This window comes from Rhinichthys klamathensis, unplaced genomic scaffold (genome assembly GCF_029890125.1).
Source record: "Rhinichthys klamathensis goyatoka isolate OS25496 unplaced genomic scaffold, OSU_Roscu_1.1 h1tg000358l_1, whole genome shotgun sequence".
In the NCBI taxonomy this organism is placed as follows: domain Eukaryota; kingdom Metazoa; phylum Chordata; class Actinopteri; order Cypriniformes; family Leuciscidae; genus Rhinichthys; species Rhinichthys klamathensis.
Window position 1 is genome coordinate 718,632 of NW_026606867.1, and position 62,011 is coordinate 780,642.

At 37.8% G+C, this 62,011-nt stretch overlaps 1 protein-coding gene across 1 annotated transcript; it reads left to right on the forward strand.

Moving 5' to 3' along the window:
* Positions 1-33,032: 33,032 nt before the first annotated feature.
* On the forward strand, positions 33,033-56,823 carry LOC130069228 (uncharacterized; the record flags this gene model as incomplete). Its single annotated transcript, XM_056232983.1, has 3 exons — positions 33,033-33,125; positions 55,738-55,867; positions 56,054-56,823. Coding segments are annotated over exons 1-3 (993 nt in total), but the record flags the coding sequence as incomplete, so codon positions are not given.
* Positions 56,824-62,011: the final 5,188 nt, after the last annotated feature.

Consider the following 62,011-nt stretch of genomic DNA (forward strand, 5'->3'; position numbering starts at 1 on the left):
ACGAGCGGCGGTTGTCGGTCGGGAAAATTAACCAAAATGAGCATCCCTACTGGACACATTTTGTTGAAATCACATATGAGGAATTCGCAGGCTGTGGAGAAATGCAATCCTCCATGGCCACGGAGCGCTGTCATGACAGCGAGGGCATCACGTCGCAGGCTTACGGCATCAATAAGAGGAGCGGTGTCCGCAGACTCACTCAATGCTTGTAAAATGGCAAATAATCCTTCCGATCGGTCGGTGTATTTTTGCTTTATACATTTTAGGCTTATTCTCAGATTCAGATTGTGTTAGGGGGGCGGGATTATTAGGCCATTTTAATCTGACAATTTGACCGGAGAGATTTAATTTTGTCGGACATTTCAATTTTTTCCCGGCCAATGTCCGGAAACCCTGATATATACATATGATATATATATAGATATATATATATTATATAATATAATATAATATAATATAATATATGTGTATGTATGTATATATATATATACACTCACCTAAAGGATTATTAGGAACACCATACTAATACTGTGTTTGACCCCCTTTCGCCTTCAGAACTGCCTTAATTCTACGTGGCATTGATTCAACAAGGTGCTGAAAGCATTCTTTAGAAATGTTGGCCCATATTGATGATAGCATCTTGCAGTTGATGGAGATTTGTGGGATGCACATCCAGGGCACGAAGCTCCAGTTCCACCACATCCCAAAGATGCTCTATTGGGTTGAGATCTGGTGACTGTGGGGGCCATTTTAGTACAGTGAACTCATTGTCATGTTCAAGAAACCATTTTGAAATGATTCGAGCTTTGTGACATGGTGCATTATCCTGCTGGAAGTAGCCATCAGAGGACGGGTACATGGTGGCCATAAAGGGATGGACATGGTCAGAAACAATGCTCAGGTAGGCCGTGGCATTTAAACGATGCCCAATTGGCACTAAGGGGCTTAAAGTGTGCCAAGAAAACATCCCCCACACCATTACACCACCACCACCAGCCTGCACAGTGGTAACAAGGCATGATGGATCCATGTTCTCATTCTGTTTACGCCAAATTCTGACTCTACCATCTGAATGTCTCAACAGAAATCGAGACTTATCAGATCAGGCAACATTTTTCCAGTCTTCAACTGTCCAATTTTGGTGAGGTCTTTCAAATTGTAGCCTCTTTGTCCTATTTGTAGTGGAGATGAGTGGTACCCGGTGGGGTCTTTTGCTGTTGTAGCTTATCTGCCTCAAGGTTGTGCATGTTGTGGCTTCACAATTGCTTTGCTGCATACCTCGGTTGTAACGAGTGGTTATTTCAGTCAAAGTTGATCTTCTATCAGCTTGAATCAGTCGGCCCATTCTCCTCTGACCTCTAGCATCAACACGGCATTTTCGCCCACAGGACTGCCGCATACTGGATGTTTTTCCCTTTTCACACCATTCTTTGTAAACCCTAGAAATGGAAGCTCTAGCGTTAAGTTCTGCCAGGAAGACTCAATTGCTACGTCACTTATTACCTTCTCATCTATCCAATCGTGTCTAAGACTTGTGGTATAAAAGACCAGTACTTACACATGTCTGAGTTCGCAGATGCTGACGCTTTCATGCAGCTCTCGTTCAGTCGCCAGCCAACATGTTTCAGGACACGCATATTGTTCTATTATTGAGTTCCGACGATGGATATGTCCCGCCGTATCTCCCGCTACACGTCGAGGTTCCCGCGTTCAGTGCCGCATCTCCCCGTATGCACAGTGGTCTTCGGAGAGTTTTTGATGATCAGCCAAGGCCTCTCATGAGAAGTTCTGCTCTCTAGGCCTAAAACACCCTGGGTAACCAATCAGTTTCCATTTTCACGTCATCAAACGCCTCAACAGCGTCAGCTCAGTCAGGATAATCCGGCAGGAAGAGAACTATGTCATTCTCAACAACTTGTCCAGCAAAAGAACCTCGCTGTCTGCACGGGTGCATTATCCCGCAGATCACCGATCCACCGACATGAATCAACAACTCTGCAAATCACGAGAGGCGATCTTCTCTCGCTGGTTCAAGTTCAAGCTCCACTTCCAAGGCTTTCAAGTCGGTTTTTCAAGTTTGGTAGGCGCTTCCACCAGCCACCGTTAATATGTCCCCTCTATCATGATTAAACTTCATCCAGGTAAGTATTTCTCCGTTGCTTCCTACACCAGCGGCAGAGTTCAAATTGGTGGCCACGGTGACGTGGCGTTCGTGTTCATAATTACTAACGTTACTGATCTGCAGACTGCAATGGGGCCGGTTAGCTCGCCTTAAAGGGGAAATGTTCATAGCAAGTGTAAGCAAGTTTCGCGTCACCGCCACTGTACAGTGATCTAATAATATCAGCGTTGTCAAAACACCCGCAATGTTGGAAACTGCACAATGTATTATTTTTACAATGGAGATGAACGTTCCTGTAAACTGTGCAATTGTTGAGAAAAAAAAAAAAAATATATATATATATAATATATATATCAGCGTTGTCGATACCACGCTCTCGTGGGCAGTTTGCAAATACCCACTAACAACTGAGTAACTGATTTAAAAAAAAAAAAAAAAAAACCTGACCTAAAGAGGGCAAGTTGTTCATTTGGCTGTCATGCATTCTGTAGTGGATATCTCTACAATGGCAGTTAATTACATACTTACATAAGTGTTGTAATTTCACAAACAACTATTTTCAACATAATTAGGCCTACTTTAAAATCATATTATAAGTCCCTTAATGAAAATTAATCTACAATATTGGAAATGTGTACAATTGCTGTAATATTTAACCTTCCTGCTGTCTACTTAATCCACTGATATGTGTGATAGAAATATTTTATGTGATTGCATTTTCCTGTACATTAATGTGGAAATACCCGACTAAGGATGCTCCTGTCAAAGGCCACATATCCTTAGCAAAAACTGCTAACTCAGTAGAATTAACAGTCATATTAGTTGTATCAAGTCAAACCAATCAACAGAACTAATCTGTGAAGGAGATTCGAGTGGCATCGTCTTTGCTCAACTGTTTGATTTACATGCTCATGTATCTTTCTATTCAAGAGTCTCAACTGTTGTTGTGGCCAGCGATCTCCCAGCCATGAATGGGGCTATGTCTGCAAGAGCAACTTGGGAGCCATGTCAGGCATATGCTGCGCATCTGAGAAAAGGATTCTACGCTCAAAAAAAAAAAAAAAAAAAAAAAAAACAGATCAAGTATCATTTAGGTAATGATAGTAGCTTCTTGACAGGACGCCGTCACCTTACTTCAGGTAAGTACCGTATTATGAAGTCAGATTTAGCCGATATAAAAAAAAAAAAAAAAAAAAAAAAAAAAAAAAAACCCATACTAGACAAAGGGTGCATGTCCAATCTCAGATTCGGATATCTAGGTCAGTAAAGGCTAGATGAATCTTCTAAGCTCACTCAAGGTTCGTCCGCTCTTCACAAAATCATCCTATAGCGGTCGTTAGGGTCCTTAGGGATTTGACGTGGTCGCAAAATATGTTATATCGTTGTGCTACAAAGCATGGTTGTCATCAAGGCAGATCTTATTGTTAGGCGATCATGCCATTCCTGAGACGTTAATTTGGCTATCAATCGTCTTCAATTTCATAATTAAGGTCGTGCTTATTCCTTCCAATGCAAAGCCATAGCTACGCGCTTTCACTCTTCGTTACAGGCTTTCAGACGGCTTTTGGCTTCAGCAACCCGGATCCATCACCCTGCCCTCCTCTAACAGAGTTTGTTAAATTAGTAATGTTTGCTTTTCTTTCAGATTCCTGTTTTCACATCCTGATCACGGCCGATTGTTCCTTCCTCGTCTACAATTACGAATCGTAATTTAATATTTCTTCCATCCATAGTTTGCTCGCAGGCATTCAAATTCACGCAAGTATTTTAATACTAATTATCCAAGTCTGTTCACCGTTCCTTCTCTTTGTTTGCTACTTAAGGCATAGCCAAGACCTGTAGTAAACCTCCGATAAACGCCTGCCAATCACATTGTATCACAAAGATAAAAAATGTGTATAATTGTGCCCTTTTCGCAGGATATGTGGTGGGTCTCCGGTGTGTATGCGGGGTTTGGCTCGGAATGCCCCACAGATAATTTTGCATAGCATGTTGGAATGGTCATTCGAAGGTGATTAAGCTTATCGTTTTGTCTATCCCTTTGGATGTGGCAGGGCTGCTACTCCCGGCACAGGGGTCGGAGTTTCAACAGCTCGTTTTGCAGCTTCAATTACCTCTCACCAACAATTTAAAATTTTCACTTTGTTCCACCAGAATCATTCAAGATGGAGCAACTCAAGAAGTGTCAACATATAGACGACATTCCGAATGGTCGTTGATAAATTATGTAGCTCATCGTAGCTATCTCTAGTCACTAATTAGTTTATTCTGTCTCGATATTCTTTGAATCTTGTTCTGTGGGCAGGATTCATGTAAATTTAGGTTGCGATGCACTAACCCAGGAGGAATTTCGTTAGCTCCTCTCAGCGCTGTTGTAGTCTTTAAAAAGCAATTCTTAAATTAATTTCTCCCATTGCTTGAACTTTGACTGTTGTAACTTTGAAGATGTTGGTTATGCTTATACGGCAACATTTCACACTAAGTAAGTTAGAAAAGCAAAATCCATCCAACCCCCTTTTTATTACTTCCTGTCCGCAATGGTCTCTTTTCTATTGGTATTCAGATTGGAGCTGTCTGTTACAGCGTCATGGCTCATGCATCCAGGGGATTCACTCCAGGAGCTAAATACTCCGATTTCCCCATGGTCTTTTTCTGATTTGCGTTTCTCACCTAATTTCTTTACTCTCTTTCTTAAGAACTCTAAGAATGACTCTCAAGGCTCTGTTTCACATTATCAATTCATTAATTAGTAATAAATTCTGTCCCTTCTCATCTATGATTAATTTCTTAAATTCCCCTCCATTTATCCTAACTAACGGAGCACTTCTTTCTAAGCTAGTTCAGGACTCATCAGTTCTGTCCTCAAAAGCTGCAGTCCATCTCCCTCCCAGTATACTGGTTATTCCTTCAGGATCGGGGCAGCCATTACAGCAGCTGATCATGGCATTTCTACTTCAGCTATTAAGATCCTGGGCAGGTGGTCCTCCTGGGCAGGTGGTCCTCCTCGGCATTTGAATCCTACATAAGACCAGATTCAAAATCTATTCTCGAAGCTCAGCAAGCTCTCCAGTCATGATCTAGGTAAATTCCTATTTATCTACTGGTGGTGGTGTTTTTGCCAAAGTGGCTGGCACTTTTTATGATAGCATGGTTTAGCTACTAAACCAAGATGGCCTGCGGGCTAAGTGTCTGCTTTAACGGCGTTTCACACTATAGTTCTAGAAGGCCCGCGGCCATGTGTCCCATCTAGATGGCCTGTGGCCCACGTGTTCTTCCAAAAGATGGCCCGTGGCCCATGTGTCCTATCAAAGACGGCCTGCGGCCATGTGTCCTATCAAAAGATGGCCTGTGGCCCATGTGTCCTATCAAAAGATGGCCTGTGGCCCATGTGTCCTATCAAAAGATGGCCTGTGGCCCATGTGTCTTATCAAAAGATGGCCTGTGGCCCATGTGTCCTATCAAAAGATGGCCTGTGGCCCATGTGTCCTATCAAAAGATGGCCTGTGGCCCATGTGTCTTATCAAAAGATGGCCTGTGGCCCATGTGTTCTATCAAAAGATGGCCTGTGGCCCATGTGTCCTATCAAAAGATAGCCCGTGGCCACGTGACTCTTCAAAGATGGCTATATAAAAAAAAAAAAAAAAAAAAAAAACACACTAATTCTTATTTCTTTTCTATTTTAGGATCTCCAAGAATCACGACCGGTAGGTTTACTTCCTCTACCGTTCTTTGGGGGTGGGCTCCGTCCCGGTGGATTATTATTCCACCTATTTTTGGGGGTCGGCTGCGCCCCTGCCTTCGTCTTCAGGCAGGAAATGCAGAGTCCGGACCCTCGGATTGCGAGCTATGGACGGGGCCTACGCCAAAGAACTTTATTGCTTGCTGGGCTATCAATAAATGTATTTATTGTTACAGTATTTATTCTCCCGAGTCTTTCTGGTAGAAATGGAAGCTCTAGCGTTAAGTTCTGCCAGGAAGACTCAATTGCTACGTCACTTATTACCTTCTCATCTATCCAATCGTGTCTAAGACTTGTGGTATAAAAGACCAGTACTTACACATGTCTGAGTTCGCAGATGCTGACGCTTTCATGCACCTCCATCCTCCCCACCACCACCAGGATGGTCCCTTCCCCTCCATCCTCCATCCTCCCCACCACCACCAGGATGGCCCCTTCCTATACCTCACGGGGGGTCGGCTGCGCCCCTGCCTTCGTCTTCAGGCAGGAAATGCAGAGTCCGGACCCTCGGATTGCGAGCTATGGACGGGGCCTACGCCAAAGAACTTTATTGCTTGCTGGGCTATCAATAAATGTATTTATTGTTACAGTATTTATTCTCCCGAGTCTTTCTGGTAGAAATGGTTGTGCGTGAAAATCCCAGTAACTGAGCAGATTGTGAAATACTCAGACCGGCCCGTCTGGCACCAACAACCATGCCACGCTAAAAAATTGCTTTAATCACCTTCCTTTCCCATTCTGACATTCAGTTTGGAGTTCAGGAGATTGTCTTGACCAGGACCACACCCCTAAATGCATTGAAGCAACTGCCATGTGATTGGTTGATTAGATAATTGCATTAATGAGAAATTGAACAGGTGTTCCTAATTATCCTTTAGGTGAGTGTGTGTATATATATATATATATATATATATATATATATATATTTTGTCCTTGCATTCTTTCTTGTGTGACACACCTGAATGAAAGGCTCATCATGCGGGTCTTTGTCTTCTCAGGTGTGAGCCACCTAATTATTCATGATATACGCATATTGCCTTTCCAAACAAACAAATGTTTTTCACAATTTAAAACAATCTGTTGTTTATGTGAATGATTAGGCAGGATGATTTTCAGATCATTTTGAAGAAAAAACTCTATGCGACAACATCCATTAGTCAAAAGTCTTGTGGACACATATTTAGTATGTGTTTTGTGGCCTTATTTCAGAAACTTTAATTTTTAGTTTTTTCTCCAATAACCATGCATAAACAATATTCTCTCAAAAATACAAACATGTACATACATGTTTCTCACATATAATGGTAGCCCTGTTTGTGCTAAATAGTGTAATTTCACCTGTCCCATTAAAATGTTTATAAGCAACTGAAAAAAGCACAAATGTCAGGGCATGTCAAAACATCTCAAGGACCCCAAAAACACCTTAGACCCCAGAGGGTTAAACTATAAATGAATGGTGACAAACAATAAACTATAAGTTAATCTTTAAATTACAAGTCTAATTAAACTATAAGTTAACTGTGAAGGTTGAAGAGAAAGATCTGTAAAATGTGTGTGATCAGAATTATTATACAGATGCAACTCAAAGTATACATTTATGCTTGCAGATATGCATTTACTTGCTATTAAGTACCCTGCATCTTTCTCCATTGACAGCCATTCAAAAGTATATGTCAATATATTGTAGTAGATGTTGTTGTACTGATGACTGTTTAAACATCATATTTACTATCATTCCTTGCGGTTCTTATTTTCTAAATTTAACATATTCATCAACATATATTATATATTGTCTAATATTGCCTATCACATTAATCTGACATCGCTAGCTTTTATCTAAATCATTATCGCTAGCACAACACGCTAGTATCTTGCTAGCCTGTTAACCTGCCATCCATGCTTGCCGCCTTTTACGAGTCTATCAAGCAACTAAGGTAAGTAGAATCAGTCAACAAACACGGTGAGTAATGTCTTCTCCTGTTATTGTCACTTGCACTTCGTGTCACATGTATAGTGTAACATTCTCTGTCACCCTTGAAGGATTTACATGTGATAAATGCAGGGAGACAGTCAGGCTGACAGAGAATATTTCAGAACTAGAGACACGCATCCAAACTTTATTCGAGGATAATAAGAGTGCAAGGGCTTTAGATACTGCTTTGGATGCGACTAGCGTAGTGAACTCTGTACATTGTTTGGTTACGGCTGTAGAGCCCATGCAGCAGGGCAACTGGGTGACCGTGAGACGCTGTAGTCGCGGGACAAAACAACGCTCTTCCGTTCCGATAACAGCATTAAACAGGTTCTCCCCTCTCAGTGAAACACCCACTGAGAATCCTGTTGAATGTGCCCTAGTTATTGGCGATTCTATTACACGGAACGTGAAAATAGAGACACCAGCCACCATAGTCACATGTTTGCCGGGAGCCAGAGCTCCTGACATCAAGGCAAATTTAAAAGTGCTGGCTAATGCTAATCGTAAATTCTCTAAGATTATTATTCACGTCGGCACTAATGATGTTCGACTTCGTCAGTCAGAGATCACCAAAATTAACGTTAAAGAGGTGTCTGTACTCGCAAGTACGATGTCAGGCACTGTAATTTGCTCTGGCCCCCTTCCTGTTCGCAGGAGTGATGAGATACTTAGTAGAATGTGCTCACTCAATGGCTCGCTGTCTAAGTGGTGTCCGCAAAATAATATAGAATTCATAGACAATTGGAAAAGTTTTTGGGGCAGACCTGACCTGTTGAAAAGAGATGGTATTCATCCCTCCTGGGATGGTGCTGCTCTTCTCTCTAGTAATATGGCACATAGTCTTAAGGTGATGACACTTTTTGAGCAATGTTGCTGGGCAATCTTGCCAAGCGATTGTTGCTTGGGCACTTTCCCAGTGAAAATGGGCAATACATTTCTATCTGGATAATTTAGATCGGTCGTGGGCCCTGTGTCTCATCTGGTTGCCCGTTGACGGCAACATTGCCCAGCAACATTGCTCAAAAAGTTGCCCTGTGTATCATCACCTTTAGATCTCAAACATGACAATCTGGGGATCAGGTCAGGAAGCAGACAGACTGGCTAAACCGACCGTCTGCTAGCTGTCTCACGTCACTGAGGTCAGATAAATCCCATCACATAGAGACTCTTTCACCTAGATATCATCATATAGAGACTGTGGGTGCTTCTCAATATCCCTCCTCGTCTCCTCGATCCTCCGTCCTCCATCCTATGACCCGGAAACCGATCGAGCTCAGCCATCTTGAAGGACATCTCAATTCTCTAATTGCACCGCGAGGAGGCGAGGATCGAGGAGTGAGGAGGCTTCCAGAGGAGCTATGAGCGAGGATACACAGGTGTACCCTTTGCGGAAGAGTTTTATGGACTAAACATGACGCACGTATCAATTCTCCTCCCCCTTTACATCTGTCACAATCATTTGAATTTATACTTTACTTTTGTAGTTTACATAAACCACACAACTCACATATTTCAACAAGGTATCTTGCTTTATTATCATTTATTATTAATTTCTTAAATAAACAAACTTTAACAACATAAGGGCAGATCCTTTGAGCGCTGCTGATGACGCAGTGAAGTGACGTTCGAGTGATCAAGTTTTCCAATGTATAAAAAAGCTTTCATTCAATTCCTCCGTCCTCATTTTTTTTCCTTGCAGCCTTCCCTCGCGTCCTACAGGGGGTGGAGCTGAGACGCGAGGAAAGAAAGCGAGGAAAGGAAACGAGGATGCAGAAATAAGAAATGAGAAGCACTCTGTGTCTGTTCCCCGAATTAGGACATACAAAAAACTCCTAAACTCATTTAAGGGTAAAAATGTAATTGATGTTCAACAAATAAAAAGCAGATATAATACGGATGAACAAATGATAAAGCTCGGGTTGCTGAATATTCAATCCCTTACTTCAAAAGCAATTATTGTTAATGATATGATTACAGATTATAACCTAGATGTGCTGTGTTTGACAGAAACGACCAGACGATTACATTACTTTAAATGAGTCCACCCCGCAAGATTACTGTTATAAACATGAGCCTCGTCTGAAAGGCAAATCTCGTCTGAAAGGCAAACCTCGTCTGTTGGTGATTTTAATATACATGTAGATAACGAAAAAGATGCATTGGGATTGGCATTTAAAGACATTCTGAACTCTATTGGAGTTAGACAACACGTTTCAGGACCTACTCATTGTTGTAATCATACTCAAGATCTAATATTATTCCATGGAATCAATGTTGATGCCGTTGAAATTCTGCAGCAGAGTGATGACATCTCAGATCATTATCTAGTCTCGTGTATACTTCATTTAGCCAAGGCTGCAAAGTCGACTCTGTGTTACAAATATGTTAGACCTATCACTTCTGCCACTAAAGATCGCTTTATTAATAATATTCCTGATCAGTTTCATCTCCTCAGTATCCCAGATAGCTTAGAAGAACTCTTGCGCTTAAAGATGATTAAAGACAATAGTCCAACGCTGTGGTACAAACGAGCACACTCAGGCCCTTAAGAAAGCAGCCAGAAAAATGGAGCGCAACTGGAAGAAAACAACTAGAGGTATTTCGCATTTCATGGAAAGAGAGCACGATTGCGTACAGAGAGGCCTTAAAAGCTGCTAGATCTGCTTATTTTTTCAACCCTATTAGAAGAAAATAAACAAAACCCTATTTATTTGAAACAGTGGCTAATTTAACGAAAAATAAAGCTTCAACCCCAGACGCTTCCAAGCAGCACAGCAGTAATGACTTTATGAACTTCTTTACTTACAAGATTGATAATATCAGGTAGAAAATTATAACTATGCAACCGTCTAATACAGTATCGTACCAGGCAGTGCATTGTAGTCTCCCTGAGGAAAAAAATTTATTAATTCATTGCTATAGGAGAGGAAGAATTTTCTAAACTCGTTAAATCATCTAAATCGTGTATGTTAGACCCTATACCGACTAAGCTATTGAAAGAGATGCTTCCAGAGGTCATAGATCCTCTTCTTAATATCATTAATTCATCTTTGTCATTAGGATACGTACCAAAAACTTTTAAGCTGGCTATGATTAAACCGCTTGTTAAAAAAACGCTACTTGATCCCACAGAATTAGTCAATTACAGGCCGATCTCGAATCTACCTTTTCTGTCAAAGATACTAGAAAAGGTAGTATCCTCACAACTATGTTCCTTTTTAGAAAGAAATGATATCTGCAAGGATTTTCAGTCAGGATTTAGACCGTACCATTGTACTGAGACAGCTCTCATCAGAGTCACAAATGATTGGCTCTTATCATCCGATCGTGGTTATCTCTCTATTAGTGTTACTCGATCTTAGTGCTGCATTTGATACCATTGACCACAACATTATTTTAAATAGACTTGAAAATTATGTTGGCATTAGTGGAGTTGCATTAGCATGGTTTAAATCATACTTATCTGACCGTTATCAGTTTGTAGCAGTAAATGAAGAGATGTCTTATTGATCAAAAGTTCAGTATGGTCTACCACAAGGCTCAGTACTAGGACCGCTGCTGTTCACTCTGTACATGCTACCCTTAGGAGATATCATTAGGAAGCATGGCATTAGTTTTCAGTGTTATGCTGATGATACTCAGCTCTATATTTCTTTACGCCCTGACGAAACTTACCAATTCACAAAATTAACAGAATGCATAGCTGATATAAAAAACTGGATGACTAGTAATTTCCTACTACCTAATTCTAAATAAACAGAGATTCTAATTATTGGACAAAAAACTTCCTCACATACTAACCTAGAATACTGTCTAACACTTGCTCTGTCAAGTCTTCGTCGTCGGTTAGGAACCTGGGTGTGCTCTTTGATACCAATCTTTCATTTGAAAGTCACGTGTCTAGTATTTGTAAAACCGCATTTTTCCATCTTAAAAATATAGCTAAATTACGTCATATACTCTCTATGACAAATGCGGAACAGTTAGATAATGCGTTCCATAGGCTAGATTATTGTAATGCTATTATGGGTGGTTGCCCTGCTGCACGCTTAATAAATAAACTACAGCTGGTCCAAAACGCAGCCGCTAGAGTTCTTACCAGAACCAGGAAGTATGACTATATTAGCCTGGTTCTGTCAACACTGCATTGGCTCCCTATTAAACATCGTATAAATAAAATTTTGCTGATTACTTACAAAGTACTAAATGGTTTAGCTCGCCAGTACTTGAGCGAGCTCTTAATGCATTATAGTCCTTCACGTCTATTGCGATCTCAAAATTCCGGGCATCTGATAATACCTATCAAAATCAACTGCTGGCGGTAGATCCTTTTCCTATTTAGCACCGAAACTTTGGAACAGTCTTCCTAACATCGTCTGGGTAGCAGACACAGTCTGTCAGTTCAAATCTAGACTAAAAACACATCTCTTTGACCTAGCATACACATAACACATTATAGACTTAAATTAAGACTAATTTATAAATAAATTATAAATTATAAATAAGACTATAATTCAATGTTAGGCTGCATAGTTTAGATCAGCCGGAACCGGGAACACTTCCCATAAATTCTGATGTACTTGTTACATCATAAGGAAGAATGGCATCTACGCTAATATTAGTCTCTCTGTTTATCCCGAGGTTTACCGCAGTCCGCCGGATCCAGGCCGTATCCGGATCTGATGAAGGACCTGCTGTATTATCAATTTTTCAAGGTTACCTTGGAACCTATTTCATGGTTTGCGTTCTAGAGCCACCAGGCACTGTTTTGCGCAAATGAGCGGCCGGATCGCATTAAGGATTTTCTGTTAGAACGGTGTCGTGTTAGGGGCCCCTAAGTTAATATCTAATGATCGTTGCGCCAGAAGTGAATCCATCAAAACTAACTTTAGCTAGACAATAACTTTATTCTAGAGCTGCTGTAAAGCCAAAACAATCTCTCTTACTTTAATTTCCTATTATCACTGTAAAGCTGCTTTGAAAACAATCTATATTGTTAAAAGCGCTATATAAATGAAGGTGACTTGACTTGACTTGTTTGATTGACTGATTTTTAATAAAAAACATTTTGAGGGCTCTTAGAAGTGTGAATTTTTTTTCTGTCAGTTGTCAGGTTGTTGCTTTTCTGCTGCTCCCAAGTAATTTGTCACATGATGTATGCGGCGAGGTGATCAGCCAATCAGAAGTGGCAATTTCAGCCCCTGTTGTGTGCACTGCGGTATGCATCAGATGGCCACCGTGGGTGCGTTGTCTGAGACTAAGTTTGATAGATCCACGTGATTCTTTCTGTCATTTTGTCAAACCCCCTAAACTCAGACTCTGCGACTACGAGCAGGCATCAGCCAGTACAGTCAAACCGGTGCATAATCCAGCAGAGTGCTGCATGCAGCTCCCAGCCAGTCCTCATTAACCTGCTGTATTCTCGACTCAGACCTGTGTGGATGACATCCTTTGAGGAGCCAGGAGTGTGTGCTTATTAGACAAGCCCACACACTGCCTACCTCAGGTCAAGAGCATCTACTTTAGTCACCCTCTCCGTTCCCTCGGCTGATTGATGCCTTTAAGATGTCACAGTGTTTCACATAAAGCCCTCGACTTTAGTGATGATGAGTAAGGCCAGGTGAGAGTACAGGACAGCCATGCTAAGAAGGCCACCGATTTCAAGAAACATTTTTCAAGTAGGCTAATTTCCGTGTCTGAAAAAAGCATTAGATTTACTCTCCTCACATTTTCCTTACATTGGAAAATTTAGGCCTACTGACTGTATGTGTAAGAAAATAGTTATGAAAGCGTTCAAATTAAATGAGCCCTTGAGAGTGATCTTTTACATACAATGCTCTTATCATGTTGGTTTGAACTATGCTTTGCGCTGTTGGCATTTTCTTTGTTTTGGCTCTCTGCAGTGGTTTTTCTAAGGGGTCAATGACATTTTGTGCCCTTTCCAGTTTACAGTCTGATTATGTCACATCAGCTTGTGAAAGCCCACTGATGTCAACGGTGCGGTAACAAAACAGCCCGCTTCTCAGAATTTTTTTAATTGTGTACTGAACATTGTTGCTAGGCACTCAAGTAACCTTATCCCATTTGATGTATTTTATCATCTGTAAAATTATGGGTTTTACAAACAATTTTCCCCCGCTTCCACTTATTTAATAATAAACAGTTGGAGTAATTTAAAAGGTAAAAAATGACCTGTATCATAAAAATTCAAGTCAGTATTACTTTTTAAATGTAGGTTTCAGAAACTTTTGAGACTTCAGTCGAAGAATCCAAAACCAATATAAGAAAGGTGTGAGTGCGTGGGCTGGCTTCTTCAATATTCAAATACCTTTTTACACATTTATGGCCTTATAAAAGTGTTTCAAAGTGGGCCGACCTGATAAAGCGACCTCCTGACTAGCCAAATAAAAGGGCAGGGGATGGTCTTATCTGAGTTATGTTTTCCTCCTTGCCCTTCGAAACCATTTGATTAGGGGCACATGAAACACTTGCGGCAAAATCATTTCTCTTTTTCTGACTAAACGTGGCATGGTTTTATCGGTTCGCCTTGATCTGATCAGCTGGGATCCCAGCACCCCTCACACGCAATTGGAGGTGTGACGAGATCACAGTACTGTGCAGAGAATAGCCTGTCCAGTGAGTAGCAAACGTCACATGTTATACAAGTATCCCTTTACCATCAAAGGCCTCAGCTGGTATTTAGAAAGAATTCTTGCTGACTTGTAGGCAGGGAAAAAACCACGGCCAACATGGCAGGTGTGATGTTGGCCGTGATTTATTTATTTATTATTTCTTTCATTTAGCATCTTCACACATTCTGCTCAGTGTTCAATTCTAAGCTGTTGTATCACAGATGATGTAACATTATTTAATTTGAGGAAAGACTTTAATGTACAGTTTTTTTTCTCTTTTTTTGTAATGAAATTACTTCTGCTAATGGTACGTTAAGTTTATGCCTAATGATGCAATGAGTGCAAATAATTTGGATTCCAAACATTAATTTCATGACTATGATAAGCTATAGTAGCTGAAACAATCAGGCCTTTTTTTCTTCAGTTTTTGCAATAAAATTATGTTTGACCAGTGTTCTGCTTTTTTCCCCTTGTGTTGAAGATATCTGTACTACAGATGACAATGTTCTATTAATCGTTATCTTATCTTCTTAAATTAGGTCAGGAAGGTTTTAGACTCACTCATTGTCTTATATACACGCAGTTACAATTGTGAGAATAAAGTATTTAGAGCCTTTGGAATTCTGCGATGAACAATTTATTTAAATAAAGTTATTGATTAAAAAAGTATCTAATCACTTATTAAAGCTACTGCTAGTTCAGGTATGCTTTAGGAATTTATCTGAGCAAATCAGATGTTTATTCTCTAATAATGATCTAATAATTAAATAATGATCCAATCATATACTCTTAAGCATTCGCCTATTTAAATCCAAATGCAAAACGCGACTGTTTTTTTTAAATATAATTAATTCAGCTTTGCTATCACTGGAATATTCAGCAGCCATTCCTGTCTTCAGTGTCACATGATCCTACAGAAATCATTCTAATATGCTGATTTGGTCCTCAAGAAACATTTCTTATCATCAATGCTTAAAACAGCTTCTCAATGTGTTTGTTGAAACCGTGATGCATTTTTTTTTTCAGGATTCTTTGATGAATAGAAATTTCAAAAGAACAGCATTTATTTGAAATAGAAATCTTTTGTAACATTATAAATGTCTTTGCTGTCAGTTTTGCCTAATTTAATGCATCCTTGCTGAATATAAAAAATCTTACTTGTATTATTTGTATTGAGCCAAGATATATGATGTTTATATGCTCTATTTGTCAAATGTCTTTTCATTAGGTTAGAGATCAGCAAACTTGAACTTTGATACACAGTGGAAGATGAAACAACTGCACGTGCTTGTGTTTCCGCTCTCCCACATTTGCACTCGTATTGTGAGTGAACGGAGCTCAAAGTCTGCTGTGACCGCACCTTAAGACTTCCACTCATTAGTTGGATGCTAGCTGGTTCTCAAGGAAGATGTGCTTATTTTGACAGTCTGGCATCCTGAAGTGAGTGGAATCACTTTGTTCTGTTACAGCAGTATTTTCACCTACCAGATATGGTTCCAGAGACCACAGTGGTTATTAAATGCAATTTTCTGTTAAAAGCATTTAACTGAGTGCATTGAACTGTGTTCAGCCTTTCAATTAATTGTTCGTTGTTTAGCAGTGACCCGTTCATTTTGTGCAAAATATAACCTGCACCTGCGTTATCATTCTGCAGTTGTATTTAATGATAACATTTGTATAATGGTGTGTTTCATGACTTGCCAGCAGAGTTTTCTATCGTCAGTTCCGTGGTCTGCACACCCAATTTTCCCCCCTCTGCATGTGTTTAGCATGCCATGTCTCAGGAAAAAGCCACCACAACTATGTCATGCAGACATTTATTTTTGCCTTGTAAAACTACCCAAATGTTGTGGCATTTTTGAAAATAGTTTGTACCATTTGTGATACAAAAACCAGACTGGGGAAGGAGATTTCTGAGGCAATATGAGACCTTTACAGGAGGCGTACGATGAGGCAGTTGACCGTCAGCTGAAACGTTTTAATTGATGGGGGAAAGAAGGCTTGATAACACTGGACGTCACTCAGCCCACACTAAAGCAAACAGATCTGAACGTGTCAAAGGCCTTTGACGTCCCTCTTACAGTATAGGTCATATTATCTTCGGCAGTGATGGACTGTGGTTGAACCGCTATGAAGAAACCACTCCCTCCCTCTTTCATTTGGCCGTCTCTCTCTCACACGCCACTTCGTTTTTGCTTCCTTATTCACAGTGTGCTAAACCTCACTATTATTCAGCAGATCTGTATGACTCCTATAGCTTATTCTGTGTTGTTTGTTCACTGCTGTTGATTAGTTATAGAAGCCTATGCCGCTGCTGGCTTGTCTTCCAGAGAGACTTTAGAGACTTCATGTGAGGGCAATGTTCTAATATTTGTGTGGTATCCCCCCTGCCCCTTTACATAAACAAACACACAGGCTGATTCGCTGACCTCTAGGTTACTGACAAATGTACGTCATACATCACCGTCACCTTTGAAACTACAGTCATTCACATGCCAGCCTGCCATCAAAGACCAAAACATTTGTGGGTTTAGTTTTGGCCTCTAGCCTTTGGCACTGACTTTGAGTTTTCGTTTATTTGTGAGTGTGTCAAATATCCCGTCTAGATATGTTTTTACGCATTTACAAATCTTTAAAAATTGATATTTGTCTGGGTCTTCATCAAATTCGGGACCCTGTTTGTAGCTCAGTAATGACTTCCAAATATTAGCAGTGTTTAGAAAGTCAGCATAAGTAGTAAGATGTGGTCTGTTTAATGCAAAGTTAAAGGTGCTCTAAGCGATGTCACACGTTTTTTAGGCCAAAACGTTTTTTGTCACATACAGCAAACATCTCACTATCTGCTAGCTGTCTGTCCCCTGAACACATTGTAAAAAAACGCGGTCTCTGTAGACAGCCCAGGCTACACAAACGGCAACAAAAACAAACTGGGCCAACCCGCACCACGAAACATAATAAACAGTGTTCCAGCCAATAACCGACAAGAAGGATTTGAGGGTGGGGTTTGGGGGGTTAGTGCGCGTACCGATGAAGGGGGGTGTGGAGGAGAGAGGCAAGAGGGAAGTTAGAATTATATTCTCTTTAAGTTTGATATGGGTGACACGCGACCAAAGAGACGACGTTCCGATGAACAAATTGCAAAGAAGAGGGAAAAGGATAAGGAACGCACAAATGCACAAATGTGAATTTACATTGGAAAAGCCTTCGAAAGGTGACGAGAACTCCGCCGGCAGAAGGGCTTCTAATCCGACATTCAGGTAGCTCTGTTTTTGCTGAACAGGTGGGTAAATCCAGGTTTTTTTTTTTCTTCTAAATGGACGTTCATGTTCGCCTAACCAACACAAGGGAGGGGGAGGGGATGGGATGAGGAGGAGGGAGGGTCTAGCTAGCCTCCGTTTTGTTTGACAATACTTCGAACGTCAACAAGAAGTGACGACAGCCAACATCGCTTAGAGCACCTTTAAGGCAAGCAATAATGTTCATAAATTAAAAGATGGGGTTGCTGTGGTGTTTACTTGCAACAGACATTCAAATTTCTACTTTCACTTGTTACCAAAACCACCAAAAGGTTGTTGATTAGGTAACACTTTACAGTAAGGTTTAGGTGTTTGAACTAACAATGAATATAATTTTTATACAGAATTTATTCATGTAGGTTAATGTTACTTTACAAATATATTTTTTTAATTTCATGTTAGTTCATGAATGTTAATTCATATAACTTGCAATGCCAAAATTGTATTATTGTGTGTAGAAGCTAACATTATTACTGTAAATGCTGTAAAAGTAATGTTCATTGTTATACTTCATGAATCCTACCTTATTGTAAAATGTTGTTTATGAACACTGTTAACTGTATTTGTGAAGGCCTTGATGAATTTCTACTTGTTGAAACACTGTTTACATTAGCTTGCATGTGTTAGCATTTAAATTAATGGCATTCAAAAGGTATTAATATGAACTTAATACATTTATAATTAAATAATAATTTGTTACATTTATATAGCGCTTTTCTTGGCACTCAAAGCACTTTACATGGAAGGGGGAATCTTCACAACCACCACCAATGTGCAGCATCCACCTGGATGATGCAACAGCAGCCATATTGCGCCAGAACGTCCACCACACACCAGCTATTTAAAAAACAGTTTTGGCTGCACATTCCTTACCATTTTCATTTTATGCCATCTTACTTCCGATTTTGGCTGCATCCGAAATCACATACCTTCTTGAGTAGTAGGTACTTATCTTGAATAAGTTACTTTGCGAGCGCTAAAAAAGTATGTTCTATAGTATACAGTATGTGTAGTATGAATGTAATACAGACTACATTCACCATGTTGTCATTATCATGTGACTTACCAGCGTCAGTTGTGTCGCTTCACTGCCATTTATAAATCCTCTCTCTCGAGGCCTCATGGGATATTAAAGTGTTCATCGTATATGCACACTTCAGATTCTCACCAGAAGTAGCTAGTAGGTTATCCGGGTACTTTTTGTCTAATCTTGCATGAGTACTGTGAATTCGGACATAATTCTTTTGTCACATATACTGTTTTTCACCTATAGCAGAGAAGTATGCAAATTTAGACTCAGCCCTCCTCTTTTGTACACCTTTGACAAACTATTTTTAATGTACTATGATTTGGGATGCAATCATTCTTATCTTGTTTATTTAAAAATGTAGCTGCAATTAGAAAACTGCATCTTCAGGTAGCAGGACATAATTATTATTTATTTTTTGTGCAAGTTAGGGATACCTATTACAAAATTGAAAAGATTAGATATAATTATTTAATATTTTGTAATTCTTGAGGGAAAAAGCTCTGTTTTTAAATGCCAAATACAAGGAAAATTTAACCAATACATGCTTGGGTTATGATAGACACATTTCTCTGGAATGTGCAAAATTCAGCTTTTACTCTATCACATTCAACATGTTTTTATTTTGCCAGCGCAATCATTTGAAATAAGGAGCAGGGAAATTCATGCAGCAAGAGGATAATTATAGGCACAATCATTCATACATTTTGACAACTTTGATATGCACGATTAATTGTGAATGCATTTTAAATTATTCTACATTATTTGCTTTGGATGAAGGCATCTTGTAATTTCCTGCAGCATGTTAAGCTTCATTTTGTTTGGTGTTATAGGAAAAGCTCTTATGTATGGACTCTTACTGTTTGTTTGTTTTTATGTACTAGAAGGATGCTATTCATTGTCTCACGTAGAAAAGCAGATTCCTTTTTATCAAAAATTGTGATATCATGTGTTGACATGACAATCTTAAAAAAGGAATAGTTCGCCAAATTAAATGTGACAATTTTTTCATTTACTCACCCTCATCTTTCTTCTGTAAAACACAAAAGGTGAATTTTTGGAAACAATAAAAAGGGGGAATGACTGAGGACTAGGGCTATCTAGCTCCAAAATGACAAAACAAACACTATTAAAGTATTAGTAAAGTTGTGTTAGATTTACGTTTTCTGAAGCCATACCATAGCTTTCTTAAGAGTTCACTGATCATTTTCTCCTCCAGTTAGCATGTTAACTGCATGCTGTGACTATCATTGAGACTGTGAACGAATCCTTTGAATGAACCACTGAAGATCTGACTCAAAAGACCAATTCTTTCACAAATGACCAATTTCAATTTCATAGTCTTTTCAATGAATAGTGATTTGTTCAATTATTATTTTGGACTTTTCTGAACATACCAAGGAGAACCAGGCCAGATGTCAAGATCATCAGTGGGCTTTATGGTCTTTTCCTCACACAGAGCTTGTCTTATAACTACAGAATACTTAGAATATAGTGCACAAGTAGTATTAACCACTGACTTTTATGATACTTTTATTTGTAATTCTGTGGCTTCTCATAGTCCCAGTCCACAGTCAGTTACATTAAATCAAAAATTAAATAAAAACAGGATATTATAAAAAAAATTGTTTCCACAAAAGAAAGTCATACTACAGGTTGACAACGACATGAGAGTGAGTAAATGACGACAGATTTTTGTTTTTGGGTGAACTGCTCTGTTAACAGTACCAGGAATAGCATTAAGTAATTGGGTTAAAATCCAGTTGTTGTTTTTTATCTTGATGATGTCAGATGTTCTATAATTGATTTTGCTGACACTAATTCCATTCATTGTTTGATTCATTGTTGGACCTCTGATTGCCATTACTACATATTTGGCCATATTTCTGTGAATTGTCAGTTTATTTCCATGCACTTGTATGCAAATGCTCGCAATGACTCAACCCCTGTGTTTGCACATCACTTTGGAGCTCTAGCCTCTTGCCTGTCTTCTCTCCAAAAGCAAAGAACTGGAAGAATCCACACAAAGAAATAAAGATCTGCTCAGGCACCTCTTCACCAGCCCAATTCACCATCTGCTCTAGTCACCTTGAGACGTCCAACCCCCACCTTTTCTCACCCCCACACCCAAGAAAATGTGCAATCTAGAAATGGACCATGGCTGAGAGAGGGAGAGGGAAAAAAGAAAGCAATTAGTCATCGATTTCAAAGAGAGTGTATAATAAAACGTTTCCCCCCTAAGGTAAACCTGCGGAATACAAACACGAATTTACCGCCTACACGAGTCCTGTGAATAAGGCTAGAAGAATGTACGGCAGCCCACACAACCGCTATTAAAGAGTGACACACTTAGACACACCGACACATAGATATGCCTCTCACCTCCCTGTCACTCTACTCTTAGAGGAGTCGTACAGCCTTTCAATATTCATCATGTAAAAAGCACAGGGCTATACTCGGGTCCACAGATCCTTTCACACTCGCATGATGGAGACCTTTATAGCAGTGCACTGTGAGGTGAGATAAATGTACACCAAATCTATATGGAAACGTGTGCATACTGCCAGGAATGTCTGTATGAAAATAAGAGATAAAGTGATAAATTTAGTGAGTTTCATGTTTAATAAGTGACAAATGTACCAAGAAAAAAACACTGATTTATTCTCTTGAAGCTTATGGCAGTTTTGCTTCTCAGGTAAATGTATCATATCATATCATATCATATCATATCATATAAATATTTTTATTGGTAGAGCAAATATTTTGCTGGCATTATTAAGTGGCTCTCTGGAATAATTGATTCTGATTGGTAAATGTTTTACTTTTTTTATAGCTCTTTATACAATACAGATTGTTTCAAAGCAGCTTTATGGTGATCAACAGGAAAATAATGATTCAGTGATACAAACAGAGTTAGCAAAAGAAAAAGTCATTGTCAGTTCAGTGTTGGTTCAGTTCCTTTATAAAGATCATCAATTATTAAATTAGTTCAATTTGGCTGTAAAGCAGCTCTGCAGAAAACAGTAATGTCGTCGTCCAGCTCAGCTCAGTTCAGTTCTCATCCAATAGTGTCAGTGAGTCAATGGGCCAAGCCAAAAGGCAGTAGTGGCAAGGAACTCCATCAGGTGACAGAATTAAGTAAGTAAATAATGACAAAATTGCCAGTCTGCTGTTAACAAAGCAGACTTCATTACATCTATTACTAGCCATTCAGGTTTCAACCGCATGGCCCTGACTGAGACCTGGATCAGACCAGAAAACACTGCCACACCTGCAGCCCTCCCCACAAAGTTGGAGGAGTTGGATGTGTTACTCTCAACCTTCTCTGAGGATGGTACTCCTCTGGTAGTTCTTGGAGACAACATCCACCTAGAAAAACCTCAGGCTGTTGATTTCCACACTCTGCTTGTCTCGTTTGGCCTCAAGCGAATATGTACTACGGCTGCTCACAAATCAGGTAACCAACTGAACCTAATTTACACGTGCTACTACTCCACTGACCATACGCTAGTCACTCCACTGCACACCTCAGATCACTTCCTCCTCATTCTTAAACTTAACCTGGCTCAGGATACAACAAACACTGCTCCACAGGTCACCTTTTGGCATAACCTATGCTCACTCTCACCCTCCCCCTCCTGCCTATCCTCTTTGGTCTCATCCACACCTCCTCTCCCTAATCAGCTCTCATCACTAGATACTAACAGTGCAACTGATACTCTTTTCTACACTCTAACATCTTGCATAGACAACTTCTGACCCTTTTCATCCAGGCCAGCCCGCGCCACCCCCTCTGCCCCCTGGTTATCTGATGTTCTTCGCGAGCATCATTCTAAATTCACGGCTGCAGAGAGGAAGTAGCATAAATCGTAAGATCCCACTGACCTTGGTTTGTATCAATCCCTCATCTCTTCCTTCTCTGCTGATGTCTCTACTGCTAAAATGACTTACTACCACAACAAAATTAACAATTCTTCTGACTCTCGCACACTTTTCAAAATCTTCTCCTCTCTTCTTAACCCTCCTCCTTCTTTCATCAACCATAACAGCTGATGACTTTGCCACATTCTTTATAAATAAAACAACCATCAGCGGCCAATTTTCCACACCACAAATCAACAAGCACATCTTAACAGCAGACACACACAATCTTCCCTCCTTCTTTCCACTCTCGGAGGCAGATGTCTCCAAACTCATCCTTTCCAATCACCCTTCTACCTGTCCGCTTGATCCTATACCCACTCATCTCCTTCAAGCCATTACTACTTCAGTTGTCCCCTCACTCCCTCATATTATCAACACCTCTCTTCACACTGGTACCTTCCCCACAGCACAGCTAGAAAATTACAGACCTTCATCCATCCATTGCTAATACACTTGAACGAGTCATTTTCGAACAAGTCTCTACCTTTCTTACACAGAAGAACCTCCTGGACAACAACCAGTCTGGTTTCAAAAGTGGCCACTTAACTGAGACTGCCCTGCTCTCGGTTATTGAAGCTCTGAAACTGGCAAGAGCAGCTTGCAAATCCTCCGTACTCATCTTGCTGGATCTGTATGCTGCTTTTGGGACAGTTAACCACAAGATCCTCTTGTCAATCCTCAAGATGAAGGGCATCTCAGGAACCGCACTCCAATGGTTCAAGTCTTTCCTCTCAGGTAGGTCTAGGGGGGCATGTAGGGGTGAGGTGAGGTATCTGCAACATCTAGCTACTGGGGTGCCTCAGGGCTCAGTGCTTGGACCACTTCTCTTCTCCATCTGCATGTCATCACTAGGATCTGTCATTCAGAAACATGGACTTTCCTATCACTGCTATGCTGATGACACACAACTCTACCTCTTATTCCAACCAGATGATCCGGCGGTTGAGGCTCACATCTCGGCCTGCCTGGCAGACATTTCCTGCTGGATGAAGGACCACCACCTTTAACTAAACCTTGCAAAGACAGAACTGCTTGTGGTCTCGGCCAACCTAACACTTCATCACAACTTCTCCGTTCAGCTAGGTTTGTCAACCATAACTTCATCCAGGACAGCCAGGAACCTTGGGGTTATAATTGATTATCAGTTGAACTTCACAGACCACATTGCTAGAACTGCCCGGTCCCGCAGATTTGCCTTATACAACATTAGGAAGATCAGGCCCTTCCTATCGGAGCATGCTACACAACTCCTTTTCAAAGCTCTTCTTCTATCCAGACTGGACTATTGTAATGCTCTCTTGCGTGGCCTTCCAGTATGCACTGTCAAACCACTGCAACTGATCTAGAATGTTGCAGCAAGAGTGGGGTTTAACGAGCCGAAGAGAGCACATGTCACACCTCTCCTCATAAAATTGCACTGGTTGCCAATTGCTGCGTGCATCAAATTCAAGGCACTGAGGTTTGCCTACAGAAAAACCACTGTCTCTGCACCCCTATACCTAAACTCATTAATCCAGATACGTGCCATCCAGAAGCTTGCATTCTGCAAGTGAATGGTGCCTTGTGGTGCCATACCAAATAGGCACAAATTCTCGGACCTTTACCTGTACTGTTCCCTGCTGGTGGAATGACCTGCCCACCTCTACCAGAGCTGCTGAGTCTTTAGCCATTTTCAAGAAACTGCCGAAGACGCATAGTTTTCAGTAACATTAATACTAATACTTATTATTCTATATCTATAAAAGAAAAGAAAAACTTGTTATGTGTACTGTGCTGCTAACTGGGACTGGTCACGGCACTTGCATATTGTTGCCCTATTGTTAGTTTAATTGCTTCTATTCTCCTCATTTGTAAGTACCTTTGGATAAAAGTGTCTGCTAAATGATTAAACGTAAATGTAAATGGAGGGAAAAAAAATATTGGGAGAAATCAGGCTCAGTCGGGGGGGACAGTTCTCCTCTGGCCAATGAACGAACATGGTGTGGTTTAATTCCAGGTTGCATCACAAGTCATAAAACAGATTGTGGATTGCTATCATTCAAATATTGAATGAGACCAATACTTCTATTTACTTCTCTTACAGAATGCAAGTTTATATTTACTTCTTGTTTATACAATTGTCGTATAAAAGACTCTTTGTTTACAACTGAACCACAACATGATTGTGAATATGGTATTGCTTTAAATATTATTTTATACGATAATGAAATAATATTTTAACAACAATATAATATTTTGTGTTTACTTTGTTGTTTATTTTAGAGTAATGTTTCAATGAAAAAGCTGACATTATGTCATTCTGTCTTATTGAGCCCATCATGTTTCTGTTGCAGACTCAATTTGGACACCTACTCGCCACCCTCCCATTCTCCGCTGTTACCCTAGCAACGGCCATGGTTACTAGGGTGCCTTGTCTCCCAATGGGCTTTCACTGCGTTTGACTGTTTGTTTCTGAATACAGAGAGAGAGAGAGAGAGAGAGAGAGAGAGAGAGAGAGAGAGAGAGAGAGAGAGAGAGAGAGAGAGAGAGAGAGAGAGAGAGAGAGAGAGAGAGAGAGAGAGAGAGAGAGAGAGAGAGAGAGAGAGAGAGAGAGAGAGAGAGAGAGAGAGAGAGAGAGAGAGAGAGAGAGAGAGAGAGAGAGAGAGAGAGAGAGAGGACAAGTGTTTGTAAAAAAAAAAATCCACACTCAGAATTTCCCAATCCCACATGCAACTTAAACTGCAATCACATCAAAACACCAGCAAAGGTTAAACCTCAGATCACTTTGACCTTTTTTAAAATCTCAATGTGTAGGCTCTAACAGGCCTTGAACCTTTGGAAAAAGTACAGAAATACTTCTTAAAACAGGATGCTTATTTGAAGAATTAGTACAGTTTGTTTCTTTTTAAATGGACATACAACCCTTACCCTTTAGAGGTTGATATATATTTATATGTGTGTGTGTATATATACATATATATACATACATACACATACACACACACACACACCATGGTTCTGTATGATACTGTACTATATTACTATTACTATATTCAAACTTAAAGACTCTTTAATCAGAGGTCAGAAATGTGACCACTGACTGTCCGCTGCGTTTATGTTGTGTTATATTGTATTATTATGTTTATTTTAACTATGTATTGTGTAATTTTATGTAAAGGCCCACTAGGGACTAACATTGAGAATTAGCCTCGGCTAAAATGTTGTAGTATGGAACATGAGCTTATGTAACATACTTGTCCCTATTCAAATAAACTTAAAATAAAATAAATATACAACAGTATTGTCATCATGATATTATCTAGAGACCCATGGTACTTTTTTTGTGTGATGCTGTAGAATGTCCTTTGTTTAATCAGAGAAACCCCAAAAATGTATCATAAGTTTGTGTTCAATGCTCTGTTTTTATAGCATACTTGCCACAGAAGTATGACATCAATAGTGTCTTAGTTTCCAGGAAAGAGAGATTGTCTGTTCTGTCCCTTCACCCACATGGTGCAGATGAGAAATGATGTACTACTTCTCTGGGGCCACTCTGGGATGTCCAGAGATGAGCACTTTCAGTTTTTTATGTGTGAGTGATGGGAAAATGACTGTGGCTGAAGTGAACTGATGTGAGGCTGACCTCCGAAGACAATGCTAAAAGGAAATATGCCTACTTTGTCTATCACTCAGTTTGTTTAATCATATTTTCCATAAATTGGGGATTTCAGGTTAAATGTTTTTTTCTTTGTGTGTTTTGCAGTCTTAAACAGTCTTCTGTGAATAGCAATACAATAGTTATAGGATATATGAGATATGCATCTGTCAAACACAGATATACATTATATTTCCTGTTGCTCAGTTGGTAGAGCAGGAGATGGAGTCCCAATGCACATGCTAATTGAAACATGCATACCTTGAATGCACTACGAAATGCTTTGTAGTGTCTACTAAATTAATAAATGTAAACGTAGTCTTGCATTGCAAACACAATAAAGTCAGGCTGTGCTGAAGTATATTGATAGTATTTGTACAGTATGAAAATCCTAAAGGCATATATGTTGGTATTAAAATGAGAAGACTTGAAGACTCATTCACAACCAATTTTGCTCCTTTAATGAGCATTAAATGAGCAAAAATGTAGGATGGGCTTGATTTTATCCATCTGTAATTGTTTCGATCATGAAAAGTTGGCATTGCATAATGGAAGAAGCCAGAAATTAATGGTAGTTTACTGAATACACTATCCGTTCAGTGGATCGGTAAAATTTTAAAATGTTTTTGAAAAAATCTCTTATGCATAACAGGCTGCTTTATTTGATAAACAGTATTAATATTGTGAAAAATTAATACAATTAAAAATAACTTTCGTTATTTTGAATACATTTTAAAATGCAATTTATTCCTCTGATGGCAAAGCTGAATTTTCTTCACCCGTTACTCCAGTCTTCAGTGTCACATGATCCTTGAGAATTCATTTTAATGCTGATTTGGTTCTCAAGAAAAATTACTTATTATAAGTGTTGAAAACAGCTGTGGTGCTTAATATTTATATTTAATTGGAAACCATTATGCATTTTTTAAGATCCTTTGATGAAAGTTAAAAAGAACAGCATTTTTTTTGTATGTATATGTAGATACATACTTATTCTCTTTTTTTTTTTTTTTTTAAGTTTACACAAAGAAAATGATTACAAGGATATGAAGGCAACATTTTTAATGTGCACCAATGAATCGTACACTAGGAAACTGCATAAAGACAGTAAAAAAGTGTCAATTTTTGTTTCATGTTAATGGTTTATTCTTTTTTGTAGTTCAGAGCAATAGGCTACATATCTATTTTTCCCCTTTAAGGAACAATACAAAAAGTGATTTTGATTCCTGCTTCAGGCTGTAACGCCTGACAGGAGAAGTTGGTGGCCTTTAGTAAACAGTAGAAAATGGTCATGATGGTCTGGCCTCTAAACATTATCGAGGCAGACTCGCATAAGGGTCTCGGTGTGACTCATCGCCCTCAGTGGTGTCTGAAGTAGGAAGGGTTGACACGAGCGCTAATGTATGCGAAAGCTTTTTACTTATCAAGAGCTGTTAGCTCATCATTGTGAAATGTCAGACCAATTTCTCTCTGTATGATTCACCCAGGTGTTCTTTGTTGCTACATGTTGCCCCCAGAATTTAGAATATGTCAACGGCATTGATGTATTTCTACATGCCGGGAGAGACTTGGACTTTCCCCCCTTTTTGCATTGACTGATGCTAGTTGCATGTAATTTTAAACATTAAAGACGACTACCACTGCCACTTTTTTTTACAAAATGAGACATTCAAGGTCCAATCCTACTGTAATCAAGCAATCTGCATCTGTGATGCACGAGCGAGCGTTTTATCTCCTTGGCAGCCGCTGCCTTCAGCTACATTGAAAACGAGTGTCCCTCTTTAGCCAGACAAAGCCTCTCATTCCCACTGGAATGCAATATGACAGAGCGTGAGGCTGAGTTTGATGCCTCGTCTCAAAAGGAGCCCCGTCTCAGGTTGTGCAGGTGTATGTGCTGTGGATTTGCTGTTATTGAATGACTGAATTAACAGGGAGCCCTGTTTGTCACAGCCTAGAAACCTCCCGCAGACAGACAGACCTCCTGTCATCAAGGCCACGAGCAAAGAGAAAGCAAGCGGGATGCAAGCGAAAAATGTCTGTCAGCACTCTACCATGTCTATATAATCCTCCAAGACAAATTAGCAGGATCTTTCAGAAAAAGGAAAGCCCTCTTTACCCACAAGTGCAAACCTTCTCGCCTCATGGGGGATCGTTTCGTTCTTTCTGGTTTTTCATGCTGAGGTTCAGCTGTTACTTTTTTCCCCAACCGTCAAATGTTCTCCAGTATCATAGCAAACTTATGATATCATGTTCCCTCAGCATTCGAGTATAGTCTGTCTTTGAGGTTTAAAACACTGGAATTGTCCTCCACTTTGCCAGCAATGTCACAAACATACAGGTGACACGACAACATGGGTCAAGAAATGAGTTCCCCGTCCACAGATTACATAAATGGTAAATGGTAAATTTTGTTTTATGAGAATATGTCAGAACCTGTTTCTGATGTGTCTTAACAAGATATGAATAGCTATATGTCATGCTATATACACTACCGTTCAAATCTCGTTTTTAAAAGAAGTTTCTTATGTCTGACAAGACTGCATTTATTTGATCAGAACTACAGTGGGATGGAAAGGCGTAGCGGCAAACTTTAGTCCCAAACTGATGAGTAATATCTTCTTGCGGTGCTTAGATCCAAAAGGAACTCAAAAATCAGAAAAAAGATCCGCACACGAATATAGGCCAAAAAGCTCACAGGATTTACAGATCAGAACTACAGTAAAAATGAAAACATTGTGAAATATTGTTACAATTTAAAATAATTGTTCTCTATTTTAAAATGCAATTTATGCCTGTGATGGCAAAGCTGAATTTTCAGCATCTTTACAGTCATGATCCTTCAGAAATCGTTCTAATATGCTGATTTGGTATACTCAAGAAACATTTCTTCTTATTTTCAATGTTGTGCAACATTGTCAAAACAGTTGTGCTGCTTTATTTTTTGTGGAAACAGTGATACATTTTTTTCAGGATTTTTTGATGAATAGAAAGGTCAAAATAACCTTTTAAAGTTCTTAAGAATAAGAAGCATTTATTTGATATATTTTTCATAGCAATATAAATGTCTCTACTGTTACTTTTGATCAAATCATACATTTTGTTTCATTTTTGAATGGCAGTGTTAGAATAAGAATAGTGATGTGAGGTGAACAATAGATGAAGTTACAAAAACCCACAGAATGAGAGTGGTTGGTGCTTTTGCATAGTGGTAAGGGCTTCTGGGTGGTGTGACTTCAAATTTGGCTTGCAATATTTTCTGACCCTTGTTTTCCCCCTTCACCTACTTCTAAATTACATTTTGTGAGGATGTTTATCTAATCCTGAGTATCACAGTGTTAAGATATACACGCAGCCAGCCGTTTTATTCCCTTCTGTGACTCCTATGCAGTTCAAACTCCACCTTCATGTCTAATATTTTTATTACACATTCATTAATTTCCACTAATTAAGAAGTCAGAGGAGAATTAAGAGCTTGAGTCGAGTCTCATCCATTGCAAGCCAAATCTGTTTACTGTCATTGCACTTAAGGATTACATTAGCATGTTAACTTCTGAAATAAAAAGATTCTGAGAGAGAGAGATGGTGCAAAAGAGAGAGAAAGTGCAAAAAACAAAACAAATCTATTGTCTCTTTGTTTTTTTCTGCCTGTCCCAGTGGAATTACTTTTCTGCGGTTGAACTTCCCACCTTGCTTCAAGCACTCTAGCCCACTCCACAGCCCCCACCCCCCACAGCTGTCCCAGGAGAGGACCCCCCTGACCCTCCTCAGCCTATCTGCGCCAATACAGCCCACTTCTGTGAGTCCTGGAGAGGAGAGCCGGGCTGCACTGAGCAGCTGGTGAAGAGGCAGAGAGATGACGCCTCTCTCTAGCTCGTTCTCTCTCTTTCTCTCTCATTCTTTGCCAAGTTACATCCAAATGTCCGTAGTCCAGGCAGCTAAATTCACTGATAGATTAATGCACCTGTAGTTTCGATTCAGCATCATTATTTTTTTAATAATTATTTCAATGTAAGTATTATGTGTGGCACTTTCGAAGAATATGACAGTTTTTTTACGGTTAAAGGCACAAATCCTGTTGATGATGTTTCTTGTTGTGAGAACTGTTGGATTAGCTATTATCTAACAGTTAATAACCTATCATCTATCAACAGTCTTTTCCCCCCATTTACAGAAGAATTTACATTTCTTAAAAGTGCGACAAACAATATTTGGTCCCTTTTTTCAGTATGAAATAAAGACAAGTACTGTAAATCATCCATTTTATATTAATTTATTTTTTCAAATGTTTTTTTGACCATATTAGTCAAGCGCAAATTCAACACAGTTAGTTTTTGAATAATAATTAAATTATTAAATCAAACTTTTCTTTAATTTATGAGAAAAATAACTACAGACCAAAATTTGGAACTAAAATAGCTAATATACTTAATGTTTTACAATTTAAAATTTCTGGAAACTTTTTAACTGTATTTATAAATGACCTAAATTTTAGGAAAAAGGTTGCATCCCCTATAAAATGAATAAAAAATAAAACGGGTCATACAGTATTTACAACCTCCTAAGGCTGACATTAACATGTTCTAAAGGTTAAGCACCTCCTTTCACTGACAATTTGTTGAGAACTAATTAAAAAATAAGTATTGAAGTGTTTCAGGTCCTATTTTTTACCCAGTTTGTGGAAAGTGCCAAATATATACTAACTACAATATGTCAAATAACTTCATATGCACATTATATTGGGTAACACTTTATAATAACTTTCATTAATAAATCATTAACAAACATATAATGCTTAACATATCATTAGTTAATATATATATATATTTACACAAATATGAGATAATGTGGTTGTTCATGTTTACTAATTAATGTATTAAACATTACATTATGATTAGCAGAAAATGATTTAATGTAAATTGAAATGCAGTTTCAAATGTCATTCAACTTTCAATTCATATGATCATGCACTTTTTAAAAATTTACAAATGATGTACAGATGGTTTACAATGAATAAATAAATTAATAAATCATTAAGAAACATTATATAATGTCTAACAGATCAGTAGTTGATATATATTTAAATAGCTATGAGATATTATGCATGTTAAACGTGATAAACATTACATAATGATTAACAGATCATTGTTTAATATAAATTAAAATGCTTTCAATTCATATGCACTTTTTTGTTACATTTGTTTTGAATGCTAAATTTCTTTAAACTTCACATTACCTAATGACCATTTTTACATTTACAAATTAAGCTTAATTAGTCATTTTAAGCACAAACTATTCATGTTAACGTATTATTCCTTAACCACAGCCTGTAAGGGTCACACGTTTGGTCTTCGTTTGTTGTGGTGTGTATACAGACTTCTACAATATACACATTTTTACAAATCATTTATTAATTATTTGTTCATGTTTTTTGCAGTACCAAGTCTAAAGTTGAAACTATTCATTATTTATAAATGTTTATAAACTTTTACTATTAATCATTTAGTACATTTATGGGCATTTGACTTTTAGCTACTGTAGCGAAACTTGTGTAAAGTTTAGCTAAATGCTTGCTAAGGACATTACACAATTGTAATTTGGGTGCAAAACATGTTTTTATTGCCTCAACACTTATATCCATATTCCTTGAATCATACATCAACACGAGAAAACAAAATAATTTTTTTGAGGAAAATACGGTAACACTTTCTATGAAGCCTGTATTTATAATGCATTATAATACATGCATAATGCCTTATAAACAACCTTATAATATGTTCTATCATCTGATAAAAAATCATAACAACAGTAATACTTAACTATTTGTGGTTATAACAATTAAGAGTATGATGATTTATAATACACAATGAACATAATTTTATCCACTTAATTTATAATGGATTATATCCCATAATTTCATATCTTTTGCTTTCCTAAATCTCATATCTTGACATTGTTTACATAAGATCTTCACATTATCATACTACATTGAGTGGTCTCTGCTTAAAGTGACAAACAAAACGTCCTACCATCGGTTGGACCAGAAATTGACTGGTCAAACTGCTATGCTTGATCTACTCACTTTTGTTGCCAGCTATTTTGACAACAATGGCTGTATGTTGAATTATTTTCAGAGGACAGTAAATATATACTGCTATGACTACTCTAAAATATATCCAAGTTTCATTTCTATAGTATTGTCCCTTGAGAAGATATACTAAAATGTTTGCTGAAATGTGAGGGGTTTATTCACTTTTGAGAGATACTGTTTATCTGTTCCCATTGTCTCACTGATGTTCTCCATATAAGTGAGTTGCTGGTATACTGGGGGGTGTCTGTATACTGTCAGTAAAAGGCAAATTCTTAAGCTGTGCCATTATTTATAAAGATTACTTTATTGTAGCCTATTTGAAACACACGATTGTCACGGTGTGGTGCTGGCAGAAGAAGACGAGGAGTCCAAAGTTCCAATGCAAAGTGTTTACTAACAATAATATAACTAAAATGGGTACAGACGCGGGTAGAAGGTTCACACACACTAGATACAAAGTAGAACGGACAAAGACTGACTGAACCGAAGGGAACTAAATACAAACACAGATTAACACTGATTAACAACACAGGTGAGCAGATGATGATGATGATAACGAGACAATGACAGACAGCTGTGATGATCATAAGTGTCCATGGTGATCGATGACGTGATAGGTGATTGTGAAGGAGGTGCAGGTGTGGGCCAACGAGGATGCTGGGAAAGTGAAGAGCTGGATGATAAACTGGTGACTGTGACAACGATAATGAGGCCATTAGCACACATCAAGTTTACTTGAAATGCAATTGCAATGTGTTTTAAAATCACTAAAAGTTTGTTATCAGTATAATGTTCAACACTCTTACAGTGTAATTGAATTGCAATTGTAATGTCACCAAATTACATTTGAAGTTTAAGCTGAGTGAATTCTGCATTTCAAAACTTAAAGACAAGAGTATATTTAAAGTGTACTTAATTATACTTGGAATTCCACAAACAAGTATATTTAATACAACTTTAGTTGAACTTCAGGCAACTAAAATGCATTTAGTACAAAATTAGTTGTTCCAATTTAACAGACTTTAACTATACCAATTTATAGTGTGCACAAATTTAGTTATACTAAAGTACATACGAATGGTTACACTTTATTTTGATGGTCCCTTCTGAACATTCTGTTGACTATACTCACATTAGATTATTAGTAGACTGTCTTCTAAATATCTCTTTATTTTGATGCTCCCCAACAGACATTCTATACTGACAATAAGTAACTTTGCTACATGTCAACTTATTCTAACCCTAACAGTCAACTAATACTCTATTAATACTCTAAAGAGAGTTAGTAGACATGTAGGTGCATTGCACCCTTAAAAGTTATAACCACAAATAGGTAAGTAATGTAAGTAACTGTTGTTGTGATTATTTATCAGATGATACAACATATTATAAGGTTGTTTATAAGGCATTATGCGTGTATTAATGCATTAAGAATACCCTTATAATGCATTGTAAATACAGAGTCATAGAAAGTGTTACTGAAATTACTTGTTCATTTCTCAAAACAATGTAAACAGTTTGAACAGTGTTCCCATATAGTAATCAAACTGACCCCTGTACACTGTTGTACCAAGCCTTAAACCTACCCTTACCAGAAAACCTGTCCTTAACCATACCCGTATCACACCTCAATTGCAGCAAAGTGTTTTGCAATAGAACCTGAACACAAGTACACTTAACATTTTTCTTGACACAAGTAGTTGTTATTGTTAAATTTTCTGTGTAACATCCAGATGACTCGTTGCTAACAAACACCGTTTTGCATTTCTACATTTGTAAATGTAGAAAAGTGCATTATGTTATATGTCAACTGAAGTTTAATGACATTTGTAAGCATTTCAATTTACATTAAATAATGATCTGTTAATCATTAAATAATGTTTCATATAAAGTTCATTAGTAAACATGAACAAGCACATTATCTTATATTTCAAGCTATCTGAATATATATATTAACTAATGATATGTTAAGCATTGTATAATGCTTGTTAATGATTTATTAATGAAAGTTATAAAGTGATACCTTTAATTGCATTAATGCATTGTGTGGAATTAATTCAACGTCTATGTGAAGAGTGAAGGTAGATTATTGCTTTTAGGACTCATTGATCCGATAATGTGTCAATCTTCTCTGACCCTGATCGGCAAAATTCCCCACATGCAGGGTCTTTGAAAGGAAGCAGACTAATGGTCATTCATCATCACTAAGTGCTGGGTAAACAGTGGAAGTGAGAGGGTGATCGTGCCTTTGTGTAATTTATGTGGGAAGCGATGTGTGTACAACACTGCGCAGGGCTGGGGTGTCTACGTTAGGCTCCAGAATGCTTTTATTTAAAGTTCTACTTGACCCTTAGGAAATGGCCTCAGAGACACCTGATCTAGAGAGGCCCCCCAGGTTGATGTTGTTTGAAGCCACTCATCTGTGTGTGAAGATGAGCTAAAAATATTAAACAGATAAGGCAGCGAGGAAGTCTCACTGTAAACTTTGTAAACTTCCTTGCTGCTTTATCGGTTTAACATTCTTTACGTTAACACCGCCCCCAAAACCTTTTTTTTCCTGCACAATCTGTTACATTTATTCTAAGCATATGCACATGTTTATTTGGTTTAGGTTTAGTTTATCTTTCTTAAAGTCGTATTGTTCCCTTTCACTGTCATTCAGCGAATCTTCCAGCCCCTTAAGCACGTGAGACTAAATCATACCAACCCACAAGTTCATTCAAGGCAAACAGTACAAAAATGATAACAATCCTGTTGGTTCATGTTCCCGTGTCAGTATATGTTCATGGCGAAATACCAGTGATATATACTGTTGGTGTGCAGCACATCTTTTCAAGATTTAATAGACCTGGTTTATATAGAGATGCTGTCATGTTGCTGGACAGAACACTTTAAAGTATGTTATTAATAATTAACGATAAACAGATACTGTTCTTTCCTTTGCATTATCTCTTAACCCTTGTGTTCTGTTCGATTTCTGTGTACACCCCTTATGGACCGGGTCAAATTGACCCTAATTGGATTCAATACAATTACTCAAAAATCACACTATGAAAAACAACAAAGATTTAGATACAAACTGTAAACTTTTAATATCAACATTTGTCAAACATTACAAAAACATTATATCTGAAAATATGATTTATGAAAATGTTTTTAAAACATTTTTTAAAACAGTTTTGTTTTGACAAAATTGGAAAATAAACAGTATACTGATTTTTTTTGCATATATTTTTTTTTTACATTTTTTTTTTACATTTTATGCTTTGAACATCGTAACTGAACAAAAAAAAATTCCTGTATAATGAAATTGTTTCATTTTCCTAAGTTAACTTTCCCTAGTTTCCTAAGACCTATTTTCCTAGTTTCATTATTCACTCACTGGGAAGTGAGAAACCAAACATAACAAAAACATACATTAAATAAATGTTTTTTATTTATTTTTTGGGCTCTGTGAAGCTGCCTTTGAAAATCCTACATATAAGTTTTGGTTAAAAGCTAGGTATTTTAGATATTTTGAATATTGAAATGAGAGCTTACTTTATTATCTGTGTCTGACAAAGATTTTCATCTGTAATTTGCAAATAATTCTGAACACTTTAATTTTAGCTTTTTCAAGTGTGTTTGGTTAGGGTTAGAGCACTTTTAGATGCACTTGCACGTTAGAACTGGAGTTGAAGTGCCCTGACATACAGAAATGTTTTTATTTTGTGTCTGTACAGTTGCTTTTGAATGGCTGTCTATGAGGGTCAAATTGACCCGCGAACATCACGAACGTAACAGTAATTTTGTTTGTATATGTCAAAACACATCAGCATGTTGAAACTTTGCATGCATGTTCATCATGATAAATGAGAAAAAGTCACAAAATATAAAGAAAAAAAACAAAGGTTAACCAGTATTTCCAACAACTTGAAAATCGAAACGGGTCAAATTGACCCGCAACATAACACAAGCTACTGTTGGCTCAGTGGGAAGCAGCCTTTAATGTGATAGATGAACATAAAAAGTTAAAGGGGTCATATAATGGTACATGCACTTTTACAAGTTGATTGTACTGAAATGTGTGTTGGCAGTGTCTGTACACAACCATCATGATAAAAAATCTATCCAGTGGTTTTGTTTTAATCTCCTTATATGTTTTCCCCTGCCTCTAATCGAGCCGTTCGAGCCTGTGACGTCACAAGCTCGCACGCCCCTCCCACGATTGTTGATTGACAGGAGCGTTTCAACACAGACCCGCCTTCGCTCATGAGGGAGCTGTCAATCATGGTCTGCGCGGCGCGGACCGGCGCGGTCATTGTTGATATGCTGGAGCACTGTCTATGAGCAGAATGGCATCTAAGCGATTGTGGTGTTCTGTTCTTGGGTGTAATAATGAACACAGCAGTCATTTTGATGTTCCTAAATCCGAACCGCTGAAGACGCAGTGGCTGTGTTTGTTTTCGAAGGGAATATTCCCCACGAGCAACGTCAATGCTCTCATGTTTGCGCGAATCATTTCACACACCAGACTGCTTTATAAACAAGGATCAGTATAAAGCTGGATTTGCTAAGAAGCTGCTCATGAAAAAAGGATCGGTACCAGATATTCGTGTTCCTGCTGAATCTCCAGAAGAACGGAAGTGAGTGAAACGTTTTATTAAACTTTATATTAATATTTATATTAATCTTTGCAAATCGCTAGCTGCACGCTTCACAATGAATGCGTCTAAGGTTTACACTCAGGGTACATTACGGCATGTTTTCTATGTATGACGTTCTCAATATAATTCATAATCCCACGTTTATACTGAACAACGCGTTATGGTTATTGTGTTATTGAGTTACAAACGGTGTAGCACAGAACAGAGAGGCGGAGTGAGCAAAGTTCATTATCATTTAAAGTCATATGCACTGAAACGGCGTGCTGAAAACAGAGCTGTTTTTGACCAGGTAAAATAAGTGTTTTCTTACAATACTAATGAGAATTTTTAATTAAAGTATATTACAAACTTTTAATTTAGACCCTAAAGAATCATATTAGCTTGTACAAAAATCGCATTATATGACCCCTTTAAGTTAGTCTGAAGAGCTGGTTGCCTTGCTATGAGGATTAGTGTTGCCATTGTTAGTATTATAAAACATAAAATATATAAATAGAATTGCTTTTGTCTGGGGGACTTTAACACACTAATGCTTATACACAAGGAATGTTAATTGATAATCTAATTGATTTTCATGATCTAATAATTCATGTGTTGGTTATATATATATATATTTTTTTTTTTTTTAAGCTTTTTCGCCTTTACATGACTTAGAGTGGAACAATGTTCTGTGTATATGTTGTATACAATGTATATTTTCTGAGAATGTCCACAGCCCACCATGTCACAACCCAACATTTAGTTAGTTAGTTAGTAAAGCCATGAAATTTGATGGTAGCTTGATGTACAAAAAGGGATATTCTTGATTATTTGTGGACAGCATCTGTGGAATACTGTTGATTACAGTAATTTAGTCTTGTCCCTCATTCTGTGAAACAATGGATGTTCACAGTAATGTACCTTACAATAGAACCATAGCACCAAAGCGGGCAGCATGTTGAATTAATGTTGAATCTGCAAATACAACACTGTTTGAAAGTACCATAATACATTACACATGTTAGCATGAAACCTGCTGCCAGGACTACTTACCAACATTGTCTGTTGTTATTTAGTAGTACACAGCGTAGTACACATACTAATGAAGTAAGCACAGGGTAAGAACAATTTGACAGAACTTCACAGATAAAATAACCAACTATTTTTTAATAAAATAAATCGTTTTCGTGCTTTAACAGAAATGCTTTTATAATTCCATTCCAAATTGCCCACAATGCTCCCACTGTAAACTATAGTTTTCTGTTAATTTTTACAAACTGAGGTTTTCTATTCATTTCTACACACTGAGGGATGTCAAAACTATTTTGTCTGGTAATCAACAGTAAGATGCTATTGTTCAGACTATATTGTTCTCTAATAATAAGACATGGCTTGAGTATGGAAGTGTGTTGCTAGTGGGTTGCACAAAAAATCAAGCAGCTACCTCTGAAAGGGTACGAAACAAGAAATTAAAAATAATTAAGAGGATCTGGGTTATCTTGTTGCAGTTTCCTGGCCTGCTGACTTGAAGAGATTGAGCCACTGTGAGACTGAGAGAGATGTTTCAGACGCATCCACTTCATGAGCTCCCTGCACCAGCTGGAAGTGGAAAAACTGGTGAACAAATAGTGAGTAATTCTACCATACCATTATTACTAGAATATTTAAATAAGGATACACAATATATATCTGTATCATATCGGTTATGAGCCGATATTAGAGATGTTTTTAATTTATCAATATTTAATTGTGCATGTTAATTTTTACCTTTAAATAAGATAACCTTGGTTGTCATCTAATACTCAATTGAATCTTTTTAAGTACAATTTATTATCACTGTAAATGTAATCTTTAGCCAATCTCAAAATGAATACGCATTTTTCACATTGTACAGTATGACATTGTGATGACTAAAATTTCTTGTAGCATTTAAAATAGTTGTTTTTTCCTTTTTTTTATATATACTGTATATATTTAGCCAAATAGTATAGAACTTTAATATGCCATTTATTAGTTATCAGCCATTACATGAAAATAGTTAGCTTATTTGTTTCGAATTTTAATATCGGTGGATCCCTATATTTAAATACTCTAAATATTCCAAGTTGTACTGATTTTTGAGTGCTGCATTAGGGTCATTTCAAAACGGATGACTTTTTTCTCCAGTGTTTTTTCAAATGCATTTCCTAAGCAGATCAAATAAACAAATTTGAATGCTGCCTATAGATATTAAATCATAAAGAACCTGGAATAATATTCTGAAATGCAATAACATTCCGGAATAAAGACTCCAAAAAGAAGAACTTTGTTAGGCTGAATTCTTATTCTCTCAATTCTCTCTTTAATAAGAATTTGAGGTACCATCAAGGACAAATCATGAATGCCACAGAACCTTCTGGATCATTAGACAGGTGACGCCATAGACTCGCTCTGTAAGAGTGAGTGTTAGGATAGTGCTGCAGAATCACATTACCAAACACCCACACATGCATACATAGACGCCAGTATACACTCCATCATTGGCGCAGAGTGCAAAGACAAAGAGACGAATGGAACTGGGAGCCTTCGTATGTCTCTTTCCTGGTCCAACCAGATGGGGATGAATTGAGCGACGGAGACTGGCTTCATATTTATTCATCACCCTTAGTTTCTCGTCTCAAACACTCACATACTGATGTTTTCTCCTATTATATCCATCAGGGTTTCTGAAGCTTTTGTGCAACACATTCGTCTAGGAGAAGGTGTTACATCACAGTGGAGCACAACAGGGGATATGGAAGGCTTAATCAGCCCTTCGGTGCCCAAACGGGCTTCCCACCCTCTGTCGAGGGGTCACCCCACCACCTCCATCTCCATTTGAAACACTCCAAAACGGGGGCTCACAATCCAGTGTGTGGGGGTGGAGGAGGGCTACAATGGGTCGCAGCGGCAGTCTGTGAAAAATCATCGCCAGTAGCGGACAAAAGGTAATGGAGAGCCTACACATTTGAGTCGTGACTCCTGCATGAAACAGCTGTAGGAGTTGTCTGACTGCACTTGTAGCGCTGTTGCATAACAAACTGGGCGGCTTTAATCGTGATGGGCGCAGGTCAGTTTTCCTGCAGCACATTCAGCCCCTCGGAGAGGCACTCCTATCTCAAATAGCACTAATCCACTGAGTGCATTTCAATTCGGTACTCAGCGATTCAGTGAACACCCCCGCGATGCCAAGTGTATGTGTGCGAGAGCATCACACGCTTGCCGAAAATCAGGAGCGAATGGCCACAAGCTGGTTATGTTGCACATACTTTTTGAAACTGAAATTTCAGATAAGAAAAAGGAGCAAATTCCGAAGTGTCGTTTCACGAATTGTTTGACGTACTTGGAGCTGCCTAAAGCTTACATTTGCTCTCCACGTGCAGCCACTCTCTGGTGTTCGAGCAAAAGTAAATGTGACATAAATTCGTTTTTTATTATATTTAAGGCAAAGAGCAGATCTAATGTTCGGGGTGGCTGGCGATAATTGAACGTGTGACAGGTAGGGCGACTGAGTGCAGGAGGGTGGCCTCAATCAGGAAATGAAAGGAAATGTGCAAAGAACACTTGGCTGGAGGGAGGAGACGTGTGTCAGGGTGCTATGGACTAAAGTGCTCTGCTGAAAGATCCATCAAATTAATCTCTTAGTTTTTCTAAAGCTGAGTTGCTGTTACCCATAGTCTGGCTGTGGCATTGAGTTGAACAATACTTTGGTTAATTTAAATTCATTGAAGAAATATTTCACCTAAAGACGAAGGCGAAGCTGGATAAATGACCTAGAGGTGCCACTGCCATCTTCCCCACATTTATAGAAATAGAATACACACATTTGCTACTAAATGTTTCGCTGGCTTTATTTTTTGAATTCAAAATGTATGTTTTTATGGAAAAAGAGTATACAAAGACTATACAATAATATATATATATATATTTTTTTCAATATATATTTCATGTGAATGTTAAGCATAACATATCGACACCTATTTATAGAAAAGTCATGTTATTAAATGCAAATTACAGGATGCCATAACCTTAAAAACAAGTAGAACAGCAGCCATTTTGTTGTGTGACATTCCGCCCTGTCGTATTTCACTACTGTCACAAGTTCGGTATATCTAGACATATTATTATTTGAGGTGGCACAATGCAATTTATTAGCACTTAAAGTTTTTAGAAATGTACTTTATATCAAAAAAGTAAACAGCAGTTATTTCATATACTGACTGGTTTAAATAACAGTAAGACGATAAAATATATTCACACCAATCTTAACAGGTATTACCTCAGTTATTCTAAAGCAACTCTTGGGTATTTAGCATTTGGTTGGACAGCAAACAGATTTACAAACATAAAACAATCTGTTACAATTTTACGTCAAATATTTTCCTGCTAGATATACAGTACAAAACCATATATCAGAGATCTAAGGATACAAAAATACAATTCTGCTTTCACAAATGAGTCCAGTTATAAATGTGCGTTAAAAAAACTGAACTCCAATTATTTCAATTATTATATAGTTCCTTGGCGTGACAAAATCAATTTTTTTTAAACAGGCAGTCTCTTGGATCCTTGAAGTGCTAATAAGGACCACAACAGGAGATACTGAGGACATTTTTCAAGCTTGAAAGTTCATCATAGTTTTACCTCTTTTTATTAGAATTAAATTTGTAATGTGTTTTTGGAACTTTTTTTATGCTTATTTGTCATTTCTTCAGTCCTGTAGTGTAATGCCTCAAAATATATTTTTTCAAAAACCTATACTGTGCGCTCCTAGTGACAAGAAACCTACACCAAAATGTATTTAAAATACATTTATTTCATACTAAGTATACTAAAAATCCATTAACATATGTACTGACACATCGCTTGAGACTTACTGATATAGATATTATAATTAAACTTTATTTGGAGTAACTTCTTTATTGCACAATGCACATTTCTTAATATTAAGCCCATGTGTTTAATATATTACTAAGGATAGTATGATCTCTGTCTTTAAATGCAAGATATTTTAAGTGTACCTACTTGCAAAAGTTCCTTTTTAGCACATTCTAATATACTTAAACATATCTTTAGTTGGACCTCGGCACTGGTTTCTGGATAACTAAAGTATATTAAGTACAAAATTAGTTGTTCCAATTTTAATAACTAGTATAATAACTTTAAGTATACCAATTTAGTATACCAAAAGTATAATTGCAGGGTATTTATATTAAGTACATAAATATGTAAATGCATTTGCATTATACTTAGTATAAAATAAATGTATTTTAAAAACATTTTAGTTTATTTATCACATTTATTTTTCACTATGTCTGAAACAATCTTGAGAAAATATGTAAACAAATATGTGAACATATTTTTGTCCTGCAGTTTGACCTGTATTGTCCGCTTTCTTAACTGGAACTTATCCATATCCTTTTGCTAATATGAGAAGTGTTTGAATCCTATTCAGTGTAGGAAAATCTTGAAAAGTTTAATATACCAAATGACTCATGTAACAAGTTCAAGTAATTCTTTTTGTGTGTGTGTAGATTTGTTTTCTCAAAATGGCAATCATAACAGACCAATTAAAAAGTGACTTTTATGGCCGACTTCCGAAGCTATTAGACGATGACATCCTGTTCTTTTGCACAAATTACTCAAACTGTCTCCCTCCTGTAAAATATTAAGCAGCGTAGATGTTTATTATAAACTCGGTCAGTAGCACAGCAGCGCAGCATTAACACAAACTTGCTTGTGGTGCCTGTGAGATGAATAAATCACATCAAATGAGAGCCATGTTTATGAAAGAGCCATTAGGTCAACACTCACGGTTCTATGACAAAGACAGATGCCGCAATAAATCATTGCAACAGACAACAAGTTTGATGGTACTTTAAATGAACCTCGGGTGAAAAAATTCTGCTTTCCCAAGGTACGCAAATCCAGATCTTTTGAGAGAGGTCAGAGGAGTCAAATACCACAAGGAAATCTCCTCGAGATGAACCCTGAAACATTGAAAAACCTCCCTCAGGGTTCGTTCAGAGTGGCTCTGTTGCTTGGAAACCAGAAGTGTTTGTCTTATGTTTTGTATTATGTCCTACCCGCTCTGAAACCTCTGCTGCTGAAATGTTTGTATGTATGATTTGCATTGAACATGTCGGTCGGGGCGCTTGCCTCTGCTGCAGCGCATTGGAGTGATTTACTTACAACTGACTGTGGATGATAATGAGGTACTTGTGCGGTGAGTGACGGGGTTGCTGTTTTCACAGGAGGAATCGCAGTGGGGCAGCTCCCTCCTGGCTCACGGCCCCTCTGGCTCCCCCATTATGTTCAACAAAGAATGTAAATCCACTGTTAGCTATTAGAGTCCCTCCTGCCAAACCCCTGCTCCAAAGGGGCACTGAGAACATTCCACCAAAGCTGTGGAATTTCACTGTTTTCAGAGAGGGAAATCAGGGAGAACTTAAATGAATCGTTTTAATTCCATGCTATCTGTATTAGCCATGATTTGCAGTAAACGTAATGCAGTAATAAGACATTTGTAGTGCTTGAGCGACAAAAACAAGGATGCAATTATTTCGGAATCTTAGCCTATAAAACTCTCTTCGGTTGAAAATGAAAGTGACCTATTACTGCTAATAGACCTATTAATGTAAAAAACTTCTTTTTTGTGTGTTTACATGACCAACAGTTTGTTTTAACCTTGAAATATAAGAGAGCACATCAAAACCTGAAGGTTTCACTCTGGCTGAAGGTTTCTTTGCAATTGGTCTCTTGGGTTTCATCCATCTTTTGACATTGTGTGGTGTGACATTCCACCAGTATGGTACACATGACTTCTTAAACCATTTAGATGTACAAATCTGTTTTTGGACAATGTGTTGAACAATGTGCAACCTTGTAACCACATATCACCACCCTCAATCCCCTCCCATTGAAAAAATTCCTTAAATTCCTTAAAATAATGACACCCAAGAAGCACCATTATGTGGACTCTTTCTATAGAATGGAGGATGGACAAGTAAATATTCTCATTCTGTTTCCTCAGTTCTTGCAAACCAGTTACCCCAAGTTATTGTAAGAAAAATCTACTTTCTTTTATTTTTTATGACAAAAATAAGTTTATCAGTAATACTGAGTTGGTTGGCCAAATTTGCAGCTCTGTTTGTTTATTTGTTTGTTTTTTATGTTTATTGCTAAATTATGTCTCTGATTTTGGGGAACCCATAGACAATTATAGAAAATTAAATTACCTTAAATGTTTTCTTTATTTGATATATTTTCATATCATTACTTTTTAAATATTGAGTATGTTTTACTGACCATTTGTTTTTTAGAGTTCCAGGCCCTATTTTTGGAAAGTGCATGTTTACTTTTCATTTAATGCTCTTTTACATGCACAGCACTGTGTACTAATTACACAGAAGCTTAAAATGGTGAAGAATAAGTTGCCTGTGATTATATATGAAAGCTCGGTAACACTTTATAATAACTACACGCAAATAATCATTAGTTAAGCATGAGTAAACAGTTAATTCATCATTCATAAAGCATTAATAGACATTAATAAGCAGTTTATAAATACAGCTAAATGCTTTCTTCTTGATCTATAATTTATTTAATAATTGTATTTTCATCCTTTATTAATGATCAATTTATTATTTCTAAATGAATAATTGCATTTTTTATAAACCAGTTATTTAAGAGTTTTCAGTGGTTCATAAGATTACTTAGAACGTGTAAGTAAATGATTAATAAACTATTTAAATGTACATTCATACATCTTATTATTCAGACATATAGTGATGGTTACTTAGTGTGTTAATAAATGCTTTATTAACATGTATTTATGCTGTAATTCAGGGTTAATTCGGGTAGTTATAAAGCATTTAGTAGTAGTCAGTTAACTATGTTTGTGAGCTCATCTAAAGTGAGGACTATTCATGCCTTGTAAAGCATTTATAAAGGAGATTTAAAGGCTGTTAAATATTTCTATGTTCTGTATCACTGTGTTGTGTTTGTTACATTTTACTGTTTAGAAGATTGATGCACCTTCAAATCTCCTTTATAAAAGCTTTACAAGGCATGAATAGTCCTCACTTTAGATTAGCTCACAAAATAGTTAACTGACCACTACTAAATGCTTTATAACTACCTGTATTTACTACATTTACTTACACTTTCTAAGTGATCTTATGAATGACTGACAACTCTTGTTTGTAAATAATGCTATACTTCATTTAGAAATTATTAATTGATCATTAACAAAGTATGAAAATACAATTATTAAACGCATTGTAGATATGCTTATAAATCAAGAAAAAAAGCGTTTATAGCTGTATTTATAAACTGCTTATTAATGTCTATTAATGCTTTATAAATGATGAATTAACTGTTTACTCATGCTTAACAAATGATTAATAGCATGCAGTTATTATAAAGTGTTACCGAAAGCTCTTATCCATCATCATATTGGCTGAATTGTGCATTTTCATATGCTTTCTTGGTACGACTAGGCAAAATTTTCACTGACATCAGTATTTTTTTTCCACCAGGAGATATTAAAAGCCACAAGCGAAGGGGCCAGACACTTACAGTGTCCTTTGGCACTCTCTACTATTTGGTGACCTCTCAATGACAGAGCTAGCAATGGGCCACAGCGTGCCAGGTGAGTCTTGCCAGCTTGTTCAATTGTCCTACTGTGCCGTTGTGACGCTGCTGCAGTCTAAGCTTGTGAGCACCAGAGAGCCTTGCCTCATTAGTGTGGGACATTTGTCAGCCACCTGCTTGTTTTATAGCACCCTATAGTATCCAGCATGAAAATATATAATCTGAATTGCTGACAAACACAAACTAACATTTCTCTCTAAATAAAGGCAGGACTGTCTCCGCTGTCTACTGCTTTTTACTTTTCTGGCTACCCCACGTCAAAACCATTTCTTTCTTTCTTTTTTTTTCTTTGCAATTTTTCAGTGTAATAAGTTGTGGTTTCCAGTCTGCACGTGGGTGTCACATTGGCGTGTACCAGAAGTTCCACTGACTTTCATCCTACTGAGTGTTGGGCTGTACTGTGAGGTTTTGCTGCATCTCTGGAGCCACGGCTGAAAGGCCATGGCACTGTGCTTGTGGGCTGTGTGGGGTGGCCTCCGTCAATGGTACCTCCTCCTCTGTCATTTACTTACCACCAGCACTCCCACTGAGCAGATGAGACACTGTCAGACTGTGGTCTCTCTTATCTGGTACATGGGATGAGTTTTGGGTGGAGTATCAGGGAGAGCAAGCTGTAGGCAAGAAACTCCATGATACTTAAGGCCAGGGATATATGATGACATTTCATTTGTCTATCACAAAATGTTTGAAGACTAATATCTGGTTTAAGCTTTTGTTCGGTCTCTTGTTTACTAAATCACATTTAGATCTTTATCTTTATGCCATATCTGTGTTTGTATGTTTTGTTTTTTTCTCCTGTGTAAGCTTGTTTGTCAGTTTCCTGGTTTCCATGGCTGAAGGTATTAATACTACTGTTCTAAAGTTTTATGCTAAAAATTTGTTTGGGGGGTCGGTAAGATTTTCAATATTTTATGCACAATAAGGCTGCATTTATTTGATTAAAAAATATACTAAAAACAGTTTTAACAAATGTTCTCTAGATTTTGGAGAAGAATCTTAATGTTGTGTTGGTAAATAAATGATAACATTTATAACTGTTGAGTTCTCATGCAGATTTGCAGAGATTCTCGCAAATTTAATATACAACTCTGTGGCTATAAGTGGTCTTGTGTGGGCGTAAATGCAGGCCATGCCTACTCCATCACTGGCGTTGCATTAATTGTTCCACATGCGTATCACGGATTCTCTTTGACCCCAAACAAACATGCAGGCGTGTTCAAGCGTAAACATACACATTTTCAGTGGCTTCCTGCTGCCACCACCTACATACCCGCCCCCATCCACCCACGTCCCTCTCTTCACTTCCTCTCTGTGACTGACAGCCCACCTAACAACCCTGCAAACCCCCACTCACAAACACACACGAACATCGAAGGGAAAGGTCACCCCTGGTGCAAACTCTCCTCAATAACAATGGCACATGTTCATAATCAGGCACGAGGGCTGACACAGATTGTCCCGGCAGTAATGCTCCTCAGCCACAGATGGAGGGAGAGAGGGAGGTTTGTGTATTTAAAGTTGCTGTCCAATTCACAAACTCCCTACATAGTGTTCGCTGCTCTACTGAGTAGGGGATATCTGCAGAAGTTTGCCTCATGATAATGATTTATTCATATTTATGAATATATGTAATACATTAATTTGTGCAATGCATAGAATAAAGTGTATTGTATTCTAATGTAAAATATAGTTGTGTGTGTGTGTGTGTGTGTGTGTGTGTGTGTGTGTGTGTGTGTGTGTGTGTGTGTGTGTGTGTGTGTGTGTGTGTGTGTGTGTGTGTGTGTGTGTGTGTGTGTGTGTGTGTGTGTATAATATATATATATACATGTGTGTATAATATACCCTGGCTGGCTACACTGTAAAAAAATGCCAGGAATTTACAGGATTAAAGAGTATTATTTTACAATAAAATACTGTAGTCAGAAATGTACAGTCAATGCTGGGTAATTTTCTTACAAATTACTGTGAATCAATAGCATGATGATGCTGACATCACAGTAACTTTCTGCTCTTGTTTTACTGCGATTTCACATTATAATGTTGTCTTTAACCATGCCACTGTAATAAATGTAATTCTTTACCACTGTAATTGGTTTGGTCACCATAATGGTGATTAGTGTTCAATTTGCTTGGGATCTTTGACCCTCTGTTCATATTCAAATTTATGTTCTAGCCAAGTCTGGAATGTGACAAATAAAAAACATTTGTTAAAATGATGACAAGCTAGAATATGAAATAGTTTAGTCAAACTATTCTTAGCATGAATAGGAAGATTTTGTTTTAGTATTATTTAAGCATGAAGATTTACCAATATCTTATTTCAAATTCATAACTGTGTTGTAGATGTACCTTCCACAATAGTGAAGCAACAGCTGAGATTCATCTTTGAAAGATGTGACATCATTTTATAATCATCACCTAATGATTCACAGACATCAATACTTGACATACAAAACACAACAATGGTGACACTCAACAAATAATAAAAACACTTATTCAACATAAACCAACATTACAAAATAAATCAACAACACAAACTGCTAAAAGCAAAGCAAAAATAAGTTCAGCTGCACAGATAAAAATGAACAAGAATCAAGAAACTCCACAGCATAATCTATTCATGCCACACTGCATGCTGGGTACCTTCATTGTACATTTGCACTGTAGAAATACAGTATTGTGTTTTCCAATACTGTAAACTTACAGTAAAACCATGTTTTTTGTATTATTTTTTTAGTTTAAGAAAAGTCCTACTGAAATTAACCTGGAATAAACTGTAATTTCACACTCAAATGTTTAACAGTGTATAGTTTGTGTTAAACATATAGCAAAATATTTGTGCTATTTGGTGAGTCTGGTTTTCAACCCAGTATTTTTATTGAGTCTTTATTAATATTAATATTGATGCAAAATCATATCCAAAGCAATATGATTTGTTCTAAAAACATATAAGTTTTTTCCTTTTTTTTTTAAAAAGAATCTGAAAATATAATTAGATTAATTATAATTAGTTATATGATACACTCACCGGCCACTTTATTAGGTACACCTGTCCAACTGCTCGTTAACACTTAATTTCTAAGCAGCCAATCACATGGCGGCAACTCAGTGCATTTAGGCATGTAGACATGGTCAAGACAATCTCCTGCAGTTCAAACCGAGCATCAGTATGGGGAAGAAAGGTGATTTGAGTGACTTTGAACGTGGCATGATTGTTGGTGCCAGAAGGGCTGGTCTGAGTATTTCAGAAACTGCTAATCTACTGGGATTTTCACGCACAACCATCTCTAGGGTTTACAGAGAATGGTCCGAAAAAGAAAAAACATCCAGTGAGCGGCAGTTCTGTGGGCGGAAATGCCTTGTTGATGCCAGAGGTCAGAGGAGAATGGCCAGACTGGTTCGAGCTGATAGAAGGGCAACAGTGACTGAAATAACCACTCGTTACAACCGAGGTATGCAGCAAAGCATTTGTGAAGCCACAACACGCACAACCTTGAGGCGGATGGGCTACAACAGCAGAAGACTCCACCGGGTACCACTCATCTCCACTACAAATAGGAAAAAGAGGCTACAATTTGCAAGAGCTCACCAAAATTGAACAGTTGAAGACTGGAAAAATGTTGCCTGGTCTGATGAGTCTCGATTTCTGTTGAGACATTCAGATGTTAGAGTCAGAATTTGGCGTAAACAGAATGAGAACATGGAACCATCATGCCTTGTTACCACTGTGCAGGCTGGTGGTGGTGGTGTAATGGTGTGGGGGATGTTTTCCTGGCACACTTTAGGCCCCTTAGTGCCAATTGGGCATCGTTTAAATGCCACGGCCTACCTGAGCATTGTTTCTGACCATGTCCATCCCTTTATGGCCACCATGTACCCATCCTCTGATGGCTACTTCCACCATGTCACAAAGCTCTAATCATTTCAAATTGGTTTCTTGAACATGACAATGAGTTCACTGTACTAAAATGGCCTCCACAGTCACCAGATCTCAACCCAATAGAGCATCTTTGGGATGTGGTGGAACGGGAGATTCGCATCATGGATGTGCAGCCGACAAATCTGCGGCAACTGTGTGATGCCATCATGTCAATATGGACCAAACTCCCTGAGGAATGCTTCCAGCACCTTGTTGAATCTATGCCACGAAGAATTGAGGCAGTTCTGAAGGCAAAAGGGGGTCCAACCCGTTACTAGCATGGGGTACCTAATAAAGTGGCCGGTGAGTGTATAACTAATCAGTTTATTAATATGTAATAGTACTAGTAAAGCTTTGCAAAATGCAAAAAGAATAATGTTTTAGGTATCACAAACTAAGCATTTTTTTTATTGGTTCATGTTCATGTAATTTGTATATTGGCTATCATTGTTTATGTGTGCATGAAAATTAAAACTAAATTTTAGAACATTTATTAATTAACCTAGATTACTAAATGGTGTAAAATACCTAATGATACCTAATACATTAACTAATGTTAACAAAGCTTTTTATAAATTGTATTTAAAAAATTCAAATTTGATGCCTCTTTGATATTTCGGAGGTGAATTAAACATAATGCCCATTGGACTGAGCAAACACGCTCTTTGTGATTTGGAATCTCACTTAAGATGGCTGAACACCTTGTGAAGTCCACTTCACAGTGCACAAGACACTTGGACCGTACCCAGTGTTCCTGCATTTCACACCATACATGCTGGTTTCAGAGTCTTGATGAATGTGTAAAACGGCATGTCAGAATGACCATGTTCTCACATTGTTTTGCTGTTCTCATTAAATACCATGGCCTTTGGTTTACACATTTCTTCTGCCATTGGCTGCAGAAAATTAAATGGCAATATTTTTATGACTATGAAACTTGATATCCCATTTCTCATTATCAATGCCGTTATGTTTTGAGATGTGTGAAAACACTTCTTAATTATGCCTGACTTTTCTCCTTAGGAATGTCCTTGATATAGCCTATATCAAAACAAAATGACACCATTAGCATGATGGAACAGATACTTTAAATAGATTGTGTCATGTGGATCTGAACATAAGTTTCTTGTGTGGATCCAGGTTTATACTCTAAGCACTGGCAGCCACATACAACAACCCTGCAACCCAGTCATGCCATATGGTCTCATTATAAGGTCTCCACATTTCTAAAGAAGTGTTTCCTTCTGTCCCAGATCTTCTCAGCTGATTGGCCTAGCCAGGCTTGTGTTTTGAGTAGTGTAGATCACTATGTTCAGTGAGTCACAGCACAGGAAGCTTCATCTGCACTGACTCAGCCCTGGGAAGAGGCGACATGGGGGAGACGCGCATAACAGTGGGATGTTTCAGAGCAGATACAGGGAATCACACGTAAATGATATAGGGCAAAGTGGAATTGGCACAGTCATAGAGCGTGCTATAAGAAAGGAAGATCCAGAGGATGGCAGATAGCGGGCATGAGCACACAATCACATGAGTCCTCATTCCAAAGTCTGTAACCTCATAACCTCATCCTGACCCCAAATAAAAGAAAAACAAAATCAAACCTTGTTTTACTGATTTTGAAATTGGCGGCATGGATTGATGTATCTATTCATATACAGTTTTTTTTAACATTCGCTAGAACCAATTTCTCAATACTCAAATCAAAACTTCTCTTACAGTGAGCAAACAAGCAAAATAAGTGGGTTAGACTCTGGATCATTTTTCATGGATCTGGCACAGAATACATTCAATGACTATATCTTTCAAATTGTATGAATTATTTTCCCACTCAAACACAACTACCGCCAACATTCTCTGTACCTACAGAATTTAAATCACCAATTTGCATATGTTTACATACTTTTTCCCCCCAAAAATGTTAAACTTAATTCAAAACCTAACATAAAACACATCTGAATAAGACATCAATTTGCTACAATTCTACAGTAATACCGTATTGAAAAAGTCTAAGCCACGTTAGTATTTTCACACACATTTTTTGTTTGTTTACAGTAATTCATATATTTTGTGTATCAGTATGACATATCAGTTTATATTTCCAAACATTCCTTTTGCCATTAATTGTAATAATCCAGTGAGATATTTGTATGCAAGGAGTCTGACAACAGTCAGTATGGTCCACACGGAGATCTGAGTCCATCTGGGATTACATGAAGAAACAGAAAAAACTGAGACAGTCTAAATCCAAGCTTAAAACCAATTTTTTTATACTAACGTGCCTAACACTTTTGCACAGTGCTGTAAAAAATTAAATACCATCTACACAAAAAGGAGAAATTTCAGAATAATTATGTACTGTAATGTAAACATGGCTCATGTAACCTACTGCAGCGAATTCTAAACACCAGATAGCTAGGAGTCATTAGAAATAGAAATTTTACAAATTTTATGTTACAAAACATTGTATAATGCTACCTGTTAGTGTTTAGGTCATTGTTTTTGTAAGTGACAAAGTGTGTTTGTTGGGTGACAACCTTTGCCAGGGTTATGAGACTTGGTTTGGGAAATGTATGAAGTAGTTTTAGTGCATTTTGGATGTGAAACTTAGCAATTAAGCAGAGTAGAAGTGTGTTTTCTCTTTTGTTTTTTTGTTTTAATATTGCAATGGATTCTGCTTTTTAGCTAGGTTTGGGAGTTTATTTATTTGCTCTAGAGCAATATTACAAAATATCAGATCAAACTGTAAAGTAATTTTTTTCCTAAAGTGACACGACAACGGCACTGGTGTATAAAAAGATACACAGAATTTGACTAATTGTGGCTATATTAATAAAATCTGAAAGGCAGTTGCTGCAGTACTAACAACAGCTACACAAAATGCTTGTTACTGTATTATTGTAGTTGCAGATTATTGTACTGTATTATTATTATTGAAGTGGCAGTAAAAACATTTGTTACAAAAAGATTTCTCTCTAAAACAAATTTCTGTTCCTCAATTCTGAAATAACGGTATCATGGTTTCCACAAAAATATTAAGCAGCGCACCTGTTCAACATTGATAATAATTAGAAATGTTGCTTTAGCACCAAATCAGCATATTAGAATGATCTCTAAAGGATTATTTGACACTGAAGACTGGAGTAATGACTGCTGCAAATTTAGCTTTGCCATCAAAGAAATAAATTACATTTTCAATATATTAAGATAGAAAACAGTTATTTGAAATTGTAATAATATTTTATGATATTTCTGTTTTTACTGTAATTTTGTCTAAATAAATGCAGCTTTGGTGAGCATTAGAAAGTTCTTTTAAAAACATTTAAAAAATCTTTCTGACCCCAAACTTTCAACAGTATAGTTTCATTTATTTAATTCTAAAATAAATGTTAACAAGCTATTTGTGTTTTAGGTATGCAGGTTATGTCAGAACGACCTTTGACACTTGCTATGAATGGTATGTAAATTCATGGCCTTCCTCCACACCTGAGTCACCCTCACCTAAAAGCTTAGGAGCCGTTTCTCCAGCAAGGTGTCCTGTTCTTACTTGTTATGACAAGTGCAGTAGTTGATGCAATGCAGCCAAGCATGCAAAATGGGAGATTTGACTATCTAGGTATGCTCATAATTGTCAGTTTGTGAATATTGCCCTGCTGGAGAGTGACTCCCTCTCACATTCCTTAATTTCTTGATCCAAATTACCTGTCTGCATGTCCAGTGAGCCTTTGAAGAGCCCCCGTGGGCTATTTTGGGAATTACCTTAGTAGAGAATCCCCTAGTTTTTTTTTTTTTTTAATTCCTTTGTGTGTAAATGATTGTTTTGCTAGAGGAACTGGATTTGGAGGGGCCGGGGAACAGAACATTTACGTACGGAGTGCCTGAACAGCTAAACCCACCTCTACTTCACAGTATTTGTGCCTGGACTGTCTCCTTTCTCAAACAGGTGAGGTGGGTTTATTTGTTCCTTATCTACATTTCTCACTTTAGTTTTGCCAGACGTTAAACATTTCAGGAAGTGGCTTTGGTGCAGTCCTCCCACCAGATGCCAACAGCTACAAACAATAACTTATGCAAACAAGGGTAAAACAAGTCACTCCACCTTCAATATCATGATGCTTCGCATGATACCTTGATGTACTTATGCTAGTGCAGTACAAGAGTTACATTGATATCTTTGCAGTTATTTTTCCCATACCTCATAGAAAGTCATTTAAAATGGATAATTATGACTCAAATACATTTTTGTAAATGATCATTTCTTCCGGCACACTCATTACAGCTCAAAATAAATCACTTGACCAGGAGTGGACATGAGCTTGACATGTCTCAACCTTGGTCAAAGTGTTCAAAAAGGTCAGCTGTAAACTTTATCATTTTAGGAAATCCAGCTTTTAGTGCCCTGTTGACACCTCTTGTCTAAATGCTAAATGTTAGGTCAGCAGTCATTTAGTTTCAAGCCATTCCAACAATTTTGATGTGCTTTACTTCTGCAGCACTCATAATCAGATAGCAGTAATAGTCATAATTTTTCAGTTTACAGTCAGAATTTTAGATTAGCATATTCTTAGAAGTACAGAATCGGATCCTATATAGTAATGACAAAGTGTTCTGATAAAGGCCTTTGTTTCCTTGAATTTTGCAGGGAAACTTTTCAGCTGCAAACCACCCATTGGCAGAGAAGGAACAAGATCTGTGCTGGCTATCAGTGGGTGCCAAATGCAACAGTGGCCTTCAGAACACACGATGGGCCTTCAGACATGAGATTGCATGGTAGCAAATAGGATGCAGTTAAGTTTGAAGATTTATATGCATGATGATGGATAGATAGAACATTTGATGAATAATTGGATGGATGGATGGATGAATAATCGGATGGATGAATAAATGGATGGATAATTGGATGATGGATGGATGGATGGATGGATGGATAATCAGATGGATAAATGGATGGATGGATGGATGGATAATTGGATGGACTGGTGGATGGATGGATGAATGGATGGATAATTGGATGGATGGATGCATAATTGGATGGATAAATGATGGATAAATGGATAATTGGATGGACTGATGGATGGGTAATCAGATGGATGGATAATCGGATGGATAATCAGATAAATGGATGATTAGATGGATATTTGGATGGATGGATGGATGGATGGATGATTGGATGGATGGATGGATGGATGGATGGATGGATGAATGGATGGATGGATAATTGGATGTATGATTGGATGGATAAACGGATGGATGGATAATTGGATGGACTGGTGGATGGATGGATAAACGGATGGATGGATAATTGGATGGACTGGTGGATGGATGGATAAACGGATGGACGGATGGATGGATGGATGGATGGACTGGTGGATGGATGGATGAATGGATGGATAATTGGATGGATGGATGCATAATTGGATGGATAAATGATGGATAAATGGATAATTGGATGGACTGATGGATGGGTAATCAGATGGATGGATAATCGGATGGATAATCAGATAAATGGATGATTAGATGGATATTTGGATGGATGGATGGATGGATGGATGGATGATTGGATGGATGGATGGATGGATGGATGGATGGATGGATGGATGGATGGATAATTGGATGTATGATTGGATGGATAAACGGATGGATGGATAATTGGATGGACTGGTGGATGGATGGATAAACGGATGGATGGATAATTGGATGGACTGGTGGATGGATGGATAAACGGATGGATGGATGGATGGATGGATGGATGGACTGGTGGATGGATGGATGAATGGATGGATAATCGGATGTATGGATGATTGGATGAATGGATGCATAATTGGATGGATGAATAATGGATAAATGGATAATTGGATGGACTGATGGATGGGTAATCGGATGGATGGATGATTGGATGGATAATCGGATGGATGAATGATGGATAAATGGATAATTGGATGGACTTGTGGATGGATGGATGGATGGATGGATGGATGGATGAATGGATGGATAATCGGATGGATGGATGATTGGATGGATGGATGCATAATTGGATGGATGAATAATGGATAAATGGATGAATTCTCATTCTACTGGACCTGTCTGCTGCCTTCGACACTGTGAATCATCAGATCCTCTTGTTCGCCCTCTCATCACTGGGCATCACTGGAACCTCCCTCAACTGGTTTAAGTCCTACCTCACAGGTAGGTCCTTCAAGGTCACATGGAGAGGTGAGGTATCCAAAGCACATCAACTGACCACAGGCGTTCCTCAGGGTTCAGTTCTCGGACCGCTCCTCTTCTCCATTTACACCACATCACTGGGACCTATCATACAGGCACATGGTTTCTCTTACCATTGCTATGCTGATGACACCCAGCTCTACCTCTCATTTCAACCAGATGACCCCACAGTAGCTGTACGGATCTCAAGCTGTCTGGCGGACATCTCGGCATGGATTAAGGAACATCACCTGCAGCTCAACCTGGCAAAGACTGAGCTTCTCGTCCTCCCTGCCAATCCGTCTCTACAGCACGACCTCACTATCCAGCTAGATTCATCCTCAATCACCCCATCAAGGTCGGTCAGAAATCTTGGAGTAATCTTTGATGATCAGCTGACCTTCACAGACCACATTACAAAGACAGCTCGATCATGCAGGTTTGCTATGCACAACATCAGGAAGATCAGGCCTTTCCTAACTGAGCATGCAACACAACTTCTCGTCCAGGCCCTGGTCATTTTTAGGCTTGATTACTGCAATGCTCTTCTGGCTGGACTTCCATCATGTGCAACTAAACCTCTACAAATGATCCAGAATGCTGCAGCTCGTCTGGTCTTTAACGAGCCCAAAAGGGCCCACGTCACTCCTCTGTTCATCTCTCTGCACTGGCTACCACTCGCTGCTCGCATCAAGTTCAAGGCTTTGACGCTTGCTTACAGATTGACCACAGGTTCAGCTCCCTCCTACTTCCACTCACTACTACAAGTCTACATCCCTACCAGAAGCCTACGATCGGTATATGAGCGACGGCTCGTGGTACCATCACAGCGGGGCACAAAATCACTCTCCAGAACATTCTCATTCACAGTTCCATGCTGGTGGAATGATCTCCCCACCCTCATCCGGAATGCAGAATCCCTGACAACATTCAAAAGACAACTGAAAACTCATCTCTTCCGGGAGCACTTAACATAAAAAAATAAATAAAAAATAAATAAAATAAAAATCCTTTCCTCTAAATCCTCGCTTGCCTGGCTTATGCTACTCCGAGCTATGTCTGAACTTTGTATTTTGAGCACTTCTTGCGTTGCTTTTGCCTCTTCACGATGACTCGCTTGGTTTAGTCCTCAGTTGTAAGTCGCTTTGGATAAAAGCGTCTGCTAAATGACTAAATGTAAATGTGAATGGATGGATGGATGATTGGATGGATGGATGGATGGATGGATGGATATATGGATATATGGATATATGGATGATGGATAATTAGATGGATGGATGGATGGATAGGTGTTTGAAGTGCCTACCTATACAAAATTGTTTAGTTTATATATTTCATAGTATCCAATCAATTAACTGTTGAATTGAAGAATGCAGAGCTTCTTTTCAAAAAGTACAGAATGTCAATTCTTCTTCCTGTCCAGTTGTTATAGCCAAACCACATCCGTTGAGGCATTAGCGAGCCACATTGGCTCACGTTGTGGCACTTCACTTCTCAAGTTGTGATTCCTTGAAAGTGACATCGCCACCATATGCCTGGTCCATCAAAGGGCCAGCAAATGGTTCAGGTCTGATCTTTCTTGACAAATATTTAAATCTAATTAAAATAGACTATTTAGACCAAAATGTATGTATTTTGTTATGCTATCACAACATCAACTTAGTAGCATGTTAACACCAAAATTAAATGGATTGAGTTGTATTCTTTACTGAATGAATGAAGGTTACTTATACCAGGCAAATATGCTCTGAATGGAAAGTCATGTTCATTTGGGTGTAGCCTTCCATAAATAATCAGATCATAAAGCAACTTCAAACCTAAATCAACACATCCCTAGTGTTTTAAATTTGAATTTGAATAATTTCCATGCAAGTACGAATAATCATCCTGTTGTGCATTACCAATGTTTCTTTTTGTTTTCATTGCTGTGAAATTACAAGGGTAACTCCCTTCTACATCAAAATGAGAACAGTATTTTACCAGCAGGTCCTCCTCCACCTTACATACCATACATCTTTTTTTCTGTATCTTCTTATACTTTAATTATAAAGGAAAATATAATGTTTCCTAATATATAATGCTTGATATGAATTATAATTATTTAACTATAGTGTCAAAGAAATTCTAACTGGCTCCAGATGCAGGAATAACACTAAAAAACATTACAGACAAGATAAGGTTAAAAAGAATAACTAAAAATAGAATGTAAGTTACAATTATTTTGAAATAGCTCATCAGTCCTTGGTGACTCTGAATAAAAATAATTCAGATACCTGCACAAAATGGAATGCATTCCATGATTAAAATCTCCCTTCTGTCTTTTCAAATGTATTATTTATCATCACACAGTTCGTGAAATATTCAAGAAACTTATTTACCACAAATATCTTTTCCTCTGTTAAAACTTATAACTTAAAATCTATGTTTGTAAACTTATAGGGATGGTTGACCCAAAAATGAAAGTGTGTTCCAAACATGACTTCCTTTCTTCTGCAGAATGCAAAGGAAGATATTTTGAAAAATGTTGACTTCCATTGAATGAAAAAAAAAAACATTGAGACATTTTTCATAATATCTTCTTTTATGAGCAGAAAGAAAGTCATACAGAGTGAGTAAATGATGCCAGAATTGTAATTTTTGTGAGAACTATCCCTTTAAAGGTTCATAATCAGTAAAGATGTTTTGAAAGTAAAGATTATGCTGCCTTGTTACCGTAATCATCTTCTGAGCAGAGAGTCCAGAGGGTATTCCCACTGTGTCTGTCCACATCCCACCTATGAAAAAGTACCTAACTTGAAGATGACTGCAAAGTGTTGCAAAGAAAACCAATTCATCTTCCTGGCAATTGTCTTTTTCAAGAAAAAAAAGAAAGAGAAATGTTTCTATGTTTTCTAAAAACCTGTGGAAACCAGCACAAGTGTAACATGAGCTGAAGAACCTTATGCAGACACTTGAAAAGTTCTTGATTGTGAATGACTCTTGATCTTCACTGCATGCACAGCAATAATTTCATCAATTTCTCCAGTCATTATCATTCCATGGGTCCACCTCGTATTTTATGAAGTGCATGTGGGTGCTTGCAGGTATCTCAGGTTTCCACAGCATGAATCTGTGTTGTTCCCGGGTAAATTCACTTTTAACAGCAGGATGGAAATTTCAAGAGTGGACACCCTGAATGAGAAATAACCCAGTGACCTGTGTGTCTGTGAGAACAGGGTTAGTTGATGAAATCTCTCTGTGGGTAAAATCTGGTTTTAGGTGGGAAAGAATTGTCGGGAAACTGTGGTGAGGGTGTAGGGGTGGGGTCTGTACACTTACTTATGTGATGAGAACTTACTCAACTGAATACGTGAGGGTTTTTGTTTCCAAGAGGTCACACCTGTCAATAGAGCTGCAGGATTCTGGTAAATTAAGAGTCACGATATTTAACAATTTGAAATAGAGAGAGAGAGAAATAGTGATTATCCCACTATTCTGAAAAGATAACTAAACAATAACAAGTTAATTTAGAAGTTGAAAATTTAGAAGACAAAATGACAATTGCTGGAGTCTATTTAAAAAATATTTTATGAATTTTGTAAAAAAAAAAAAAATGTTTTGAAAGAATGATTCAATGACTTTCTCATAAAGACTTGCTTCAATACTGGATGAATCAGCATCTTTTGAATGAATCTCATTAATGAATGATTCAATGACAGCTGTTTCATACATGACTGCTCTCTCTGGATCAGCGGCAGCGCCAACGCTGCATGTTTTTCACTGTGATCGTACTTGTCAAAGGTTTAATAGACAGAATCATGTCATTAAGGAATGAGATTGCATGGGTGTTTGAATCAAGTTTGCGATCTTTTAACGATAAATCGTGCAGTCAATTATGAAAGATAACAAGCTTTCAAATCTCACGTTTTCAAACAAGTACTTTCAAACAAGCTTTCAAATCTCTGTTAAATGAATGTATACCTTCATGTACAATAGAATGCACAATTTGCAAGTAACACAAACTGTTGACAGTCTACTACGGCTGTGCATTATTTCATTAATGTAATGTACCTTTATTGAAGAACATTGACAGGCACTCAAGAAAAACTAATCAGATATCAGCCTCTGTTGTTTGCATGAATGACTTCCCAATATAATTGGTTCATTAGGCAGCTAAGTAAACTTTCGCTCTCATAGATATCGGTGATTAATATAAAGTTCATTAGAAGTCAGGCACGTGCCTGACTTAAAGGGGTCATGACATAAAATATCAAATTAGCCTTGATCTTTTGACATGTAAGGTTTTTGTACCATTAAAACATCCTGCAAGTTTCATAGCTTAAAACGTCCTTCTCATTATAAACAACACATTTATCTCCAAAAACTGCTCGTTTTGATATTGTGCTGCACGCATTCTCACCCCAAGGCGTCACTAAAATGACAATTTTGACCATGCTTCAATATTCGACGCTTTAGGCGCCCTTTAGCGTCAGTTACATGACGCGATCCTAGGGCGTCATCTTACTGACGCTTTACCTAAGCGTCAGTTAGATGACGCGGGTAGGTTTAGGTCTGGGGTAGGGTTAGGATTAGATAGCGTCATCTAACTGACGTTAAAGGTAAAGCGTCAGCAAGATGACTGTGATCGCGTCATGTAACTGACGCTAAAGGGTGCCTAAAGCGTCGAATATTGAAGCATGGTCAAAATGATTCCCAAGGCGTCAGTTTCATGACGCCTAGGGATGAGAATGGGCTGTGTATGATTTGTGACGTCACACAGACAAATATATTTGCCTATGCCTGCATCCAGAGAACGCATCAAGGAATAGTTTTACATCATCGCAACAGGCCCCGCCCACTGGTGTTCAGTCGCTCAACGGCTGACAATTGACTATGCCAGTTGTTCAAAAGCAATTAGAACTCATTATAATCACTGACGCTGTCTACACTGTATTCAGTACATGCTGCCCGTTCACTTGCTGACGTTCTCCACTCCTCTGAGTCCTCCAACCAAAGAAAAAATACAAGAGTAAATGGAAGTGTAAAGGAATGTTCGCTTTGACGTGTCCTGTTTAAACAGCTCACTTCAGAAGGATAGCATCAGGAACATGTGGATGATTTATTTTTAATGGCATCATGGATCACGATGGAGGATTATGTTTATTCAGAGAATTTGACTGCAGATTGTTTTGTAAACGAGGCACAGTGTAATGGAGAGTTTGCAAAGAAACTTTTGTTGGCAGATGAAGCAGTCAGCTCTTGGATCTGACAGCAGCTGTCGCAAACGGTATGTAAACAATTTTATAATGCTTTGTCTGTAAATGACAGTTTTTTCCCCCATATATATTTGGGGGTTTTTTGTGCAAAAATTGTATTAACATTATAAGTGAACCAAAAGTAACTTGAACATAATCCATGTCATGACCTCTTAAATCTTTAAACCTTTAAACCTTTTCTTATTGACTTGAACACAATCATACATTTAAGAGTCTCAGCTTGAAGAATCTTGTTTAAATGAAAAAAAAAGAGAAATAAAGAGATTTGGTTCAGACTGCAAAAACAATGTATACTAATTTATTAATATTTAATATATGTACAGTATACAGTATACCTTGGTTTCTAGTTAAAATGTTTATCATCCAAAAATATAAATATTGTTGAGAAGCAATTATATTGTGCAAATGTATATCTTGTTTTAAGGATGCTTAGATATTATCAGTAAAAAATAATACAAACCCATCTGATATTGAATGTTTAAGACACCTGCACCAGCAAAGGTATTTATTGTGGATAAGCCTCATTTTTCCCCATTACTGTCTATAAATTCTAGAGAGAGAGAGAGAACGCAAGCAAAACAAAAAAAGGAAATCTCTACGAACGTAACATGCATATTGACAGAGGGAGTGGTCTGCCAACATATAATTCCTGCCTCTTGTCCAGTCATATTACCTGAATGCGTATGAATATCCTTTCAGTCTCGCTCTCTAAAATAGTCCAATTAACAGCTCGGAAAAGGAATCACAAATTGAAGCGCACACACCCACTTCAGCTTAATGCGCAGCAGTGAAAGTAAAGCTGTATAACTGCCGGTGTCCGGTTCTAATAGAGCACTTGTTGTCTATATGGTCTCTCAAATAGACAAGTTCATATTTTATGACCTCTTTGCGGCTGGTT